Source organism: Gavia stellata, chromosome 1 (genome assembly GCF_030936135.1).
Source record: "Gavia stellata isolate bGavSte3 chromosome 1, bGavSte3.hap2, whole genome shotgun sequence".
NCBI classification, from domain to species: Eukaryota; Metazoa; Chordata; class Aves; order Gaviiformes; family Gaviidae; genus Gavia; species Gavia stellata.
Genome location: NC_082594.1, coordinates 46,754,594 through 46,815,541, shown reverse-complemented (window position 1 = coordinate 46,815,541; position 60,948 = coordinate 46,754,594). Strand labels below are relative to the sequence as shown.

General features: G+C 42.7%; 4 protein-coding genes across 4 annotated transcripts; 2 read left to right on the top strand and 2 right to left on the bottom strand.

Annotated features, from left to right (window-relative positions):
* Positions 1–745: 745 nt before the first annotated feature.
* Positions 746–16,057, top strand: FBXL3 (F-box and leucine rich repeat protein 3). The gene is made up of 5 exons (XM_059818573.1): positions 746–833; positions 5,185–5,548; positions 7,900–8,022; positions 10,756–10,927; positions 15,334–16,057. The coding sequence occupies exons 2-5, from the start codon at positions 5,186–5,188 to the stop codon at positions 15,975–15,977; spliced, it is 1,302 nt and encodes a 433-aa protein (XP_059674556.1). The 5' UTR covers positions 746–833; position 5,185; the 3' UTR covers positions 15,978–16,057.
* A 6,821-nt stretch (positions 16,058–22,878) lies between these two features.
* CLN5 (CLN5 intracellular trafficking protein) lies at positions 22,879–30,555 on the bottom strand. The gene is made up of 4 exons (XM_059815975.1): positions 30,431–30,555; positions 28,192–28,357; positions 26,800–27,025; positions 22,879–24,054 (listed from the first exon to the last, which is right to left on the bottom strand). Exons 1-4 carry the CDS (start codon positions 30,538–30,540, stop codon positions 23,543–23,545), a joined length of 1,014 nt encoding a protein of 337 aa, XP_059671958.1. The 5' UTR covers positions 30,541–30,555; the 3' UTR covers positions 22,879–23,542.
* Positions 30,556–37,355: 6,800 nt separating this feature from the next.
* LOC104255775 (glutamine amidotransferase-like class 1 domain-containing protein 3, mitochondrial) lies at positions 37,356–42,785 on the top strand. Its single transcript, XM_059815964.1, has 4 exons — positions 37,356–37,486; positions 38,908–39,079; positions 40,961–41,165; positions 42,492–42,785. The coding sequence occupies exons 1-4, from the start codon at positions 37,379–37,381 to the stop codon at positions 42,682–42,684; spliced, it is 678 nt and encodes a 225-aa protein (XP_059671947.1). The 5' UTR covers positions 37,356–37,378; the 3' UTR covers positions 42,685–42,785.
* A 1,662-nt stretch (positions 42,786–44,447) lies between these two features.
* Positions 44,448–51,217, bottom strand: ACOD1 (aconitate decarboxylase 1). The gene is made up of 5 exons (XM_009809975.2): positions 51,206–51,217; positions 49,668–49,829; positions 48,462–48,551; positions 46,247–46,452; positions 44,448–45,402 (listed from the first exon to the last, which is right to left on the bottom strand). The coding sequence occupies exons 1-5, from the start codon at positions 51,215–51,217 to the stop codon at positions 44,448–44,450; spliced, it is 1,425 nt and encodes a 474-aa protein (XP_009808277.2).
* Positions 51,218–60,948: the final 9,731 nt, after the last annotated feature.

Sequence of the window (60,948 nt, the reverse complement as noted above, 5' to 3'; positions counted from 1 at the left end):
TCTCTTCTTTGCCTGGCAATATCCCAAGCACTCCATTCCCAGCGCCTGCTGGACCCACGAAGCATTGATTGTTTGCTTTCTCCATTACATTTATTCCTAAGGCTAGCCTGACACGGAGCTTACAAATTACTGGGATAACTGGCTCTATCAGTGATGAAGATCCAGCTCTTCGGCCAGTATTACCCCCAGTATTTTTTTCTGGACTTCACTCCTCCCTCCCCTGGCCGCCGAGCACCTGACTGGGACGCCTCCAGCCAGCCCCGGCCTTGCAACCCTGCAGTGCAGTAGCCAGGCGAAGCCAACGGCCAGCCCGCCACGGCGGCCCGGTGAGAAGGCCTACACCGAGGCAGGAAGGGCTTAGCGCCGAGCCGAGGCAGCCGGGGAGGCGGGAAGAGGGCAGGAGGCCGAGCCGGCCGTCCCCCAGCAGCCGGTGCCCTCAGCGGGACCGGGCGGCACAGGCCCCCACCGGCGCCATCGCCCCGGTGTAACGGCTGCAGCACGGCCGTTAAGGCGGGCAACCGCCCCGCACAGCCTCGCTCGCGCCACCTCCCGCCTCGCCCGCGCGGGGAGGGGGGGAGGAGAGGAGGGGGCGCGCCGCCCCGCAGCCCGCCCGCCGCCATTTTGGCTGGTTTGCGTCGCTTCCGCCGCTGGGAAGTAAACAGAGAGGGAGGAAGGGAAGAAGCGACGCGGGCGGGACGGGACGGGACGGACCGCACCGCCGGGCGAAGGAGGTGCTGGGGTTGGCTTCGGCGGAGGGAGCTGATGTGGCCGGAGCGGAGGCGCCAGCGCGGCCCGAGTCCCGGTTAATGCGAAGCGCAGCAGGGAGCCGCCAGGTGAAGGGACTGGAAGGGGGCGGGCGGCGGCGCAGCAGGACCTTCCTCTGGAGCCCGGCTGCCCTGCCGATGTAGGGAGGAGAAGGGGGTCCGAGCAGCGGGGGCAGCAGGGCCTGGGGCCCTGCCCGGGAGCGGAGCGGAGCGCCCGCTCGCCCACCTGCGGTCTGTCAGAGCCCTGCGGCGCCGCGCCCCGGGCTGAGGATGGGGCGGAGGGAGCCGACCCTGAGGTGAAGCTTCCCCGGGCGTAGCGGGGCTTAAAACCTACCCTCGGTATCCCCAGAGTATCGCTGCCTTGCAGCCTTCTCATAGTAACAGTAATAAATGGTAAATCTCGCATTATTTTCAGCAGAGCTAGCTGTTCGCGGCGATTAGGGGTTGGGTTTGTGTCTGTGTCGCCGCCTCTTTCAGTCCGTTCCCCTCATTAGCGCACGCACTTCTTCTGTTTCTAGAACAGCCTTACTTCAGGTGTAAGCAACACAACGAGCTCAGTTAGGCTTGTTCATGGGCAAGCGTTAGCAGCAGGATGTAAACAGCCGTGCACAGTTATTTGTTTGGTTTTTTTTTTAACTGCCATGGTGTTCTGTCTGCACCTTACTCGGCAATAAAAACAATGTTAAGCATGTGCTTTGCTCCTCCTCCTGCTTGGTGACTGGACTATGTGATTATGGTTGAACATGACTGTATTGCCAGCAAGATAGTGTGGGTTGCGCCCAGATGCAGAGTTCAGAAACAAGTTGTTGTAATAGGTTGTGAAATTTACTTGGAAAATCTTAAGGAGTCAGGCATAATGATTTCACACATCTTTCTGTCCTGGTAGAGTTGGTTTTTCAGTTGTTTGGTTGGTTTTGGTTTTTTGGGTTTGGGTTTTTTTCCTCCCCTCCTTTCTGTCAAGATCTGGGGTTTTAAAGCAAGGTTGATTATATTGGAAAAACTGATCAGTGATAAGTGTGTCCTGAGTATGCCAGAGAGAGTTAAAAGCAAGATTGATGGGTCAAGCGTTGTAAGAAGTGATAAGCAATCATTGTTTGAAAAATAGGTTGTACCTGTACAGTAATATGCTAGCATGGAATTTTGCATCAGTGTATTCCTCGTTGAAAAGTCATTTCTATTGGCCTTGGATTTAAAATGGTTAGATCTTTAGACTATCAGACACATAAAGCAAAGTGAACTGAACCGCCTAATTGCATTTGCCTGTTCCTATATTAAATTTAGAGAAAGGTTTACTCTCTCAAGTGGCCTTACTTTTTTTTATAAATAAATTTTTGATGACTCTGCAAACTTCCATAGGCAAATTTCTGAAACAAGATGACAAACATTAGATGAACAAATTAATTAGAAATTAGGTGACAAACCAGTCATCTGATTCTTAAAATCGTATTTTTTAGTCTTGAGCTTAGACACCTTTTTCTCTTTTTCTAAAGTTCCACAAGGAAGTATTTTTGAAAACTTATGATTACTCTCTCTTTTCAACTACAGGAGCATCCGAGATGTCAGTAACAAAAAAGTTGTCTGGAAATGTGTTTTCCTATCCCCTACCTCTCAAGCCATGGCACTTAGAACACATAGCATCTTATTTTCTTGGAAGGCTGTGACCTGAAATTCATCATCGGTATAGCTCTAGTGATGGCCGTATTTATTGCCTCTTTTCTTCATTGGCTGTCTATAAAAACTTGGGATAGTACCCCACAACTTCGAGAGTGTGCTTTGATCTGTAACCAGCATATGTTAACTACTTAGAACTCATCAAAGTTAGCTCAGAGGTGCAGCCTCTAAGTTGGCTGTTGATGACCTTGTCCGTGTCTATCAGTCATGCCTCAGAGGTTGTTTTTCCAGCTGAAAAATTCATACAGTTTTGTCAGTGGCAGCTCACTCCTGGTCTTTTCTTAAAAACAAAGAAAGAACCTCTGTCAGATCTAGTGTTCATGGCTTTGAAAAGATCAGCTATAGTAAATGTGCTGTATGTGAATTAGCTCTGCTGTACATGCACGATAGCCCCTATAATGTGATAAGGGAGAAAATCCAGAATATCACCCCCAATGCAGTGATAAAAGTAGCCTACCTAACCAGAAAATTTATGCACATATATTACCTTACTAGCAAAAGATGAGGCAGGATCTCTGTAGAGGAAGACTTGGAGAGCCAAGTCTAACAGTTATCTTGTGTAGTTTTTTACGGATTAACAAGAGATGGCTTTGGAAGGATTTAAAGACATCAAACATACCATCCCAAATTTGGCAAGTGAATAGCTTGCGTATGGTAATTGCTCGTTATAACCTAGTTGTTTGGAATATCTATTTAGCCTAAAGTTTAAAGGAATATTGCATTTCAGACTAGCTTATTACAAATAATATTTTTGGACTATGCTTAGCAGTTATGACAAACTCAAACATGACAGGTTTGCAGTAGATTTGCTAAGCCAATTTTTGATTAGTTTTAAGTTTAATTATTCAGTTTTCACAGTTGCAAAATCCAGTTCCTTCATCTTTTTGTTAGTTGCAGATGGTTCTAAATCACTATTCAGTTTTCTTGCTTTTCTTCTGTACCAGTGAAGTTAGTGGCTCAGCAGCAGAACTCTCTGACGGGTGGAAAGCTTGTTTCAGCACAGGAGTCATGTTTTGCATAGTCTCATAGTCATGAGCTGTGAATAACAGTACATGGTTCTCAGGAAGTAAGTAGAGATTTTTGCCCAGTAGTGTTTTCATCTTATGATTGCCCCCAAGTGCTACTGGGATTAAAAAATGAAACTGAAAAAAATCAGGAGACAAATTCTGTTCATCAGTCTTTCATGACAGTATGTTTAGGTTTGTTTACATCATTTTATTAGTACCTTCAGACCTTAAGTGATAGCTTGCTTTTGTCATGTGAGTAGGTAGGATTAAAGTGTGTTAAAGATAGGTAAGGAGATGCTGGCTTTGAAAAAATAATCTGTGATGCATTGGATGATAAACAGTATCATTTTTTTACTTGTATATCTAGCGTCCTGCACTTTGTTTTAAAAAAGACTTCTAAACTTTTACTCAGTTGCAGTACATAGCAGGGAAAGTTAATTGTCCAGATCCCAGATGAACTGGACATATGATAATCTTATATGTGTAATTGTACTTGAATGTTAAACCAGAATGATTTCACTGTGTATCAAGTCCATGTTTATCTTATAGAAATTATGGGGGCTGGGGGGGTGTTTATACATATAGTATAGTATCAACCCACCCCACCTCCCGATTCTCTTAGCTTTTTAGAGACTGTAGTTGAGTGTATTGTAGTTCAGTGTGAGGTCTCATTCATAGTCCTTTAGGACATGATGTGCATCGCATTGAGGCTTTTAAAAATAAATCATTGGATGCTAAGTTCAATTGTAAGCTGGCATGTATAAAAGAACACACTTTGATCAAAACCCAATGCTAGATTTAGTTCAGATGTATGTAGTGGTGGGATTTTTTTTGTCTTTAATAACGTAATATAAGGTAGAAGTTGTGTGAGACCACTATGGAAGAAGTGTATGCTACTGGGAATGAGATAACCTTTTGCCTCAGACTTGCTGAATTTAATGTGATTTTGAAGACAGTTTGCTGACTCTTCCGTAAACTTTTTCTGTTGGTTGAAACTTTCAGACTGTTAATGGAAATCTTTCATAATACCTATTTACTAGTTAGTTGGAAACATGAAAGCATACCAATGTTCTTCATGAAATATGTTTTTAAGGATACTGATTTAAAATAGATGCATATTGAAGTAACCTTTTTTAAAATAAAGAAAAAGAAAATAAAGGTTCTTCCTGTCTGGGAATAAAGAGGAGCTGGCCAGATACAACATCTGCAAGATGCAATGCCTGCAGACATGCATACAATCACTATTTACTTTCTTGCCTACCTTTTGCCTTCTACAGTTTCAAATGTTGTTCCTGGTAAATAGGACTGGGACAGCAATATGAATGTCAGTGTTCACAAAATTGTTTAGAAGAATATCTTTCCATTAGTAGGAAGGTAGAGTGATTATCAACAAAACAGTAAAGCAAATTAGGTTCAAAGTGTTCTCAAATGCAGACGTGAAGCACTGAAAGGAGAATGACTGTTATAAATGAATTGGCTCTGTTAATGATTAAAGAAGTAATAAAAAAGATATCTGTTCAGATGGTAATGTTACTGTTAGACTACCACTTCAAACTCATTGCTACTTAGTTTTTTCCGGGCGGGCGTGGGGGGGACGGGGCTGGCGGGAAACCCTGCAGAAGTGTGGTTATGGAAAACATGCTTTTTCACCTCCACAGTTTTCTATTAATACTGTTCTTTTCAGCTCTCTTACATTTACAAAAATACATAGTTTTTGTTTTTTTTTCATATTACTCTTACAGAATGAAACGAGGAAGGAAAACTAATGAGGCCAACAGCAGTTCATCTGAAGAGACAACTGAGAAAGAATCCAAGAGACACAAGGTTATAGATGAGAAAGCCATAGTTGTGCAGGGTCCTGACTGGGCGAACTTGCTTCAAGACATTATCCTGCAGGTGTTCCAGTACTTGCCCCTTCTGGATCGTGCTCATGCATCACAGGTCTGCCGAAGCTGGAACCAAGTCTTTCATATGCCTGATCTCTGGAGGTGTTTTGAGTTTGAACTGAATCAACCAGCTACGTCTTACTTGAGAGCTACGCATCCTGAACTAATCAAGCAAATAATAAAGAGGCATTCCAATCACCTGCAGTATGTAAGCTTCAAGGTAGTGTATTTTTGAGACTTTTTAAAAGTAATTTTATAAAAATAAAAGTATTTGTTAAACTTGGTTCTTTTTTCTTTCCTTTTTCTGCATTTTATTTAGAATGTTTTAAGGAAATATCTCTGATACTTTTGAGACAGTTTTGATGGTTCATCTATATAAATATCAAAGCATGAGAAGTACAATTTAATTAATGTCAGTAATTGAAATATGATAAGTGGTAACTGACAATTGTGATCAAAACATTGTAACATGCTGAAAACTAAAGAAGATCACTTAAATATTAGGAAAGGCTTATGATGTTATTTTTGTGATTAGGATTGTCAGTTATTTAAACTGGCAGCTCTCAGTGTGGTAGGCCTTGTTTTCAGGCCTAGTATACTGAAGAAATGGGTTTTCTAAATGGGCATATAGACATGGAGGTTACCTCCCAATTAATTTGTTTATTTGGATGTATTTTCAGGACCAAAACTTGGAATAGTTCTGTACATAGCTTTTCATTGCCATAATTACATTAGGGGGGGATTTTTTTTGTTTGGTGGTTTGTTTTGGTTTTTTTTTTGGTAGTATCTTAGCCACTTAGAATTCTGCCTCAATGGGTGGGCAGAAATACTTCAGTTCTGATACTACTGCACGTGTGGGTACTTGCCTCAGAAATAAGTTTGATCACGACACATAAATTGAGCATTTCCCTGTTTCACATCCTGAAGGTAGCTGGATCTAATATTCATGGTTAGAAAACATCTAATGCACAGAGAGTGACTTCAGTACTACTAGTAAGCAACTTGCACTTTTAGTACTAAATTGTATGGGATTGTCTGTGTACAGCATCTGTTCAGCACAGCTGCATTTCAGTTAACTGAAAAAGTACATGGTATTTGCACAGGATGGTGTATCTGCTGATTGTAGTTGGCTGAGAAATACCATTTGGTGAGAATTGGCTTTGTTAACATCATGGAATTATTTTCAGCAGATGAAAATCTTTAACATTGGCCTACATATCACTCTGTTTTGGAATAGTGCTGTGAAACAGTCATGGCTGCATATGCATCAGCTATGTGACAAATTTGGAAAGGAAATGACTTTGCAGCAAGATGGACATACTAGTTTTTTGTTTCGGAGATCTGGCAGATTTTCATGTAGGAATCATTAGTGTGTGGGTAGCTGGGGCACCTCTGCCTGATCATGTGTATTGCTACTGCTTGATGTGATATCAGATGTAAACTGGTTATCACAAGGTTTGCAGGGTTTTTATCGGTATCCAAATAAAGAAGATTTATAGCAGTATTGGAGTCACCTTCCAGTGTCTGTCTCCAGTCTACATTGCTTTGAAGCAAATGTTTTTGAAGGATTTCAGATGCCCTTCCCTGGTAGGGTGATACCTGGGTCATTTCTTGCACATGTCCGGTCAGTTGTCCTTCAGTGTTGCAGAATGAACTCTAGATCGCAGGAAATACTAAGGAGCAAGGATAATCACAAGGAAGTGGATATAACACTGACTGTTACTCTGTGAAGGCTGAAAACTTAGGAATTTTTTTGTAGGCAAAGATTGGATTGTTGAAAATCAAGGTTTTTCAGCATGTGTTCGAGCAGAAAATGAGCATTCATCAGACTTAGATCAGCTGCTGACAAGGTAGCATGGCTTATGGTAGACTTAAAATTAATCTTGTGATCAAGCGTTTTACCGTTCTGTAGGTTTGCAAAGGTGTCACGTGTACTATGTATAAGAGATTATTTGGAAAGCACATCTGAGTGTTGGGGGAAATCCAGTGGAGGCACATTAAATGATTCGGTTGTGTTTGGGTTTTTTTTCAGAGTATCCATTGCATATCTGTTGAGGTATTAATGATGAACGCCCAGTCATATAGGTTCATATGATAATGCACTTAACTCTCCAGCAGCTCTATCTTACGAGCTGAGTCACCGTAAAAGGAATCAGCTTTTTCACACAGTAAAGGGTTTATAGAGTTCCCACGTTTTGGTAAGGAAGAATGTAAAGTGGAAGTGGGGTAGGCTCTGGATCCAAATGAATCTCCACTTGCTTATTATTTGATGTGGATGAAATATCTTGGAACAAACTGCGTAGCTGCCCCCTCATCACGCTAAATTTTATCAAAGTGTTTAGTAGCGTGGTGAATTTATAGCAAATTATCTTGGACTTTTGGTATGTACTTTTTTGGGGAAAAAATTACACTGATGGATTCCCAATGAAGTGTTTTGTTGGTTTTTATGACATCACATTTCAAAAGGTGAAGTGGAAAAGCAGTAAAAGTACATCTGCTCTACTCTGATTTTTTGTAAAGAGTGTGTTTGATGCAGTGTTTTCTGAAACAATAAATCTGTCTTGTTTTAAGGTGGACAGTAGCAAGGAATCTGCAGAAGCAGCTTGTGATATTTTATCACAGCTTGTGAATTGCTCTCTGAAAACACTTGGGCTAATTTCAACTGCCCGGCCAAGCTTCATGGATTTACCAAAGGTATTTTAATATGTATATTTTTCTATAGAAAAGTATTACAGTGTTTCATACAGTATTTCTATAACTTTAGGAAAAGTTTTATTGTAATTTTTGGTAGATTTATTGTAATCTTAGGTAAAGAAAGCTTTATTACTGGGCTCTATTAAAGGGAGGAACTGAGGTGTTGTACGAAGATGGATAACTGAAGTTTCACTCATTCTCTGCATCATGCGAGTACTTAGTCCTGACCTTGTTCTTCCAAGTCCTGTCTATTGACTTCAAAGTAATACTGAGCAACACGATGCAAGTCTGGAGACTAGACGATTCATGTCTGTGTAATTGTACTGTGGGAGATGTTTAGGAGACAATTACAATTGAATGAGTGATAAGAGTTTTATCCATGTGTACTTGCTGTAGGGATTATACGAACAATGAGCTCTCTTCAGAAAGTGATACGATCATGTTTTTCAATACTTCAGGTCACGCAGTCAAGTATCAGATTCCTAGGCAAAGTGCACTGTATTTCTGCAATTTTCTGTCACATTCTTACCTTGTGTGTTTACCAAAACTTAGATTTTGTTAGAAGGCATCTAGTCTAGAAGACAATAAATCTCTTATATGTGCTTCTGAACAAGAAATCCTGCTAGTGAGGTAGAAGTGTGCTATTGCTGAGAAGCAGGAGAGGGGCTGGGATAACCTGGACTGCAGGAACTATGGCAGGGACATTTCGGCTGTCTCGCAGCCTCAATTCTTGAGTCAAGTCCACGTGTATGTGAAAGGCCAGATACAACTAGACTATTAGCTGTATCTCAGTGATGTCATTGCTGATGATGGCAACAAGGACAAGGAAGAACTAGGCACAGCCTCAGGAGAGGCAGTAGGCTATAGGGTTTGAGCAAGGTTAGCTACAGAAGGATTATCAATTATTATCCTTGGCAGTGATCACAGCCACGTCATGTAGTTCTCTTGAATGTGTATTTTTAATCCTTAATTTTCAAAGAGGCTTTCCAGATCTTTAACTAGTTTTTGTTGGTTTTTTCCTTTTTTGATGTGCTTTGAGATGTGACTGTAAGAAAACCTGAACATAGTGAAAACAATGCACAGTCTCAGTGTGTTAGAAATACTTTGTCCTTTCACGTCTTGCATATTGTTTTATTTCTTAATCTGAATGCTGTTTTATCCCTCTTACCTAGTTTTCACTGGAGGGATATGTTATGGTCCTATTCAGCTTGCTGAATAATTATTTGTAGTTATTCATGCTATGGTCTTATTCAGCTTCAAGGCTTCTAAAATACAGGTTTCCTTTTTTTTCTTCCTAATGATGAATCTAATGTGACCCATGTGTGGCCTTTAAAAAACATATTGAAAATGAGCCAAAATCAACTCTAGGTATAATTTGCCTTTTGATGTTTACCACTCCAGTAATATTGTCACCAGCATACGGGACCAGCAATGATTTTTAAATTTTCTTAGACCACTAATGAAACTAAAGAATTTAATTGGACCATGAATAAATTCTTGTGGGAAGCCGTTAGTAACAGGCCCATTGGATAAGAAGCCTGCGAAGATGAATGGATCTGAAAAATGGTTAACACTAAACAATTTTATTACTTTTTTTTAATCAGACTGTATAGGAAGTCTGAAATACTTTGCATTATCTTCATCGGTGCTCTTCTGATTTCAAGTAACGTGACATCTAGCAAATATTTGTAAATCACATTTAGCATTGTGTTGCCTAGTCTTTTCACTAAGCACATTCTACATGAATCTTTTAAAGAATTGTACTATAGGCTACATGTGTGGCAATACTGAAAAGATAGCTTTTACATTTTGGGATATTGCCTGTCTTCTGTTAGCTTTTCAAACTACAGTTTCAGTTTACAGTGTTTTTGTAAACGTGGTTAATTTTCTTTGCCTTTCTATTTAACAGCCTTCTTAGTGAAGGGAATTACATTCTAAATACAGAGAATGAAAACACAGTACTAACACTTTTGGAATACAGAGTGGAAATATTATTAAAGCACCTTTTCTTCTGTACATAGCGTATGTAATCAGCGTATTGTCAGTATCCTAGGCTCTGTCTTTACTGATAATTTTCAGTGGTTACACAAAAATGCTGAGGAGCAACCTTGAGCGCTGCACCTACATTGTGTATGCTGCTTAATTGGTAATTAATTGATCAGCTCCTCCTTGGCTCTGTTTGGACCACTCCAGTTAGCTTTCCAAGACAAGTCCATTCAAACCCTAAATACTCTGTGTGGACAGTAGGCAGGCAGTGGTACCATTTGGGCACATCTTAACAGTACAGGGTTGCTGCTCTTGACTGTGTTTGCATCTCACCAATGAAGCACAACTCGCCACGTGGGAATTCCTGTTCTAGAAGATGCTTCTTTTAGAGTGCAACTTGCAAATTATCCTCAAAATTAGGGCTTTTAGGCTTTCCTCTTTGCTTATGGTCTTCCTGTAGATTTAAGTTTGTGTAGTGGATTGTCCTGGATCAGGTTCTTGGTTTATGTTTAATGTTAGACATTCTGATTTGCCAAATACATGGACTGATAGCAAAAAAATTTTTTCCTCTACTCAAAAATATGTACATTTTAATATTAATTTTTAATTATGCAATATAAAAAGAATGCTTTTTCAGCAACTGCTGTCAGTAAGTAAAAGAAATATTTCAATGGTTTTACACTATACACAGCAGTCCTAGCTTTATTTCAGATACTACTGTTTCATTTAAACTTTTTTTTTTTCCAGTCTCACTTTATTTCTGCACTGACAGTGGTGTTTGTAAACTCCAAATCCCTCTCTTCACTTAAGATTGATGATACACCAGTAGATGATCCATCTCTCAAAGTGTTAGTGGCTAACAACAGCGACACGCTCAAACTGTTGAAAATGAGCAGTTGTCCTCATGTTTCTCCAGCTGGTAAGCTACGGTGTTTTGTTTTGATTTTTTTAAATATATGCATTGAATTCTGTCTGAAACCAGTAAATGCCTGAAAAAATAGGGGTGGGGTGAGAGTGACAATGAATGTGGTATCTACAGCAACTGTCACTGAATAAAGTACTAATTCAACTGGTTGTCAATCCATCCATCCCACCAGCTGCGGAGTGACTACTGAGCTAGTAATAAAATAGTGCATGTCTGTTCTGGACAAATAACTAACCTCTTGTGGAACTTAAGAGAGTCTGTATTGTCTTGATAGTGCGCTGCTTCTGCAATGACTATTTAAGTATTCCGGTATAATTAAGCCTTTTGAAACGCAAGTTCCTCTTCTGCAGTTCATTATGTATGGGGTTTGAGTGTTGCAGTGTCATTGATTATGAAGATGCTGGTTTAGTCATTCTGAAAGAAAGCAGTTTAATCTTTTGCTGGACTATAATAAGTGCAGACAGCATCAACAAAGGGGGGAGATGAGACTGAGCTGTGCAAAACTTCTGCCGTTACCAAATGTACTTCATTAACACTGTCTGTCTTTGTAGCAAGAATGAAGCCAGCTCATATCAGAATGAAAGCACTCAGATTGTTGCAGTTCACAGAATTAACATTTGTGGAAGATTTATGCAATGCACAGCAAGTTTAAGATTGATTCACAGTCCATCAACTTAACATGTTTTTTTCACTGAGAAATGGAAGAGAAATTGTAAATGAGATGCTGGCAACTTAGTTAAATTCCTCTTCTGAGGAACTACTGTAGTCACCATAGCTTTCTTAATGCAAATATATTGCAGCTGTAAGTATTAGGTATATTATACGTAAAATTCACCAGCAGGACTCCTAATATGTGGGGAAAATGATACTGTAGCAGAGGGCATGTTGCTGTAGTGATAACAAACAAAACACAAACTTAATACCTTTTGCAGGTGTAGCTCTCGAACAAAACCTTGTGTTTGGTTTTGTATAAAGAAGTCCTGAAAATGCAGGTTTGTTTTGCAGCAGATTTGTCCAGCAAAGTGTTCACCAGCATGTTAACTGGAATGTTATTTCCTTCAAAGCTTTGTCATCAGAGATGGGGGATTGTTTGAATTAGCTAGAGTGACTGGTTTTTTCTGACTTAAAATTTCGTTTGAGAATCCTTGTGTCTGAGAAGTACAGGAGCCATAATGTGTCTCGCAGGAGGAATAGGCTCCAGCAGTAATTTGTAGCTAGGCAAAGAGAGTAATTTCCTTGGACTTGGATCCAAGAACAACCTGTCAGTTCTAGCAGACTTTGCTGGCTTGTGGCTAATCCTTGCTAGAACGTTTTATGGAACAATACAAGTTGATAATTTGTGAGAGGGGCATGGGTTTACACAGTTGTTTGACTGTTGTATTCTGTTTGATGTATCTTGTGTGATGTTTTAAATTGAAGGAACAATGGGCAATGCCTGTTTAAGGAACAAGGAGCACAACTACTGCTGTCCTTCATGGAATGGAAGTGAATAGAATGGGATCAGATGCATTAGTGACAAAACCAGAGAATGCTAAGCAAATGACAGGAGAATTTGATTGCTTGATTCAGGTATGGTTGTGCCTTGAGATGGAGAGAGAAAAAAAGCGGAAGGAAAGAAAGAAGCTGGTATGTGGATAGTTGGCTTCAGAGCAGGCAGGCTGCAAGAATGACACTCTTGAAGGAAAATGAGAAACTTTGAGGACCGAGACTTACCTGGATTTTTTTTCTAATGTGAATATTGTAATTAGCAGGCTGCTATAAATGTGGAAAAACTTTAATTGAACCAAAAGGGCCATGAGTTATGCAAAAATAATTACTTAAAGATGCACTCAAAATGGTATAACAAGCCTTCAAATTGCAGTTGGGGGTGGGTGGGAATGTTTGTTACTAGATCAGTTCTTAAGAAATTTGTTAGTGAAGGACAGATAAGAGTAATGCAAGTAGTGCAAGAGAGACTCCACTGCTGCAGGGGTAAAGGAAACAGATTGATATCAAACTGTGAATTGCTTCCAAAGGATGTTCCAAATAATTCCTAAGTTACTGTACAAAGGTAGGGGTGCATGTTTGGGTTTGGGCTGGAGAAACAAAGGCAGGGATGTATTTCAAATCTTTGTGAGTATATCTGAAGTTTCTTTTGCTTGCTGTTTCCCCTCTGAACTTTAACTTGCATTAGAACTGCAACAGTACCTTGTAAAACAAAATAATGGTTATTTTTAAATCCACGTTGATGTGCTGTTGTTTATTACCTGAAATACTACCTCTTGGAACAGAGGGGACCGCAAGCGTTTCTGTAAAGGCTGTGTTTCTGCTCTGCTTTGGGGGTAGGAGGGTTGCTACTCTTTCAGTGTGGGGGGTAGGGGAGAAGTGTGGATATGGGGTGTGTCTGCATCAGCAGTTTAGTAGACGGATTTTTTTGATGCAAATCTCTGCAATTAGAGCAATTTACCTCTCGGTGACACAAAGGTTTAGGCAGCGCCTAGGGATGTTCTGTGAATAGCATGGGCTCCAGGCAGGCCCCCCAGTAACTACCTACACTGTATTCATTGTCAGTTCTATATGCAGGATACATAATTTCATTGACAGTATGTGATGTTGATATCTAGTCCTAGACCCACAAAAAATCACAGCAGGTTGAACCCCAGTTCTTTCCCTTTTTGCACTGCACTGGTTGGTAACGTACCCTTAAAGTTAACACAGATTATTTTTTTGAAGGATGGCAGTCTGGACAACAGGCTGGTTTGGGTGCTAAATTTGTAGCAGGTTGTTTTCTGAAACTGTGTAGTGGTGAGACAATATATATGTTTAAAATATTTCATGTGTCAACAGACCTAGGTGTTATGAAGCAACATGCCTGACTCTGCTTAAGTGGAGTGGTCACAGCAGCCCTTGTGGGAGTATTGCTGTAAGAATAACTTTGTTCATTATGATTTAAGGACAGGAAACGATCTCTGCAATGTGTAGAAGGTACACGCAAGTTTGTAGTTATACTTAGTTGTTCTAATCTTGTACTCCAATCTTAAAAAAAAAACACAACAAAAACGAAAAAAACCACCTAGATTTTCACTTCATCTTGGATCCCATCCCTTCCCCCCTGAATGAAATAATGAATATGCTAACATATTTGAACTGGTTTTACAGGAAATAGTTGCAATAAAAGTTGGGTTAAAATTCTGTTTACCTAAATTCTGCTTTTTTTAATTCATTTAACAAACTTTTTATATTTGAAATGGCAGTATTTGATACAGTTAGAAGAGCTTCTGATGCATGTGTTCTTGCAGATCCTCAGGTGGAAAATACATACTTTTCTGGTGTATATATTCATGCAATGGAATATTTTTACAGTAATTTTCTTAAAGAAAGTTGTTTTTGGCTCAGTATAGGCTTTTGAGTTTAATAACTGCATCTTAAAATAACTGCTGTCTTTCTATATTTCTTCCCATTGCTTCAGAGCTATAGTATATTGAGCTCATGTTTTTCGGTTGCATATCAAATGCTATGTTCTCATCTCCTCTATTAATGGAAAGACCATATCCTGAATTTCACGCAGTTTTCTGGGTCACATGAAATACAGAGAACTGTGTGCTTTTTTTAGTACTGTTACCAGTGTGGTACCATTGCTTGTATCTGCAAATAGGATGAGTGGAAAACCTTATAGACTGAACTGAATTCTTTTTGTTAATGTCTTCATCTACCATGAACAGCAGGTTATATTGATTCATTAAAGGGAGAGTCTGAAAATCGCTGTTCTAGGCATTACTGCTCCCAGTTTTTAGTGTTCTCCCTGTTTTTTGCTGTTGCTTTTCCAAATTTAAATATTTATACTTTGCTAGAAAGAACAAATACTGACAGCAGCAGCTTCTGTATTTAATTAAAATCTAGCATTCATTTTATGTTTGCTTTCCTCAGGTGACAGATTTCATTCATGGCTGCTTTGTCAGCCACAGAGGGGGACAGCCATTCTTCCAAGGCAGGCTAGGGAAATACTTTTATTATGAGTAAGCCCCTTCTGCAACAATGAATTTGAGTATATGTGGTCTTACAGCAGTCAGACTATGCTATTTATGTATCTGTCACATGAGAATCAACTCCCACAGGAAAGTATACAATGCAACGTTTTAACTTCTTTATGTTTCCCTAGCAAAATAGCGATGTAGTCGCATAGTGTAAATGTATCTTACCGTGTAGGTACAAAGAAGTCACAAGACCATACTTGTGTGAAATAGATTCAGGTTCTGGTTGCCCAGTATGATTTTGTTTTGACGTTAGCTCTTGATCGTGTGTTGAAATACGTGGTCCTTGCACCCTCTTGACATATGTAAACAAACTCATTCTTGCATGTCTTGTTCAGTTGTTAGTATATTAATCTGTGTAACCCCTTTCATAATGTTCTCTTTTCCCAGGTATCCTTTGCGTGGCTGACCAGTGTCATGGCTTACGTGAGTTGGCGCTGAACTACCACCTGCTGAGTGATGAGCTTCTGCTTGCTTTGTCTTCTGAAAAACACGTCAGGTTAGAACACTTGCGCATTGATGTTGTCAGTGAAAATCCTGGACAGACTCAGTTCCACACGATTCAGAAGAGCAGTTGGGACGCTTTCATCAAGCATTCTCCTAAAGTAAATTTAGTAATGTACTTTTTCTTGTACGAAGAAGAGTTTGACCCATTCTTTCGTTATGAAATACCTGTCACTCACCTTTACTTTGGAAGATCAGTAAGCAAAGACGTACTTGGCCGCGTTGGGATGACATGTCCTCGGTTAGTTGAACTGGTGGTATGCGCCAATGGATTGCGGCCACTGGATGAGGAGCTGATCCGTATTGCGGAACGTTGCAAGTATCTGTCAGCCGTTGGCCTAGGAGAGTGTGAAGTCTCTTGCAGTGCCTTTGTTGAGTTTGTGAAGATGTGTGGCGGTCGTCTCTCTCAGCTTTCTATTATGGAGGAGGTTTTGATTCCCGATCAGAAATACAACTTAGAGCAGATTCACTGGGAAGTTTCAAAGCATCTCGGTAGAGTCTGGTTCCCGGACATGATGCCCACGTGGTAAAGTCCTTAAAAGACTTCAGGGCGGATGGAATAGCACCTTAAACCCAAGCTTACCATATTGCAATTTACTGTATAAGCTTATTTAATACTATAGTTTTTACTGTAAGTTACTTCATTGTTTGATGAGAAAATTAATTTTTCATTCAAAAATGGTTTATGAAACCCAGATTCAAAAATGGAAATCATGGATAGCTCCAAAACCCTTTTTCATCCAAAGAAAAATCTGTTTTCTGTTTTAGATTTGTTCTTTTTCATTGACAGTGACCTCAAACTTTTATGGAAATAAAAAATGTATTTAAAATAGTGAAATGTACCTGCAAAATACCAGTTTTAATATGCTGTCCTTCTTTGATTTAGATAGTAGTATTGAAGACGATCAGATTTGATCTTAAAAACCAAACAAAACCCTACTGAACCTGCATGCTTCTGTTGCAGACTATAGCATTTCTAAATCCAGTCACCTAGATGACAAGCCTAAGATTATAAGGAGTATTTAGTGGGCTGTGAAATATACATGTTCTTTTATACAGAAGTCATAAAAGGCAAGAGCAATACACAATAGTATAGTTTAGACAATTGAGATATTGTTTGCTACCTTATTCAATAGATTATTAAATGCATCTAAAATGTATTTAGAGCGCAGACAAATAGTAGTGCCAGCTACCAAAGTGGTGTGGGTTTTTTTCCCTCTATGCATTTTAATGTAGTTTGCTCACGGGGTCTCAGATCTGTGTCTAAACCTGTTTTAAGGTATTTTATGTCTAGCTCAGGAAGCGAAAGCATTCTGGGGAAAAATGTAGATACATTGTATTTAAAAACACATCAGAGTTAATGAGCTTTTCTTGCACATTAACCAGTTTTGCAGCATACGGTTAGATGGAATAATGTATAGTTTATTAGATTAACCCTGCAGTGTTAAATGTGATGACATGGATGTGAACAGCGTGAGACAGGAAAGCTAAAATTTGAATGGTGACCAAGAACCTTTTAACAAAATCTTAGACCTGTTGGCCGCTTTCAATTTGAGAGAAATGGTATTGTAACATTTGCTTAAGCTGTATAAACTAATTGTATACTGTAAATCTGTTTCAGAAACATTTATGTATAAAGTGAATGTTTGATAGATGATCATTTTGTATACCTTTTAATTCAGCTAGTTCGATCATTTCATAATATTTAAAAACCTCAAAGCAGTAAACTTGCGTGATGTAGAGCAATAGGCAGAAATTTGTTTTGAATGTTTGGTAAATCAATTTTATTAAAGAAAGGGTTTTTTTAGTCTGTAAGTGGTGTAGGCAACATATTGCCTGTGATCTGGATGTGGCTTGTGACTTCATTTCTTACTGCCAACAGTTACCTTATTTTCTCTTCTACGTTATTGACTGGTAACACTAAAGTATTCACATGACTGCTGAATGTGTTGGAAAGGTGCAGTCAGCCGCCAGCAAGGCCAGGCTGCTCCAGCTGTGGGCTCTACTGGACTTGGCTAGTGGCTTCTCCTTGCTTGAGCTGTACAGCTAGTTCTGGTAATAAGTAGATTTTCTTCACTTCTGATTTCAGTAATGTTTATCCAAATGTATACTTCAAGTGTAATACACTTCTGAGCATATTTAAGTCCATAACTATATTTTGAGCAAACAATGCTCAGCGGACTGGACATCTTTATAGGGGAGTTGTACGTTTCTGTAGAGCTTTGATTTAAAAATGGCATTTTATGAAATACGCATTTTTTTGTATTAGAATTTGTTAAATTAATGTAATACTATAATTTGCTTATATTTGTATAAAAGGTGTCAATATATTTAGTCCATAAAAGTAAAAAAGCTTAGTGGGTTTTTTTCTTACATTCTGACTCTCGGAATTATCTGCGTGGCAAAGGTGGAGTAACACTACTAATCTGGAGAAGAGGACACCTCTTCACTAAATGAATGTGTGAGGTGATCTCATTAGTAACGCAGCTAAAACCTCTTTGGACATCGACTGCTGGTGTCCTGATGTTGGCAAGGTAAGTTGGTCTGTTGCTTACTGCTGTGGTAGTGGCAACGCCTGAAAGGCGAGAGACAGCCTGAATACCCGAGTTCCCTCACTTCCGGAGCTCACGTCTTTGAAGCGCCACGTTCTGCTTCTCGCAGAGAGACTTCCGTCAAATCCTGAGGTGGGGAACACGTTAGCAGTCGAAAGCTTTATGCTTAGTTGTAGTGGAACTGCTTTCCCCAGCAAGGTGACTGGCTGGCCTCTTCTGAGAAGGGCTCTTTCTTGTTGCATAGACTTCAAAAAGTCCTTCATAGATGCGACGCAGCATCATAATGGTTATCAAAATGTTCAAGGATAAGAAAACCTCTTGAAAGCAGTTGTCGCTCTCTTCTACTGAAGGTCGGCAGTTTTTATACATCAAACCAATTACCGCATCCTTAGCTCAAATAATTCAGCTATAAAACAAACTTCCCAGGCAAGCCTATATTCTAAGTAGCTTCAGGAAAAGCTACAATGCTCCTTCTTAGGAAATCTTGGACAATTCTTATTTTGCCTTCTACACATGTTGGAAAAAATGAGTAATACAAAAAAAAAAAAATCCATGACAGTATCAATGAGTACAACAGACTGTCACGAAGTTCACTAGAAATGTGAGCATGGGTGTCTTACAGCTGTGTAAAATAATTTTTCCCTGGGTTCACCTTTATTTCTTGTTTTCAGAAGAAGATAATCCAGTATTGGCTTGGTTGTCTAGTTTTGGGTAGGAGTCTTTAATGTGCGCAGTGGCAAATCTTACCTCTGAATGCAAGCGTTACATCAGTTCAGGTTTTGGATATAAAATTACTCTTGAAAGCTGTTGATGCTAAACAGCTGAGGTAATCCTGACCAGCTATGCTAGCTTACCCTGAGAAGTTGTATCAAAGGTGAGTGATTCAAGAGCACCTGTTTACATTAACTCTATAGTTTCCTGTGATATACCTAAAGCTACAAACTTGTGAATTTAAGTGGGGTTTCTTTGAGGGATTTTTGGTCAGAAACTTTCACTAATATTACACAAACTGATCTAACTCCATAGGTCTAAATTAGCTGTATCTATTCCAATTGTTGTTTAATGTGCCCCAAATTAATCTCCTGTGAATTTAAAGCAGGGTTCACCTGGGGCCCTATATTTGGAGTAGGCCTGACTAAAACCCCTAAACTTTGTTACATTGCATTAGTTCGGAGAGATCTGTCTTGCTCTTTGGCTGGTCTGGTTGTTTGCACGTGGAATGGTAAAAGTGTGTGCTGCTGCTGTACCTAAAACTGGAGCAGTGATTTAATGAGGATATCTGTGAAATCTTAAAGGGATTCAACTTCAGTGTCTATGGTTCAGACTAAAAACTGTATATTAATTTTCCTAAAATATGGGTGCTGTAGAAACAAGTTCCTTGGAGATACGATTGAAGTTTAATAGTATCAAAACTAGGACAGTGAAACCACAATGTTCTGTATGTTCACCTGTTCATCCTTTTTGTTAGGTTTTTCTGGTAGGATCACATCCACTGCTGTAGTTCACGTGCTTTGAAATGGAGACTGTGGTGTGCTCTGTCTTCCGCCTGTGCTTTTGTAAGATGGCATTTCCTTGCAAAATGCTGAGGAACTGGGACAGCTTTGGACCTTTCCAAGGAAAATACCTGTTCCTTCCAGTCTTGCAGCATGACAGAAAACTCGTAGTTTCCCATTTTAGGATGATCCTGCACGAAGATCAGCTGTCATGGTTTGTTATATGAGCAAGGAGAAAGACTCTTGTGATTCTTTGTATTGTACTTCGTTTGTTGTATAGTCTTGTACAGATGTAAGATAAAGAACTGTGTAATCCCGATTGAAGTCAATGAACTGGCAATCAGGCAGCCTGGATCTCCAAACCTGATTTAAACATTAGTAAGGCAAGAACTTTGGCAGATACAGGATCATACCTGCTTTGCTGCTTTATCCCCAAAGGGCAAGATTTAAGAGATAAAGTGCCACCCCTGAATCCTCCCCCAAACAAAGGCTTGAGTGTTTGGGGGCAGAGTGGTGTGGTTAGAGGGTAAAGGAGGAAAAGGGTTGATTTCCTAACTCTGTGGCTGAAATCTGACAGTAACAGAGTATCTGGGCTGGAAGTCCTGTAGACCTACCTGGTGGCTGGCTCCTTTCTTCCCTCGGAGGCTCAGGCACCCAAAAGCTATTCTCTGCGCTCTGTCACAGCCTTAAATGCAGCAGGAAAGAGGCAGGCTTTAGAACAGTCCCTTCTCCCATGGCCTGCAGCATCGAGCCCCTCAAGGGATCTTGACTCTTAATAGTGATATGAACTCTCCAAGTTAAATTGCTTCAGGAGGTGATGCTCCCTGTTTAATAGCCATTTTGATAATATTACTTTAGATGGCATGGTATCAGTTGGAAAACTCCTTGCAGAAGTCTTATTCATAGTAATAGTTTTTAATCACAGAACCCCAAGGACTGAGTCTACTATTAATATTAAACTTTAAGCATGACACAACATGATTCTTTTAGTTCTAGCTGGTTTTCCTAGACTGAAAATACGATGTTTTCTGGATGGCTGGTAAGGTCTATTTTCACTATCTAGTTCTGCTAATTTGTAATCGGCAACTGATGGTGGGTTTTCTTTATGCTTTAGACTTCATTCTAAGTAGAAGTGCAGAAGCCTGCTCTGGTTTTCAAATTATTCTCTAGCTGTAGCGACTCAAAACCAGAACCTCAACATCACTGACACCATCCTCAGTTATGGTACTGAAGGTGGCAGCTCTCCTAATCCGGAACATCTGTGAGTGGGTTTGTGCGGGGGAAGGCAGAAAGCATTTGTACCAGCTATTTTCATTGCACGGCCCTTTGGGGAACAGGAGCCAGGTGACCTTTTATGACAAGCCAGGAACTGCCTTGTTTGACAACCCTCTGGGAGTGACCTACTGCTGAATATACTCACAGATCTTGTCTTAAATAGTTGCTTCTTTTTGCTTCTGACTGGAAGAGATGCAGTGTCCTTGACAAATAACCGTTTGTCTTCATCTTATCTTTTTTTGTTGCCTGAAATTTACTGTTCTCTAATTTGCAGCTAATACATGCTAGGATGTAACTCTCTTCCTTAAAGCGACTCCCTGTACCATCCAGAGTATTAAGGTTAGAGTAAAACATGCTAAATTAAGCGGATTGTACAGATTAAATTGGAAAAGTGAGAAGGGCTGTTATTTAGGTACAAAAAGCGCAGGATATTATAAACTTGTAGTGACAGAACCATGAAGTTACATTTGACCGCAGCCATGAAGTGATTACTTCTTCCATATAGACACCCATTGGTTTTGATCGAGTTCTTTAATAATCATGAAGGTTTTACCCCTGTAACCACTCAGCTATGTCAAGTTGTTGTATGATCTCTCTAGATATTACCAGTCCACGAACACCCATCTTTTCGTCAGGAGCTGTGCAAGGCAGCTTTGATGTATGGGATTCAGCTACCATTACCCGTGTTTCAGGATTTGGCATTTCCAGTTCTGTCGGGCTCTTCTATGTACCCCAACTATTAGGGGAAAAGAATGACTTTGTTTTCTGGGCTCCCTGGGTCCCATATGAAGACGAAGTAGTACTGTGCAAGTGAAGGAACAGCACTGTCAGGCTGAGCAGAGAATCTCTTTTACTGACTAGGCGAGAGCATGACCCACCCCACCATGGCATTTGCTTCAGGCTCTGAAAGGTCTCTCTAGCTGTGTCAATGCTACAAGCTTTGTAGCAAATGCTAGAGAAGAAGCTTTTGGGACTTCTATTGGCTTGGTTCCATGATCCTGTTTCCCCTTCAGAGCTTGGGACACTGGTTTTGGGGTTGAGGCTTTTTCCTGAGAGGATAAATGTGGACCCAATGTTGAGGGGTTCAAAGTCACAAGAACATGCATCAACAAGAACGCACCTTCTGTAGACAGGCTTGTTGCTCTCCTTTATTTTCCCCAGTGCCTCCTGGATTACCTTCTTGGTGGGTAATCTAAAAAATCTGAAGCTGCACTGGTTAAAGCAAGGGCTTGTGACTTTGGCTGCAAAGAGTCAAGTTGAGGTAGAAGATGAAATTTCACACACCAGTGGAAATAATTAGCAGCTTTCCCCTGCAGAACAGAGGTGCTCTCATCACCTCATTCCTCTCACACTAGCTCTCATGCTCATCCCATTACATGATAATGCAATTCAAGTAATTTATTTTAGTGGTTTTTTAATACAAGGTTAATTTTTGGCCATTCTTACAAATGAAATCACTGTGTACTCATACTATTTATTCCCCTCTTTGGCTGCAGCAGGCTATTAACTTGGCTAAAGCCAAATGAAACTGCAGAGTTGGGTTCCTGTGTTACTAACTACTTAGCTGTGATGCAGTCATAACTTCTGCAGGAGTGCTACTCATTCTGCAAATGGTTTAAAAAACCAAAGTGAGCGTGTATGCTTGGGGATGTATTTTTTCGGTATAGGCACCTCACTGCTCTCCAGAAAGCTGATGTTCCCTTGGCTTTGGTCAGTTGGGTTTAAAAGGAACTAGTTGCCAAGCTGCTCTAGGCATAGCCTGGAACAGGAAAGAAGGAGAACGCAGCTGGCACAGCACCATGACTGCAAGGATCGCTGCCAGTAAGAGGCTGCAAATGCTTTTTACAGGCAAATCCATGACAAGGGCTGATTCTTAACTGTGACTTTGGCACCCCACAAACTGTCATTGCTTCTTTCATATTAAGGTGTCCATGCTTTTTAAAGAAATGCAAAAGGAATATAAACATGACTTCTATGAAACTGACCTAACTGAAGCCTAAGTAGACTTCAAGGCAGGAGACTGCTAGAACACTGCAGTTATGCATCAAAGTTGACATCAAAACAGGCTGTTTGCCTTCTATCATCTGTGCTAGAAAACTCACACACAAATCTTAAGTCAGAGCAATCTGTATTGTGTTTACAGTGCAGGTGAAGGAAGCAAAGTGGTGACAAGATACCACCCATGACATTTTCTGATGATTCACTGCCCCTTCCCACCCTGCTGAACACCTACTTCATGAACCAGAGAACAGTTCATTGGTCCCAGTTGTTGTACAAACCAAAGAAATACAGAAACACTGCTCTAAGGCATGCGTTGAGGGAATTGAACACATCTAGGCACTCAGGTTTGTTAGCGCCAACACACGGATTAGCTGAGTCGGTCAGACCAGAAGGTCCTTGTAATGCTTGTGTCCCATCTCTGTTGGTGGCCAGGTGCTGTTTGTCACCACATGTGGAGAGTGCCACAGACCACAGCAGGGGTCTGCTGCCTCCCATTCACCCTCTGGCACTGTAGAGTTTAGCCAAGAGGAGCCACGTCAGCCAACCTTCAGGCAGCAGGTGTCCGTGGGTACACAGAAGCTGGCCAAGTCAGAGATGCTAAAGCATTCATGAACTTATGCAGGTAAGAAGAAAAAAAAGACATAGCAAAGCCTTCCCAACACAACTTCTACAGTTAGCTGTGAAACATACAACACTTTAATACCATCATGGTAGCGCTTCAAAATCCTTAAGGATATTCTGGCATAAGGGCAAGTTCAGTTTTTCAGTAAGCAATTATACACCAAAGGATGTTTTGCTTCCAATAGGTAAAGGGACCTCTTCATAAATTATTTTGAGATAAGGGAACTTCATAGGTAAAAACCAATATTCCAAGTTGTAGAAGAGGTAAAACTGACGATTCAGGATGACACGATCAATTATTTTTAAAAGATCCACAAAAAACTCTCCAACTGTCCGATGAGGTTTGAATGGATAGTAGAAGTCTCTTATAGCTGCTGCCAATGTCTTGTTTCCTAGAGGTCCAAAAATAGATGTTTCATTTCCCAAATAAATAGGTTCTCCACTGAATAAGATTATGCTGGTATAGTTTGTCTGTATCTTCTTAAATACAGCTCCTAAGTCAGCTAGCTTCTGGTATGTTCTCAGTATAAATTTAGAGCATTCGTAAGAGTCAAACCATACTATTGACTGTTTGTTGGGACTTGCTTGAACTGTCCAGGTCTCATAGTAAATGCCAGTCTCATTGTCATATTTTACCCATTTTGCCATTTCATTAAACATGGTTCCTGTCAGAGATAAAAATAAGTGTTAAAGAGACAAGGTAACAAATACGCAACTCAAAATATTTTCCATCTATTTCAAAGTTCGCCTCCCTTCCCTGCAAAAGCTTACCTACAACATTACCTAGCCATACAAAGACACAAGGCTTAGGTCGGAGGGAAAAGGTATACCCCACTGAATAAACTATATTTACATGTAAGTTATTTAAACTGTAATTCCTTTTTCTGCCCCATTTCCTGCTACTATGGCAGAACATCCAAATGTCAGAGAACCACGACACCTCTCATTTTGTTTTATCCCTGCAGACAAAAAGGACAGGTAGTACAATCTACAAGAGATGCTGACAAACTGCTCACCAGTGCTACAAGCATTTCTGCACTTTCTCAGGTTTTAGCTAAATTCAGCAATTCAGGGCAGAAGTTTTCATGTCTCTCCACAAAATAAGCCTATATAACCTCAGACTGAGACACACAGCTGTTTTAGCAGCTCCTCAGTCAGCAAAGTTGAACTAAGCCAAACGGTATCAGTGGGATGTGAAGACCAGTAAACTTAAAGACCTTGTGGACTATTTTTAATTTAGAATACGTGTTTGGAGTGTTTTGGTGATTTCACAACTGGAATGAGGAAGACACCTCTAACTCAGCTCATCCCTCTGGTAGCTCCTTAAATGTGATGCATCTGTCTCCCCAAAATAGAGCTGAAGCACACAGCTAATCTTCCTTCTTTTGTTTTTCCCATAATCCTAGCACTGTACCTTAGCCTAGCCCTTCTGTCCTTCTCTTGCCTCAGTCATGGCACAGGGTACAACCATCTATGAGTCAGATCCATCTAGCACCTCACGCTCATAGCGCGGCCAAATTTTGCAGATTGTTTTTGTGTGATACGTCAGAAGACACAGTCAGACGACAGCTTGCAATCGTGACAGTGTTCCAAGCCATGATCTCTCTTTAGCTGCAAGTGTCACTGCTGTGGGTACAGTAACTGTGCTTGGTAGCTGCTGAAAGATACGCAAGACTGTTGGTAAGCCGAGAGACTGGCAGCAGTTACCTCGCAGTTCAGGGGTGGCAGACATCAGACAGATCAGTGTCACTAAGGCCACCCTGCACATAACAACCAGCCTCTCGCATTAACTCTAAATTCACTGCAATGTTGCATTCATCAAGACCGATGAAGAGCACTGCATGCCACACATCTCCCTCCAAAACAAGCTGCAAAGGTCAGATTGCTGGGTCTACTCTTCATCAGAGAGTAAACACATCTCACACCCTACAGTAAGGCATGTGTGTAAGCTACTACCTCAGAGCAACTAAAGCTCTGCACATTCACCTCCTAGACTACCCCATTATAACTGTTCCTCACTCCACACTTAAGAGCTTTTGGGCTTCACAGTACACCTAACAATCATTCTGTTCAGTGAAAGTGTTGGATACTTTTTTAATTGCCCACGACTTTTTTAATAAAACAGTAAGTCATTAAATCTGTATCAAGAACTGTACTTACTATACACTGTAGATAGGCTTGAAGCTCCCCTTTATCTTCTCTAATTCCTACCAGATTAGCTTCCTAGTGTGTATTCTGCAAGGCATGTTATTGAAAAGGATTCGTCTCTCCTAACAAAACCAAGATGGACTTAATATGAAGTTCTGGCCTTAACGTCTTAAATTAAGGCACCAGCATAACCTCACCTTTCTTAGGCATCAGATAATCCACATAGGCAGGAAGCATTAGAAGTTCCACAGCTGTATGAAAATATTTAACTTGGTATTCATACAAAAGAATCCAACCATATCAGGCATCAAAGACTTCAGTCATGAGCTACAAACTCACAGGAAAGCAGCTCGGCTTACTTCATTGCTTAAAGAACAGCCTAGAATTTCTTAGCAGCACTGGACAGATTATCTAGAGACTGAGTCCAGAAAAGCTGCTAAAGGTGGAAGCGGGCAAACATAAAGCACCACATCACACTAGCTGTAATGCGACTCTCCACTGTGCCTTGTACACTACACTAACTTCAGAGAGTAAGTGGGTTTGGTCACACAAAGTGCAACTCTCTGAGTCCTCAGGGGACTTTGTTCATAAGTAATTCACTACAGTAATCAACCAGATTTATTTAAATGACCTTTTTATTTTAGAATTTCAGTGTTCAGTATATACCAGGAAGCTATTCTGTTGATCATCCACATTTTTAGAGGTGTAAATCCTGGTTTTGTTCTATGACATATGACAGAGACCTACTACTGGGGACATTTGAACAGTTTTTATGACACACAGTGGGGGAGATGGAAATAGAAATGAGTATTTTTTATATTTTTGAGACTAATTCTAAATCTGCCTTATTTGTTTGTTCAGTAATGTACACATTTTCACCAGTTTTTCTATCTCAGCAGTCATCTGCCACTTCAAAACAGAAGGCTTTGTTTTGGTGAAGCCATGTGAAAAGAGTCCATAATGGTTCTGTATAAGCTGTTTTGCTATTTTTACCCTCAAGAGACCAAAGTGGTTTTGTACAGCAACACCAAATGACTCTCATTTAACAAGTCTTCAGCGTGTGTTGTTCAAAAGGCAGCAGCCTCATACTGCTTTCTGTATTAAAGAAAGTGCAGAGATAGTATTTCACTTTGAAATTATCATCAGTGACTAACATTGCGAATAACCTACATAACATAAACTAAAAGATATTGCTTTACATGAAGACAAGGCTGACTCTACGTTTTATGATATTAGCAACATCCAAAGCATCTGAAATCTACCTGATATTGTGGTCACGAGAACTAAAGTTCCATTTTCCTTCCAGTGAGCATCATCTATTCCTTCATAAAAGCAGGCAGCTCCCTGGTTACACCAGAATGGTGCGTCCATGCCAGGTCGAAGGTGTGGAAATGTGCAGTTCCCAAGCTGGAAGAGCTCGTACCACTCCATTGTGTAGTTTTTGCCCGTTAGAGAGCTCTTGAAACCCACAGCATCATGCATAATTTTCTGGAAAAGCAAAAAAGCCCCAAAAGCCAAAATTTTACCATAAAACCAACTTCAGCTTGACCTATACAGAAGATAAGACACCTGGGAGCTGTTCTGTAACAGGGTGAGAAGAGGGGAAGGGGTTTCTATAACATCTTGGATTCAGTAGCATTGATGCATAACGTACTAGATTGTATCATGCACATACTTTTATCATGGAGTCACACTGTCTCAGTGTTTGTCTATCCATCCATCGTAAATTGTGTTATTTGGAGGCAGATACCCAGTGGGAGCTCATCATCAAAACTCAAGCTTACTTATGAATCCTTAAGCTCACAGGGGTATCAAAGAAATAAAGAGCAGAATTGAGTTACCAAAACCAGATATTAGTAATGAAAGCCACAAAAGGAATGAGATAAATATTTATTTTAAAAGCTTTATAGTAAATACATAAATTCAACCTTAGTTTAACAACTAAGATAATGATATTTGAAGCTATTTCTATTTTTGACTCTGCGTGCTTGCTTTTGATGTTGCTATTTCATGTTCACTTGTATTTCTTTATTCATTAGGGATCACGCTTTGAAGCTTAATTATGCTACTGCTATAGCTATAAATATCACTAAAGTTGAGATTCTTTCATATTTGCATGACTCCATGAATTGAGACTTTAACTCAATACAGATTGTAACACCCAAGAAAAAAAACGTAAAAGCAACCAAGCATTCTGACCAGCTAGCTGTCCACTCCTGACAGATATCCATGTTCATGCAAATATCTAAGTTTTTAACAACAGAAAAGTTAATAAACTAAGCAAGCATTTAATCTGACATAAGGAGACAAATAAATGTATTTTCTTGATGCAGTGCTAATGCAGAAAAAAAGACACCCAAAATGTAATGGTGTGTGTATACATAACACTCCCAATATGCAGCTCTGTGGGGGAACACATTCAAACCCACCAACAGTGCTGGTCATACTCCTTTCTTTAGCTGAGCTAAATTCTGTAACTTTTGTTTGAAACTTACTGCTATTTGGGTATCTTTCCTATAGATAGCCTAGCTTGTGTGCTCCAATACTCTTCCATATAAGCATATCCCAACCTTACAGCTCCCATACTTGACACCTGCTGTTGAATTCTGCTGAATTTGCCGCTATAACTTTGTTAAACAAAAACACCACCTTACCAAATGTCCTAGTAGGTCCCCATATTTGAATTCCCATACTGGAGCCTGTAATCGATACACTTCAATGACATCCTCTTCTTTCATAACCGGAATTGCGGAGCCAGTGGGACAGAAGGTGTAACGAGCTTGGCAGTAAGGATCAGTTTTTGGACGGTAATCAAAGCGCCTGTGTTGAGAAAGAGAAACACACAGAATTGTAAGCACAGCTTCATGGCTGGAGTAACTGTCTCGTGGCTTCCTAAGGGCCCGAGTGTGAGAGAGCTCAAGTGTGCAGCCACCCCCAAAGACAGAGTCTGTGATCCAGACGCTGCAACACTTGGAGTGCACAAGTTCGTAAGGCTGCTGAGGTGTACCTCTGCAGAAACAGGACTTAAGACTTGCGAATGCAAGTCACGTTGTACACAGTGCTGATAGCTAAGGAGTGGACATGATGCAGATTACAAGGGGTGACTTACTTATACTCACAAAATCAGAGACACATAGATGTTGGCTAGAGGATGGTTTCAGATCTGCCTCATAAATGTTCTCCTAACAGTTCGTCTACACAGGGATCGACCAGTTTGCTCTAGGAAACTATTCTATAGTAATAGCTTCCCAGATGGAGCTGTTTTTACTCTAGAATATTGCCAATATCAGACAGAAATATACTATTCCTCTATGCTAATTTAGATAAAGAGGCCTAAGAACTTAAGATCACTGTTTCCACTCATCATTCCTATTAAACCTCAAAAAATGAAGACTGAATCCACTTACGCATCACACTATAAACAAAGAGAAAAAAACCTTTCTGACAAGTCTTCCTTTCCCAATTTCCTTCAAATTCACTCACTGTATTTCACTTAAAACAAGGTTCCTATATTCCTGTTACCACGACAGATTGGTGTACACAGCTTGCCCAGAGCACAGCCTGAGAGTCTAACACACTCAGTTGCCCAGGGCTACTGAATGGCACAAATACCCCAGCCATGAGATGACTCAAGGACACGGGACTTCCTGAGCCATAGTAATGCCAGTGGCCCTGCTGAGACACCATCGATTTTCCCTGTGGGCTTCTCGAAGTTTGCTGGGTACTTCAGCATGTCTGCCTTTATTTTGTCCGGGGGGGGGGGGGGTGGGGGGGGGTGGGGGTGGGCTGGGGACAGAAAGAAAGAAAAAAGAAAAGAGTATGGCTGGAAAAAGAACACATAGTTAGAAAACAAAGACTTACGCCAGCCACACATTTAAGTCCTGTTTCTAAATTGCACACCTTAAATTTTCAATTTCCCCTCCCACTGCACCTTGCATGTGACAAGATGGTAACAAGCATATTAAGAAGCATTAAAATACCACATTTCTGAGTGTCTCACACTGACAGGCTTGTACTCCAATTTTAACCATCCCGAGACCCAGCCTTGCAACTAGTGAACTTGCTGGAAAAGCCGAGCGACGCATGACTGCAAGATCAGCTCCTTCAGGCATCACCTGATATAAATTTAACTGCTAGGAATTACTCAACAGGCTTTCAAAACTTTAGACACGGGTTAGATAGCAGTTAAACACAAATAGCAGTTAAACATAGATAACACCTCCCTTTACAAACAGCAAGCCCACACAAAATACACATGCAAGCGTAGCCCTTCTCCTGAAGAGGCTTATTTTCTCAGCATAACCAAAGCGATAGCTACTTGCTTCAGTAAAACGTGGTAACATGCGCTCTTCCGCTTTCCCTGACAGCACCAGGCCGCCTTCTGGAGCTAAGACAGCTCCAGAGCAGCAAACAGAATTTTATACCATTTCATTTATCATGAACGTAAGTATGAAGTAAAGTTAAATTTAAAAAATAAAATAGATCGTAGCCTGACTTCCTCTTTGCAACTTTTTGCTAAAACAGGAATTAAAGGAGCATCTTTAAAGTAAGGGCAGTCATTCCCAGGGGCAGCAATCCCGCTGCTGACAGAGGAGCGCCGCTCTAGGCCAGGGACAGGACACCCGTCCCCATATACTTGTGAGCTAAATACACCAAATACCGTAGACATGACAAATACCCCCGTGATCAACAAGGGGAAGCTATTCACGGCCTTTTTAGTCTAAAATTGAAATAAACAAACAAAACAAACGGAAAGCTGACGGGCCTTGGAGGAGGAGGCGGGCGGTTCGGCGCAGGCAGCCGGGCCGGCCGACGGGGCGGCGGTGCCGGGCAGCCCCGCGGAGGTGCCTCCCCCCGGCTCCGGCCGCCGGGCCCCTTCCCCGCCTCACTCACCTGTAAGGCACCGGCCACCGCCGCTGCGCGGAGCGGAGCGCCCCCGAGAAACATGGCCCCCAAGCCGCCGCCAGCAGCAGGAACAGCCGGTAGCGGCGGGCGGCGCCCATGGCGGCGCGGCCTGCGGGGCTGCGGGCGGGGGAAGCGGCGGAGCTGAGGGAGGCCGGGCGGGAAGGAGGCCGCCCCCGCGCCCGCCCACAGGGCCGGGGGCGGCCGGCGGTGCCCGCGGAGGGCCTGGGCTGGAGGGCGTGAGGCGGGCAGGGCGGCGCCGTGCTACATGCGGCGTCCTGACCGAGCGCGCCAAGCGCTGGGTGTTTTGCCTCCTCTGGAGGAAAACCAACCGTCTGCTGAACCACCCCTTAAAACCGCCACTTGACTGAACTACGATTTCAGTTTTCTGCAGACCGAGACAACTATGCGTTCTTGTAATTTAGCTACAGTATTTCTTAACAGCCTGGAATGTTGTTTCAAGCATTGCTTTGGAGCCGAGCTAAAACACACATCAAATGCCCATCCTTACAACTGGAATCCACCGAGAGGGGTGACCCGGCATGATGAGGTGAGGCCTCACCAAACGGCAGAAAGGCTTTTGCTTGTCATAAACCGCGTAGCCCTGAGCCTCTTCTGGCTGCCCAGAAGTCTTGTCTGAAGCCTTTCAGGGCTTCAGGCTAAGTCCGTACACCCGTCACCCATTTCAGAACACTTACTCAGGTTCTAACAACTTGCATTACGGGGATTATATAGCAGTTTATTCTCTCATTTTTACAACGATAGCGAGAACTATCTTTAAGATGAATTCTGGCTAAGAGAAACAGCGAGGACAGGTTTGCCAGCAGCATCCCTGCAGGAAACACAGCTTTTTTCCAGCTCTGTAGAGTTCAAAGCCTGTGATCCTGGCATCAGAGTCCAGGAGGCTAAGTTTGGTAGTTGGCATCAGCAGTGAAAGCGCTGGCATGTGCTATTCACTGGGCAAATAATAACTGTGCTGTGGATTTTTGACTGTCAGGAGCCAGAGAAATACCCTCCCTGCTCATTGCATATGAGCCCCTAAAGAACAATCAGTTCTCTAGTCAGCACTGTGCTGGGCTATATTCAAACAAAATTGGAGGTAGAAAGCCTGGCATCCTACACAGAAGTACAGGATAGGCTGCTGAGTATCAGTTTCGGTAATGCTGGAGGTACTAAAGGTGATCAGAAAACCGTAAGATGGCACAGCTATTAAAATCTTTAAATTCACCAACATTTCTGTATCTCACTTCATTGCTGCCTGATTCTATAATGCTTATCTTTAAAATCCGTGCCATTCAGCACTATACATTAATTTCACGCATGTATACATAATCTATACATACCTACATTTCCATATTTCATTTTAATCTCATGCATGTTATTTGTGTCTGCTTTAAAGTAAAGCTCTGTTTTTGTTCTTTATAAAATAAAGTGTGCTATTACTTATACGGGTTTTCTAGCTTGAATGTAGTACAAGATGCCAGCTCTTTCATCTGTTCAAAAAGGTATGTGTTTGTGTGGAATATAGCCGTAATTCCTAGTTTTAGAGATTTTGATGTGTAACTCTGGAAGTATTTTATCAAGCAAGGGAAGCATAATTTATCCCTTCTATGAAATCAGGATGCAGGGAAGTGAAATGACATAATGAAGGTGCCGTAACTGCTCGTTAGCCAAACTAGAAATACAGTATGAACTGGTTCTTAGTCCTGGCTCAGCATGTTTGCAGTTTGGACTATTAAGTCTCCATTCAGGCACTGCTGTGGTTGCTGAAGGTGTCAGGTCAAATAACTAAGATGGCAAAGCTATTGAATTTTTTTTTTCATTTTAGTAGCATTTTTGTATTTCACTTCATCGCATCCCGTACAAAACTTTTGCAGCAGAGTACTCTTTTTTCTTCTCATACAACCTAAGTTATGTCATGAACCATATTTTAACATAGAAAATAAACGACTAATAAATTTGTGAATAAATATACTTGAGCTAAAAAGCCCACGTCAGCAATTTCTGAGTCAGCAGCTGTCTCGTTTGTTATCCAGAAACATGTCAAAGTGCCCTTTATAAACCCACAGAGCTGATCTGCATCTTTGTCCACTAGCAGGCTTAGAGGAAAGATAGAGACTGGCTACAAAGATCAACCTCTGGAGTTGATAGGACTCCTAAATTTTTCCCATTTCCCTGAGTATTTTCTTTTGATTAGTGAAACCTGAACATTTTCCTGAAACAATGAAGAAGACTCTCGGTGATTTCCCATTATAAACCAGTACCTTCTCCGTCTCTGCCATTGAGAGCTACAGGATGGAAGGAACAGAGAGAAAGGAGTAAAAAAACCCTGCTGCTGCAGCCAAAAGTTGTGGTTTTGAACAGCTAGTTTGGTTTTGAACACCTACATGAGTCATCACACTGTAACAGTCACAGCAAAGAGGCTGTTGAACCTGAAGTGACAGCTCCTATCTCACGAAAATGTGCTTCTCTGGATGGTGCTTACATCCTCAGCTGCACATCTGCCAGCCTATATGCTGGCAATATGCCATTCAGTAAGAAAGTTGCGGTTATCTATATGGATCACAGTAGACAAAACTACACAGCTGGCAGCTTTACTGCTCATAGGGTTTTTTTTATACTCACACTGGCATATGCTAGCTATTGAGTCAGCTGGAGGCACACTAAGAAATACAACACATTACCTGTAGTCATATTGAAGCCAGTCTGAAAGATAGGAGTTCATCAGTCTGAGGACTGGTCCACCTTCCCCACCTTTGAGGGATGTGAAAGACGTCTTGAGAAAAGGAGCCGGATACAGGACTCCTCTGCACCTATACTCTGCTACGTAGCCTGAGATGCAAACTGAACTGTGCATTGGGGTGGGAGAAAGCCGTATCTTTTTCTACGTGAAAGGAGAATGGCTGGGCTTTGTGACTGTGTAAGGTAGGGCTAAGGGTTCCCCTCAGGTCCTCCTCAACCCTGAGAGCTAGGATGAGGGCTGTCAGGACAGACATGCAGTTCAGTGAGCATTTGGGACTGCAGGGCAGGCCCTGCTTTGTCTGGCAGCTTAGGGGGCAGGTGAGGGAAATTATTTCTTTCCAAGATAGAATTCCAGAGGGACTCTGCTGAAGCCTGAGAGATAGGATGAGGGCTGGGATAAGAATGCAGATGAAGTTCATCATGAGTTTTGAGCTGAGAGGGACTCTCTGGGATCTGTTGCAGTGTAGGGATAAGTGAATTGATGAGTCAACTGGATGCAGTCTGTGAAATACAAAGAGCTATCCAAGTCAAATTTAAGCTAATCTGAGAATCTGTTGTTAGGCAACTAGGGCCTTTCAGAGCAGGATTTCCACTAGAGAAAACATATTTCTCACATCCTGAAAAGGGTTGTAGTCCAGGACAGAGATGTAATTCAACGAGTTTAAGCCTGAACGGCACAGTTCATCAAGGCCCAGGGTACGCTCTCCCCTTCAGGATGTGTACCTGGTTGCTCAAGGTCTGATAACTGTTGTGAAGAAAGCCAGAAACTGCTCCTGCCTAGACTCTCCCAAACAGCTCTGCTGAGATACCTCAGTGGGGGCTCCCTGCTCCTTTCGTGCAGAGCTGCTTTTAAGCCGAGGCTCTTGCTTCTCACCTGAGCTATGCTGCAGCCATGCCTGGGCCCAGCACTGTACCCCATTGATGCAGACCCCGGCCTGTGCATCTGTTTCCCCAGCCTTGACCTTGGATCTGCCTCATCACTGTGGACTTGCCTAGTGATCGGACTCCTGGTGGAACCTCACTGCTATCACCAGAGCTGCCCTGCTCACCTTGTTCAGGAGGGGTGGGACTGGGCCAGGCTGGTGAGGCGCCTGTCTCCACTTGCCCTGTTACCATGCTCGGCTCCCCATGGGGAGCAGCCAGCCCTTGCTGTGCCCTGGCACCCTAACTCTGATGCTGCCACATAGCAGAGGAGTGAACCCTCTTCCCTACTTCAAATACGTGCTTGTCTGAAGTCAGCAACTTTTGTCATTTCTGCTAGCTCTAGGGCTGGCAGGGAGCAGCAGGAGTACAGTTGCTTTGCACAGGAGGATGAGCCAGGAGCAGAGGTGACCATAGTGCAGGCAAGGGCAGTGACCTCAATGACCACAACACAGTCCTGAAGTTTCTGAATGGGAACAGGTGTGTAGTAGTGGCTGGATCCACCAATAGCCCCAGACACAGCAAGGTAGAGTCAAGCCCAGGGTCTAGCCAAGAGACAGGACTACCTGTAATATGTATCCAAGGTCCATCCAGGAGGCAGAACTGAAGATGAGGCTACCTGTAGCAGACGTTCACAGGCTGGGCAGGAAGACCAGCCTGTATGTCAGGACAAAAGGAAACAAGATTGGACATGCACACCTACAGCATAGTTCAGATCATGTCTGGATGTCCAGGCCTAAGTTTACATGGAGCCCATGGGTCAGTGGCCAGAGGGTGCGCGGGTGGAGGCCTCATCTGAGGCTGGCCAAGGTAATTAAGTGCTATTAATGCACTCAGGGCCCTGACAGCAGCTTCTCCTCCCATCAAGGTGAGTCCTCACACCTTACACAGATCTGGCTTCAGAGGTGTACTGCTTGTGAGGTGCTTTTGTTGCTATTTGCTGTTGTGGGCTCAGGCCAGAGAAAAGTCATCATGTGCTGTTTCAGGGTGATGCAGAGCCAGGGCAGGGACATGTCTTTTGCTAGGATGAAAACATGGACCTAAGACAGACACAGAGGGCCATAACAAGGTCACAGAGCCGGGGCAGGGACGTGGCATGAGCAAGCTGGAGCTAGACCATGGCACAGAGCCAGGGCAGTTATGGAGCTGGTACAGGGACATGACATGGGGTACCTGAGTGGGATGGGAACATCACATCCCAATCAAGTCCAAGATCCACCCGGGAAAAAGGGCTATCTATAATGTGAGTCTGAGGTCCGCCCAAAAGACAGGGCCAGAAACAAGACTGGAGATGAGGCTACCGACAGTTCAGGTCCAGGGTCCATCCAGGAAGACTAGTCAGTAAGTCAGGACAGAAAGGGGCAGGGAATTCCAGCTCTGAAGTCGCTCAGTTGCCTAGCTCTAACATTAACCCTGGCCCTAACACACAGGAGAGTTTGGGAATCCACTCATATCTCCATATATGCATTGAACTTAAACTCCATCCAGACAGCAGCCTCTTCCTAGCTCTCAGGCCTGAGGAGGGCTCCAGGAAGATTCCAGCTCTGGAGACTCTCAGTTCCCCTGTCCCAAACCTAACCAATGTTTCCACTCTCCTGCAGCTGAGCCCAGGGAGTCCCATGCCAGTAAGCATGCTGAACTGCCACTCCACTCTCACCAAATACATTTTGTATTTCTCTGGGTTGAGATGGCTCCACTGGAATTTCCCTGTGGTCCTAGTCAGCCTGGAGAGTAAGGTGAGGGTTTGGTGCAGTACAGAACTCTAACTCCACAAGTGTTTTGAGCTGAGAGTGATCTTCCAGCATATGGTTGTGGATTAGGTGGTCAGACAATCAAGGGCTTTCCGAGCTGGAGCTGCACTGCAGTCCTGCTCAATCCTGAGAGGCAGAGTGTGGGCTGTGGTGGAGATAGAGCTATAGCCCTGCATTTACTTGGAGCAAAGCATTGCCCAGCAGACAGCAGTCTGCCCTTATGCAGGGAGTTTCCCTTTCTTGGCCTTTTCCTGTTCAAGAATCTCCATCATCCCACACAGACGCCTGACCTCGCAGTAACACAGCTGAATGCATTTTGCTGCAGAAAGAGACTTTGCTTTCATATGCCATTTTTGCTCTTTCCAGCCCACTGTGGTGTCCCCTGCAGAACTCCCATACTCTGAATTTTTGGAAGACAGTCTCATTTTTCTACAAAATCCACCCTTTCATCCTTCTGGTCCAGTAAAAGCATAGATTTTAATTATTAAGCCCAAATTTCTTATTATTGTAAGAGAAGCAGCTGATGAAAAACAGACTAAACAGCTAAGAGAACTTGCTAAAATTAAGTACATCTGGCCTCCCGTGTGGCATTTGTGCGCTCAGTCATAAGGAGACTAGGGATGAACTTCTGCCTTGGCCCAAGGAAGCCCATTGGTTCCCTAGGGCGATGCCTTAATAACTAAGCTGGGACTAGATGCAAGAAGGTAGGTTTGGTTTTCTAAAGAAACTCTGGTAAAATGGAGCCACTCCCTAGAGCACAATACAAGGGTAAGGGAGCCAAAAGGCGTACATGGGTGTGACGAATAAGAGTATTGCTTAAACAAACAGCATCAGGACCCAGCAGTACTGCCAGCCTCTACCCAAATTCCTTTTTTTTTGGCTTTCAAAGCAGTGTATTTGTTACCAAAAATTGTAACCAAGAAAACTCTCCACTACACCATTATAACTCTACGTGTAAAACAAAAAACCAACCTCACACGTATACCGCTGAGCCTTTGCAAGGTCCTACTGGAAGCACAGCAACTTTCAGGGAAGGTACAGGAATGCAGATGTGTAACAGCATCGCAAGGGGCACCAAGCAGCGCCTTCTCTGCGTTACTGCTCTGCTGCGGTAAGCAGGCCAAAAAAAAAAAAAAAAAAAAGACCTAAAATATAGCCGACCCCGTTTCGTTTAAAGCTAAAGGAGCAGCTGATCCCCCCCCCCCCGCCCCCGATTGCCCCCTGACGTTTAAAACTCATCCCCACCTACATTTTGTAGGCAGGCGGGAGAGCACCTAATGGAAAACTGCCTGCAAGGAACTGCCCACGGTGTGCCTGACCCCCGGGGTGCCCGGTGCGGGGAACCGCGGGCGCAGGTCCTGCCAGCTCGCCGGGGAGGCGGCGCACCCCGCCTGCAGCCGCAAGATGGAGGCCGAGCCGGAACCCAGCGGCGCAGGCGCAGCAGAAGGAGGGAGGGTGCTGTGAGGCCCGTGTTCACCGGCTTGAGCAGCCTCTGTCCCGGCCTGAGGGGCGGCGGTGGGCAGCCATGGGCAAGCGGGTGGCCCTGGTTCTCGCCGGCTGCGGCGTCTTCGATGGCAGCGAGATTCATGAGGCCTCGGCGGCGCTGGTGCACCTCAGCCGCGGCGGCGCGGAGGTAGCGGGGGGGAGGCGGGGCCCCGCTCCCCGGCACCCCCGCGGGTTGTGTGTGGAAGCGCGTGTGACGGGGGGGGGTGGGGGGTGGAGGTATGTCTTCCCCGTCTCTTTGCGCCCCTCAGCAGCCGAGGGACCCCCGCCTTGGCCTTTCCGCCGCGCCCCCCGTCCTGTGCCGGGGCCCGGGGCAGGCCATCCTGTGGCTCCCGCTGTGTGTGGCATCGGAGCCCCCCCCCCCCCGCTTAACGATGGTCTTTTCCCCGCCTCTGCACACTACAAAGCCTGTTCAACCATAATCTCTCTCCTTATCTTGCCCCCTCCCTCTTCTTTAGTCATCCCCCTCCGCAAAGACGTGAATGTCCCGCTGACAGGAGCCGCGGTCACATGGAGGCGGCTGAACCCGGGAGCGGGGAGTGGCGGGAGGCCTTGCCCTGCTCCTCTGTTCCCACAGCCCGCTCGAGGCTGCGGGGAGCTGAAGATGGGGCCCGGTTAAAATTCTTGATCTGCTTTCCACTCGCTTTTGCAAAAGTCAGGCGCTCGCCCTCGCTCAGGTTCACCTGCTTGTTTTCTGCTAGCTGATAGTGGGCTTTTTCGGTAACTGGGAGTCGCCGGAGAAGCCTGGACCGGGATGTGGTGGTGCGCTTTGGTCCTGTCTGTGGCTTCAGATGGCGGAAGGTGGTCGCTTTCTGTCTGCGGTAGCCGCACTCAGGTGTCTGACGGTAACAACAGCATCCCCATAGTTAACACAAAATTGTTCTCTCTTAAATTAACTGAAGTGGTGAGCACTGAGAAGTCTGCAAAGCAAGCATCAAAACAGATGTGTGAAAACAGCCCCTGCGGTATACCTTTCACAGAACTTTGTATTTTTGATGCAGTTTTCCTCTTTTGTGCCTAACCAAAATAAGTTCTTCCATGTTTTGTTTTTCCTTCCTGCTACCAGTCTTTTAGGAAAGCAAGTAACTGTAATGTCTGCACTGGAAATGCTTGTAAAGTTTGCATCTTGATCTTTCAAACTTTTTTGTAAAACTCTTAGCACTCTGATCCCGTAACAGTTAAGAGCAGCCTTTCTGCAGACTGAGCTGTGTGTCCAGTCAGGCTGCTAGTATGAATTGTGGTGCTCTGTTTGTCCTTGGGGTAATCTGCAAAGGGGAGGCAGGCCCTGGCAAAATCAGTAAGCTTAATGTTGGCGTAAGAATGCACTCCTGTCAAGAAGCTGCAGGAATAGGATGGGGAGGATGGCTGGGTTTACCCATCCTAATATGTCACCTGTCACTTTAGATATTTAATACAATAGATCCATCCTGTGGAATCCACTTCTCTTGGATAAGAGACTTCAGGAACAAAAACTGTTTTCATTAAATGATCTTTATTGTGACCAATGAGTTCTGTTTACATTCACAAAATTGCTTCATCTCTATATTCTAGGTGAAGATATTTGCCCCTAATATTGAGCAAAGGGATGTAGTCAATCACTTAAAAGGAAGTCCAACAGAAGAGAAAAGAAATGTGTTAGTCGAAAGTGCCAGATTGGCAAGAGGAAACATTCAGGATTTGGCTGAACTGAAAGCTAGTGAATTCGATGCAGTCATTTTCCCTGGTAAGTGCTTTCAAAATAATTTGTGTTTTTTCCGTTGCAAATAACTGCTTTGCGTCTGCTACCTTTTTTTTTTTAAAAATCTGTTTAGAGAATAAATTATACTCTCGAATTTGAGACGTATGTGTTTTTTTTCTTTTTTACTTACTTACTTTCTTTCGAGGATGAGAAAATGTTTTAGCAAGCTCTCATGGGATGACAAGTCATCTCAGTTTATTTATTAATTTATAGTTCACTAATTCAAAATGCCAGAGTGTTCTTTTGGTGTTAGGTCATACATCGCACCAGTCCTTCTTTTTAAAGATTGTGAAAACTTTAGTGCCTACTTGCAGACAGGAACACTGACCAGAGTAGAAAAGTAAGGCCAGAACTTGACATTACATGGCGGTGCCTTATTTTTAGGGCCTCTGAAATTGTTGGCAGAATAGCAGGTTGCCAAGTAGATTATATTCCCAGTCAGATGTGAGTACATTTTGTTTTAATTATGTATCTGGTCTGCTGCTGATCAAGTTATGCTAAATATGTTTATGGATAATTTTTTATTTATAGACAGCAAAATTGGCTTTCAAACGGAGGTAGTAATGGTAGTCGCTTTAGAAATGAAGAAACCAAAGCATCACGAGGAAATTATGACTTGCTGAAGATCGCTTTCCAGAATATTCGTAGTACTGTTAAATATTGCCTTCATGATAGTGGCAAAGTGTTAATTTTGAAGTTGTTACACTGGCTTCTGTTGTAAGGCCAGCAGAGGGAGTGCGTGTATAATGCACTTTAAGCTCTAAAATGAGTGGGTGACATCAGCGCTGATCAGAGAGTAGAGGCTAGTAAATATTTTCCACGTTAATTTCATGCTGTTATAACCCAGGCTCAGGGGGGGTTGCTGTAATGACTATTAGAGGGAAGTAAACCCTATTAAGTTTGAAAATTAAAATCTTACCTCAGAGATTACAGATAATACTTGAAAGTGAGCAAAGAGTGAAAGGAAAAATACTAAAAATGTAAACCTTCTCGATGTTGTCCATTGAAATATTTGTGGAAATTTCTGTTTGCTTATTGTAGAAAAGTTGATGTGCACATTCCATAAGGAATCAAATATAATGGATGGCTACACTTACTAATAACCTTGTTACTTTTATTATTCTGGTGGTTATAAATCCAGCAAACGAAGGTGCTGTAAAATTTAATCTGCTTGTACAAGTAAACGATGATGAAATGTAAGTAAAGGATTGTTATAACTAATCTATAGAAAGACAAATTCAGCATTATTTTTAATAGGAAATTATGTTATCATTCACAAGTGGTATGTCTCAGAATATTATATGTTATCAATTCCTTTTTATGTAATATCCATTTTGTTTTTATTGTGTTAACCTTTATTTTTTTTAAGTCCAAAAAGAATTCTAGGTGGGTAGAAAGCTCTCCTGTAATTGTTTAAGTATTGAACTAAAACTTGACAGTGAAATTACTGTAGAGGGTCAAGCCACTGTTTGCATTACTCTCGTGAACTGCACTCTCTACTTTCAACTATTGTTGGCCTTTCTTCTAATCCCTCTCTTGCTTATCAAGGGGTGCATATCAGATGGTGCAGCTTTTCCAGTAACTAGCAAATGAATGTGAAGTTTCCTTTTTCTCTATTTGTTATTCATTGAAGCAAGGTTAAGCTTTCTGGCCTATGTAACAGACGTATAAACAAATCTGCAGTTAAACTTTAATATTAAAAACCTGTCACTTTTCATGTGCTGAAAGCTTTCAATATAGTAACTTAACAGTCCTATGTATGCCATGATTATATTGTAAAAAAGGAGAACTTCTTTCTGGTATTGAATTTAATGGCTTTTAGCAGTGTCTTCCATTTGAGCTTTTGGGTTTTTTGGGTTTTTTTAGGTGGTTTTGGTGTAGCAAAGAACCTGTGTTCCTGGGCTGTAGATGGCAAGAACTGTACTGTCAATGAGCATGTGAGCTCCACGCTTCAAGCTTTCCACAGTGCTAAAAAGCCCATTGGTTTGTGCTGTATATCGCCAGTCCTGGCAGCTAAAGTCTTTCCTGGTTGTGAGGTCACGGTCGGCCAAGATAAAAACGTAGATGGAAGGTAAGAAGGAAATGGATGGAGATAATTTACATGGGAAATAAGGTTAGGAAATGGACAGTCTTCTGTGCAGAAGTCTGAGGTCTCTGGTGCCAGTAAGCTTTGGGTAACTTATTAGTGACATTTTTCACTTATTTCAAATATTCATAGTAGGTGCAGAACTCTCAGGGCAGACAGACTGAATCTGTGAGGTCAGGTGATTTCTGCGCTATAACGGTGGAACAATTTATCCGTAAATTCAGAAATACGTTGATCTGTGATACGTTCTATGACATCAACATCCACAGATACATTACAATTAATAGCATGAAAACTCCAGGTAGCCTTATCTCTTGCCTAAGCTGTCACTTTATGAGCCACCAAAGGTAACACAGGTTCCTGCACTGGCTTTATTGTGCTGTGTGGGTGCTAATGAGTCACTGGATATAGCATCCGTCAGTGCTAAAAGTGGCAGAACAAAGGGACTTTTATAGAATCCTACTTCTGCAAACACACAGGTGCCCAAGGATATCAAGTTATTTTTTGTGTTACATTCATGGTAATTGAGTGATAGATTTTAGCTCACTTAAGTGAGATACAGAACTTGCTTACCCAATGCCTTTGAAGGCCGTCATTCATGTTGCAAATGTGCAAATGAAGAATAGGCATCTGGCCAGCTGGCATTCAAAAATTTGGTACCCTGTGGTAATTTGAGTGACCGTTTAAATTGCATCTGTGGGCTTTTGTCTGTTCAGAGATTTTTAATAAAGTTTTTCTGGTGGTAGTGGTTTGGGGCCAGTTTAGGGGACGCAGACGAGAACAGGGCCTGGCAGAAGTCAGTGCTGCTTCAAGGACTGTCAACTCCCGATAAAACTTCTGAATGGAATTTCATATCAGCAACGGTAGTGAGGGATTGCCACCACCCCGCTGTTCCTGCCTTATCCTCAGGAAAAAAAAACCTCTTCAGAATCCCAGTGGAAGACCTTGTAAGGAGGTATTGGAAAAGGTCTAACATGTCTGCAGGTTCAGCTGGCATCTCTCAGACTTTGGAGGGTTGGTTGTGGCTGCACTTGGTATAATCTTGTAAACTTACTGAAAGATTGTTAAAAACAGAATTGTACCTTCTGACATACTGTGGCTCTGCATTTCAGACTTTGTTTTCAAAGGTATTGGATCACTTCTGTCCATAGGGGATGGGAGAACCCAACAGTGGCAGCCTGTTTGACTCCCTTGTCATCATCAGCTAAAAAGTCACTTAAATATTTGTGTGGTTCTCTCATTCAGGTTATGTTGGGAGAACTTTGTGGCTGTATCATCTCTTTATGTTAATTACAGTCTTTTTATTTACAGATTTCCTGATGCTGAAACGGCATCTGCTATAGCAGAGCTTGGATGTAAGCACATTTGCAAAAATGTAAACGAATCCCATGTGGATAAAGCCAATAAAATCATTACTACCTGTGCTTTCATGTGCAAGGCTCCTCTGCATGAAATCTTTGATGGAATTGGAACAATGGTGCAAGAAGTCCTGAAACTTGCCTGACTGGATGCGTACAGACTTCTTCAAGGGAATCAATTTAGCTAAGCATAAGCGTTTAGCTTCCTTTCATTGTATTAATAAAATAATGTGACTATGAAACTTCACAGTTCTTGGTTTGTTTTTTTTTTTTCTTTTTAAATCTGTAATACATGAAATGGTTATTGCTAAGTTTATCCTATTTATTTCTCTTTTAAAATAGAAAGCACGTGTTGAAGGTTGGGGGGGAGTGTTCCCCTTTTTTTTTTTCTCATGAATCTGAATGTATTCAGTCTTGATAAGAAAATGTAGGAACTCTCCTTGTCCAGTGGGGTTTTATCTCACCGCTAATGATTATCAGTAATTTACATTTGGTGTTACTCAGCTATAATTACAGATGAAATAGCTGTAAATGAGTCTGTATACCTTCAGTATAGGTGAATAATTAAATTCTGCTTTCTAATCAGAAGGGAAAAAAAATAATGTGGTTATTGGGGTTTTTTCTTCCCTTGCAAGTCTTTAGGCAAGTATAACTAATGGACTTTGGAAATCTTTGCAAAGCCCCCTGGATAAACCGACTTTATAAATCAGAAGCCAGAGGCTTAAGTAGAAATGAATACATTGTATGTGGAAAATACACAAGTTTTGCTCTAATAAATGAAATAATTTGAGGTTTATTTAGTAAAATTAATTAGCTTTATTTTGTGATATTTTTTTTTTTTGCATACATAGTTTAGTGCCCTAAGGAAGATATATTTTATATATGTTAGAACACGTGCTTTGATTTTACAAATGCGAGCAAAGGTCGTCAGCCTCTCTTAAAAGCACAATCTGGCAAGGCTTTGTACTCCGGAAGGAACTAAAAATTCCCAGAATTCATTATTAAGGTAACTTGATTGTCACTGTGGACACTTAATTGTCTCAGTATAAGAAGCGTTCTGATGCTCACAGGTCTCTGTCAGTCATAACAAGTGTACTGTAGCCCATGTTTTGCAGTGCCTGAAGTAATCTAAATGTCATCACTAATTAGTGCTAATCATGCCTTGTTGAGTGAGCGCCTTGTAACTGGAGCAGGAATACAGCAGGAACAAACCCGTACCACAGAGCAGCTGAAAGATGGAACTGGGAAATAACGCTTCTGTGACGAAGAGTGTTGAGTTGTCCCTCTTGCTCAGCAGCTGGCGTGATCAGGAAAGGCACTAACCTTTACCTCGTCAATGCAAGACCAATCGTTACAGCGAAGCCTGACATGTTGCAGAGTATCAAGTGCTACTACTCTGTGTGCCGTGCTTATTTTAGCACAAACGTCAGAGCTTGGACACAACAGGTGGTTGCTTCAAGGAGGCTTTAGAGCTAAATCTACAGAAATACATATATAAAGGCTTTTATTCTCTGTCCTTCTCACAGCGATATTTCTCACGGAGACAGAATTTCCATACTCCTCCAGAATTTGGATTTCCATTATGGAGTTATTTAGCAGAAGCAGAACATACAGACATTTTTGGCAGAGGAGCAGGGAAATTTTTGTGTCGCGCGCAAACAGTGCTCTGCCTCTAGAGGTATAAAGATAATTGAAGTTGACTGCGCCAGCAGAGGATCTTCTGTTCAGCCTGACTGAGTTGTGCACCTAATCGCTAAATTATTTAGCTAGTAAAAACCCACAATATTGGACTGAGCATGGTTTTTCTATTACAGGAGTTGTATTTAAAAGTGCTTGAGTCACTAAGTAAGAGTTTGTCCTGAATTTTGTGTTTGCTTTGTGAGCAGCGTCTAGCGGTTGTTTGGAACGTTCAAAGCGAGCGCCGCTTCTCCGGAAGCGCTCTAGCTGACTGTCCTGATAAAAATGTACTTAGTACAGAACAGTCCTCTACTTTTTCCAGATTGTACACAGTCTCTATAATGCCTTCTATGGCTTCTGCAGGCAGGACGCTGGAGGCATTGGACTGAAACTTTTTCTCCAAGTCCTCCTTTTCTAGGGGTTTCCTCCAGTGCCCATAGAATGTATCGCAGCGGTCGCTGATCATGTTGCCATCCCGAAGTACAACACTCACTTCACAGTAAAGACTCTCAAAGCTAGGTGTGTTATCAGGAGGGTGCTCCAGATGTGTTTTGCAGAGGAGCTCCCGCAAGGCTGGCCGGTGAACCTTCTCACTGGCGAAGGACTGGACTGACATGCTGCCATCCAGCAAAGCAGAGCATGCAACAAACTGGAAGGAGTGTCGAGCTTCATGCTCTGAGGTAGGACTGGGTCTGTTCACGTATTTGACCTCTGGGACTTTGAGAATGACTTTCTCAATTTTATCAAGTGGGAGCAAGTTGTCACTGCTCTCCACAAGCTTCCTCCTAACAGAGGATGCTGCATCAGCCACCCAGTGCGTTCCAAGATGAGCAGGAAAGCGTTTGATGGCCACATCTTGCTGGTCCAACAGCCAGGGATAGGACTGCAAGGTTGGCAGAGTCTGTGGGTTGTAATCTGTATAAAAGGCACCTATCCCCGACTCCATGTCCAAGATCTGTTTGTTTCCTTGAAGGCCCTGTGATGCTAAGCAAGCTGCTTCCAGTCCATGCTTGGCAGCATTGCCAACGTGGAGGGGCTTTGTTTGGGTTGCTGCATTAGCCAGCGGGGCACCTGCATAGGAGGCAGCAATAGCCAAGGCGTTTTTACATTTCATCTGGTCAAGCGCTAGCAGTTTAGCACAAGCTGCTGCACTCCCCATCGTACCAACCACAGTTGGTGGGTGAAACCTGAGAAAACAGAGTATCTTCGTTACCATATTTCAAAAAGGCACCTGAATTCACTATATACACAAGCTCCAATTTCCTTTCACTGCTGTGGAAGACGGATTGGACCATAAAGAAACATGCATTCAGAATTCATGTGCGGTCCTAATAGAAAAAGTTGTTGTTTTCCCCAGGAACAAGTTAAACTGGAATAGTACCACTTACAACAGGTCCTTCCCAGAAAGCAATTGAAATGTTAGAACTGCTCATAGCTGAAGGCATACTGAACAGAATAATGGCAAAAGCGTCACAGTTTATAGTCATCTATAAATTATACATATTGGGGGGGGGCAAGTTTTGTTATCGTGAATCCGTTTTGCAAAACTGGTAGAAGGAACACACAGAAAATATCAAGAAGACATCTAGTCCATCCCACACTTCAAGGCTTTCCCCTAAGCACACCCCACCTTCTTGGGCTCTGCTCGGAGCCCAGCACCAGTGACTCCTTTCTGCTGAGAGCAAGACACTGTTTGCAAGTGAGGCATGATCATCTGTATTCATGAAAGCCTGAGACCTCTGCTGTTAAACATTGCCCTTTTGCTGCTGTTTTTAATAAATAGGGAGATCATCACCACCTCCTTGTAAACTGACCAATGCTCTCAAGGAGAAATCTATTATTAGATAAGCCGTAAAGAGTCACGTAAGTGTATTTATGCTTAAGATCAACCTTTCCTAAATTTCCAGACAAACAACATAGAAAATATGATTAACTGTGCCATTTGTATTTTAACTGGCATTTAGTTAAGTATATTAACACCAAGGAAAAAACCCTTCCACAAAACTTTCTACTTGAATCATTTCTATGTACCTTTTTGGAATATTCCTGGCTTCGCTGGAGAAGCGCAGCAGCCTGCCTTGCACTTCGATTCCCACATTGAAAGCTAAGAGCAGATCGAGACCTGAGAATTTTTGCTTCTGAGGAAGGGTCTCTGAGAGTGCGATCACGGCAGGGAGCACAGCCCCGGATGGGTGTGTGGCTGGATGCCACGTATCGTCAAAATCCATTGAGTGCACCTAATGGAAAGACAAGCCTTGACTTGTCATCAGAAATAAACTCTGACTTGGCAAGATTGGCTCAGTCAAATTAAACTACTGTAACTGGTATAAAAAAGAACTGAAAAACTAGGTTTTCCTTCGAAAGCAAAACTTGAAAAGTTTTTCTTTTAAGACCTTTACTCCCAACATGGCTCGGTGAGAAGTGGCAATGCAATGCAAATCTTGCCTCAAAGGATTATAATTCTAATTCAGATTGCACCAGTCTAGAACCAATAGGACAACGAGTCTTCTTTCCTACAACAGGCTTTTGCTGCTTTAATTAGACTGGTATAATTAAAGCAGCAGTTCTAGGTCCACCATGTGAATGGTGAATTTTCACTTCCCCCAAAACAGTATATAAACATAACAAAACTAATTCCCCTGTGCTGCAACTGATGCTGCCGTTAGGGCTCACCCCATTAAAGCTGTAGCAGTCGAATCCGTACTGCTCACTGAAAGTTGTATCATCAGAACAACTTCTCTCGTGCAACCACCCAGAGGCAACAGGCACAAGCCTGCAAATGTACACGAGGCTTTAGCCTGAATTTTCAGCATGTCGAAACAAGACCTGTCACACAAGGAACCAGACTCCCTGGGGTTGCTGGGAGTTGGAGACAGCTACAGTCTTAAAACTGGGATGAGCTGCTGAGCCCTTGAGACTATCCAGAGAGGTGCCTCCTCTTTCCCATGCCCAGAGCCCAGCTGCTCGGGAAGATTTGGGGCATTCCCAGCGTGGCATACAGCTGCTGTTCCAGCAGCAGACTGCTCCCAGCAGTGCACTCAGTGTTGGCAATGTAGTGCCTGTTGGAATCCCCCCCAAAGTTTTGAGAACCTCCAAGGAATTGAGGGCATCAGTGACAGCCTTTAATAACATAATAATGCCTCAAAAGCTGAACTTTCACACCTATTCACCCTTGTCTTATTTGAGAGCAAACTGGGAATGTGGTTAGGCTCCCCAGCGCTCGGGTCTTGACCTGTAATACTGGGAATACACACTTCTGAGGACTGCGCTCCTGAACAGATGGGAGAAAACCCAGTCCCTGCCTTGAAGAACTTTGATGCCAGCTGGGAAGATGCCCTGCAGTGCCGGTAAGGACAGTTGTGCCCAATACCCGGTAAACTGTGTTTCTGGTGTCTTCAATAAGCGCTTAGAATTGACCTGTGACCGAAATGTAAACTGAAATGATCTCACACATGCTAACAGCCAGATTTGAATATTGCACGGGCTGCTAGGAGCTGAGAGGTACCAGATCTCATTTCCAAGGTAATTTTCTCTACATTGGAAATGAGGTGTCAAATTGGACCTCTGATTTTGTTGCCACACTGATTTAGATGATAGGCTTAATATTACCATTTCCTTGGTTGGTCCCCTTCCCTAGTTATGCATAATTGCCAAATTTGTCTACTTGACCTCTGGCACATCTTTCGATTTCAAATGGCTTCAGCCTAAATCTGAATTTAGACAAATGTCTGAGGAGTCAGTTATTGCTTTACTGACAAAGTATTTGTCCAAAATATATAATTGGCTTTTGCAAACTGCATGACTAAAGATTAAATCACCTTGTGATATTTTGTGAGTGTCTGTATATGTGGATCTGTCTGTATTTGTGTTTTTCTGTAACTATACTTTGCCAGTTGGGGTGAAATTTGGATCCTGGTGAAATCAGTGAGAGCTAGAGTATGTTTCTGTAATGCGGCTGTAGCAAGGTTGTAACAAGCTGTGGAGTTCTGACCTTTGAAAACAGTCCCAAGACCCACATTAAAGGTAAGGGATGTTGCTGAGTTGGATCAGATATATATTATACCTTGAGTCCAGTCGCATTGGAAGAAAGCTGAAGCACATTAGTAGAACAGTCTAGGAAAGTTTTGTAGCAGGCTTCAGGCACAAGGATAAAGTAAACTAAGATTTTAGGAGTATTCTGTTCTCTCTAGAGTGAGAATCGTATCAAATAGTGTGATTTAAGAGCAGATAAAAGAGCATCCCTTACAGCCACTCCGTTCACAAAAGCTGCATACAGAGGAGGCAGTCGGAAATCCAAGTGGCCCCAGATGGTACTGGATATATTTGAGCTGTAGATCTGAAAGAAATTGACATAAATTAATTCAAAGTCCTGAACCCAAGCATGAATGTGCACCATGTCTCTGATGTAACCGAGATTAGACCATACCCTTTTGGGACCCAACTGTTCCCTTTCATGAGAAAAATATTTTCTATCGGAAAGTATGAAAAGAAACTCGGTTTCCTGTTGGCTTATGTCAAGGGCTTTTTCCACCCAAACAGACCTCAGGGGGCAGACCAACACCATCCACCTGGCCATTCAGTACCTTCACACAACCTCTGGCCACTGACGTGCCTTCTCACCGCCCATCGGCACTTCCCTCAGGACTGTCATCATCTTGTTGGGGAAGATCTCCAGTTAAATGTTCTGATTTTCTGCATTTTAGTAGGCCCTGGGTAAATGACACATGGCCTCCTGATGCTGATATCCTCATGCTATAGAGGGCTCCGCTCTTTTCCTTTTGCTGTGCAGATCTTTTAGCCAATGAAGAGATCTTCACTGAACTAAATAAAAGGGCACAAACTACCATGGTTTGGGAAGGGGTATCTCTGTGTGAAGAGACTTACCGGCACACAGAGCTCTGAAGCCTGAGTCAAACTATGCGGGTCTGAATGACAAAACAGTGGGCTAAACTCCTTGTTGGTGTGCTTCTGTGTTGGGAAGGCTTCTCCTCAAGGTCAAGTACTCCCCTAGTTTAAGGAGAACATGACTGAAGGAGAAACATGACCAATGTACCTCAGACAACAATTATGTTTTATGGACTGGAGTAACACACTCCTAACTCTCCATCCCCTTAACAGTCCTTTATTTTTGCAAGGCTGGTGGTAAGTGATGTTTGCTTTGCTGGTGTTTTTAATAGTCTCATAGGTGAAAGAAAGGAAGGGATTCTTAATTAACTGTGCTTGCAGTAAGGGGTCTTATCATACAGTCTGTTACATAGACTTGTGCCCATCCAGAGTTAAAAGTAACTCGAGCAATGAAGTTTCCCTGTCTCCAGTGGGAAGAACACTGTGTCTCTCTTTCCATCCCCAAAAGAATTTCACCATGACAAAGTTTATCCCTTGTAGCCCAAATTTTCCCTTGCTTTTCTTAAAGCTAAACCTTAGGGTATGCTATGAACGCCAGACACCTTACCTTGCTGTATTGTGTCACTTTGTGGCAGACCTCAGTGCTGGTACCCAGAAGCCCCACTCCAAGAGTATCCAGAATCATTCTCTTACTTCTCTGAATGACTTGGTCTGTCAAGTGGTTTGCATTCAAACCATGAATCACATTGGCAAAATTTCCTGTAATTGTCTAGGAGGGAAAAAAAAGAAAGAAGTAGTGGATATTTCTCTTCATGTAAAGAAAACATTTTTTTTTTCTTTCTTCTGCTTTTTTGCTTTTGGTTTTGGGCTACTGCATTTAGCATGCTGGCCATTTCTCTTGCCCTGCCCCTGCTTACATGAATTGCATCAGCAAAAAGTTTGAATTCTTCCTCTTTTTATTCCCAGAAATGCCACAGTGTTATTTATATTTTATTTATACTGTAATCAGTCTCCTTGTCTGTTCTGTATTTCTGCTGCTTCCTCCCTGACTTGAGTCTTTGAGGGTAAGCGCTGCAGATGATGTAACTTTGCAAGATATCTGTATCTATATCTACACACACACACACACACACACACATATAAAACAAATAGAAACAAAAAAATGATCTGGCTTTCCATAGCACCTTCTTATTGCTCTTGAAATCAGTGTGAAAGTGGCATTTCAATCCAGTGCAGCCATTACTACACAAGCAGGCAAGATTTAATCTCCCTAAGTAGCAGAATTACCATCCCAAGCCTTGCTGAGCTTGGAGCTCAGTGGGAGATGGGACTTGGCATCCCTACCTTGCACTTGCTGCTCCTGGCTCCCAGATCCCATTGAATTCATGCCCAGTTGGACTCCCAGCTTTTCTCCAAGACAAGATCTCACCTCTTTGAAAAGCAGTGGCTCCTTGTTCCTGGCTCCTGCTGATCTGGGAAATTTTTTTTTTTTTTTGCTTTCCCATTGAGCATTGACCCATTACACAAACTCAGCCTGCTGCTTCTTGGCTGGAGCTGTTAGCTGCTGTTAATATCTCTATTAGAAACTAATCTAGAACTTCCCTTCTCCAACCATTAGAAACTTCTCCCTGCAGAGGCGTATATTATTTACAACCAGGCTATACACACACTTGCTTTTTTTTAATTGGCGTTACTGAATATAGCTCTTCTATCTCTTTGGAAGTTGTCTCCTTCCATTTCCCCTCATCCTTCCCGTTCCTCTGCTCCCCTGAACATATCTACACAGAGTGATGATATTTCCTCTTGGCCTTCATTTTGCGACGTTGAAGAAACCAAACTGTGCTGCTCTCTGCTTTATAATAGAGGCTCACCCCTACTATACTAGTAGCTTTTCATTGCGTTGTTCCAATTGGGTTTCTCTTTTCTGGCAATGGTGACCAGAACTGTACCCATTAGTTCAGGTAAGTAAGTTCTCACTCAGCTTTGTACTAAAGCGTTAAGATTATCTTGAGCTACATAAGTCATTTAAAGCAGGTGAACCACATATCCCATGGTGTGATGCACACCTACCAAAACATATAAAGTAAGGATACAAAAGCTTAAACAGAAAAGTGCATCTTACAGTGCAAAGAAACAAGACGGTACCTTTGCCCACATCTTGGAGGGATGGTGCGTGGTCCCAGAGAGATGCAGCAAATGAGTGGCAGCCAGTGAGCAGGGGAAATCACTGCCTCACTATTTATATACATATGTCTGGGGTGGGGGAAGAAATATTAGGCCTTTTTTCTTGCTCATCTTGTCCTGCCCATTTCCTCCTCTGCCTGGAAATGTCCCTTTTTCTTCACTTTCAACTTTCCTCTGACTAACTGTACTATAAACTGCTGGTTCACGTGTGATAGGACTTTGTCTGCCACATACATGTCTTGTGTAAACTGATATATGTAATATTTTATTACCAGATAGAGACTGATATATTAATTTGGTGTCTTAGATTTGGTAGCATGGAGAGAAGAGGTCATCAGGTGTGTCAGGCTGACCTTGGAGAACCACAGTATGCCATGGATGGGAGAGCAATCAGCCCAGTACTAGACTACAGGATGGAAAAGGCTGTTTTAAGTTAAACAAGCTGTTGGTTTGTTTTGTTTTTTTCTTCTTTCACTATATCTGTCTCCTCTATAATACATACAATTCAGACATGGGAGATGTATGCCATAAGAATTTCAGACCATAAATTGGATTAAGGCAGCTCTTGGCATTTAATAGTGTTTTAACAGCATGAATCGCTCTGTGAGGCTATCATTTGCACTAGCAGGTTTTCTGCATGTCAGGCAAGGATGTCTTCTCTGAGGAAGGAGGCACTTCTCCCACCACCAGTTTCGGGATTTTGCTTCTGTGGGAATCCCAGATTACTACAAGATAGTGGGTGAGAAATCTCTGCCCATCAGGAAGGCAGCAGACCCCAAAGGGACATGAGGAGAGGCCACTGAATAATTCTGAAGTGAAAAAGTAATGTATGATGTCTGAAGTTTGGGAACCTCCTGGATTAGGGAACAAAATATCAAGTCTCTTCAGAATTGCAGTCTTGCACTTCCACGCTTAAGCACTGCCTAAAACTTTAGGAACCTCAGCCCTTTACTCAGCCTAGACTCAAATAACTTTGTAAAGCCTGATCTAACTCCTCAGTGCTTCCAGGTAGTGATCAGCATGGGTCTATAGGTGAAGTTAAACATTGATTTGAGTGGCTCTAACTACTACTGAAAGGTCCTGTTTCAGGCTGTGTCCTTTCCCCACTCCTGTCCCTGGACACATAATCTTCCTCCTCCTCGTGCCAGCGCTGATGCTGAGCAGACCCCTTTCTGAGCTGTCTCTAGAGCCCGCTTAGGGATTCTCAGCTGTCAGCCAAAGGTGAGTTTCATTGCCTCAGAAATGCAAAATTAAATCTAGCAGCACAAGCAGAGGGACGCACTAGTAGGGCTAGCACTATTCTGTGAAATTCTGGGAGGGCACGGGCAAGTAAAAAGAGATGGGAGGGGATCAGCTCTTCCCCAGCAAACTCTAATCCAGACATTTGCCTATTTTGCCTGTGCCTTGAGCCAGCTCTGCTTCTAGACGTCATCTTCAAGTGTCTGACTTGATGCTGAAAATTGCGTTGGGTAACAGAGTGCCTTAAATGTTAGAAGCAGTAGTGTGTCTGTTCACGGATGTAGCCAAAGAGCCTGAGACCCAGGACTCCTAAACCCCAGCCCTACAAACACATACAGACTTCTGCACGGGCTAACTGCTTTATGTGCAGGCTCCATTTAAAACCTTGTCCTGTCTTTCTCTTAAATATGAGCAGCTGTTCAGCATGGCTACTAAACCTCTTCCCACACACATTTCTATATGAGTATACACAGCTTCCTCACTCATGCATGCATAATCTGCATCTACATAAAACATCCCAGCAGCATTTCCTAGTTCCTGGGTGAGGTGTGCGCTTTGGCCAAATCCTGACCTCGTGGGGAGACAGAACCGGAATGTGCATCACTGCTTCTTCCTTGTCCCCTCGTTTCCACACTAAGGAAAACCTCAGAGGTAGCCTGGATGTGCTGAAGAATTACATCTGGCGCTGATAGCGGAGTTTACTAATCCAGCCCAGCTATCGGGATTGCTCACGTTGACAAGGTTGGTAACAGTTAGAAAGGTTCAGAGAAGTTAATGCTATTTGACTGAAAAAGGGAAAGATTTTTTTAACTTTCTCTTTTGTTCTTTCAGCTCACTTTTCCCTCCAGAAAAAGAGAAGAGAATATCTAAAACACAGAACCACAGAATCACAGAGTGGCTGAGGTTGGAAGGGACCTCCAGAGATCATCTGGTCCAAGCCGCCTGCTCAAGCAAGGCCACCCAGAGCAGGTTACCCAGCACTGTGTCCAACTGGGTTTTGAATACTTCCAAGGATGGAGACTCCACAGCCTCTCTGGGCAACCTTTTACAGTGTTTCATCACCAGAAAATTACATATTAAATAAAAGGTATTCAAACCCTGAAGTCAGTCCCCTTTCAGTTGTCTTTTTCCTTTGCCTTTGGGGCATCATTTATAGTCCCATTCTGCTTCTCATTTCCTCCTCCTCCTCAAGTGAGACTAAAGTGAAATTTAAATATCTCCTTGACCCCTCTGTGCTACTGGATGGTGCAAAGGAGACACAACAGCCCCACAGCCAGTTAAGGGGAATTTTCCTAACATAAGAAGCAATGTGAGACCCTTTTCATTTCCCCTGACAACTCCAATGGAGGGAACAGTGAATACAGCTGAACAGCTGGTAAGTATGCAGTAATGTAATCACTGATTAATCTAATTTATTGCTCTAATGACTGCTCTAACACAGATGGCTTTATACTGGAAAGACGACAACCAGAATGGGGCAAAAATGGCTCATAACTCTTTTTATCTCTAAAAGGCATAGTGTAGTGTCAACCTGCAGGACTGCATCCTCAGCATGCATCGTGCCTCAAAACAAGGCCTATACAACAGCTTACAGCTTACAATGTCTTACTATACCCCGATGCTTTGAAAAGCCTGTTACAGCAAAGAAGTGCAGAGGTCCAGCTGCCTTTAATCCCATGTCGAGGCTCCAAAGTGAATTCAGATGGGAGCCAGAACCTGTGATGTGCCTTGCAATGTGATGTGCGGTCACACGCTGCTAGCTGACCTCAGATATGCGGTCACTTCCTTCTGCAACCTCGATTGCAGGATGGATTGTCCCATGCATTGCAATAGTAACATCAGTACTATTTAAGGACTCAACCGAGATATTATGAGAAAGTGACTTTTTTTAAATAGGATGAAGTGAAACTGTAAATTGCTTAGGAGACCGATTTCCAAAATGTGGCCTGCAGACCTCGGAGTCAGGTGTACGCTGTAGACTGGGAGGGAAAGGAAAGCAATACGATTATCACTGCAGGAGGAAGAAGCATCTATACAAAGTCCTCTACCTCCACAGGAGAATTCATAGGGGTCTAAACAGAAAAAGGTTGAAAATCGCTGACTGAGAGTTTGGCACAGGCTGTCCACTCTGACAAAGGGAATCTGCTGCTTTCCTCTTCTTTGACACAATATGTATGGTTCAGCAATTTGGGCAGATGATTTGTTAAGTAGCGAGCACGATGGAAAGACAAAATGCGTTCATCCAAATGCCATTTGCAACATCGTGCACGGCTACAGTAATGAGCTGTGTTGATTACAGAACAAGGCTTTAGAAAACCAGTGCCCCACAGAGTCTATTTTCTCCTGCTGACATCACATTTTTAAGCTGCTTTTTTCTTTCTTTTGCCTCCAGTTATTTTTGGCTAAACTCTGCCCACATCTGCAAGCTGTATGTTTGCAACTGAAAGCAGTTTTGGCCTTAGCCTTATGCTCCTTTTGTTCTAAAGAAATATAAAAAATTATGACAAAATACAGAGGCCAGGCTTCCTTTTCGCTAAGGCAGCTTTTAAGATGTAGCTTTGTTCATGGGCTGTGCCAAGATAAGAAAATGGGAGGCAGGTGCCAATGTGCTCTATTTACAGAGCCTCTGCTATGGCTGAGGGTCTGAAAACACCTTACAAGTGCAGAACCTGCTCCTTTTCCCTCTACTGGGATATTTTAAGTATAGTAAAGAGGTACGAGTCTTAGCGAATGGTCTGGAATAGGTGGCTTGATCTAAATGCTGTTAACAGCCATAAATCCTGGGATCCTGTAATTCCGCACCACTACCGTTATAGTTCCCTGTGCCTCTTTTTCCCTAGGCCTACCTTCCCGTGTTCACCCCAACAGCAATTACTGAGCCAGCCAGCAACAATACACAGCAAAAGCAATAGGCAATGATTGCACATGAAACATATAATTCTGGAAATTTCTGGCCTATAGTAGTTCTCTTACTTGCTTACTTGCACAACTAGTGACAACTGCAGTGCAATCTCTGAGAAGTTACAACACCCTTGTTTCCTTTTTTCAAACTCCTCACAGCAAACCTGGGAAGTGCCAGGCTGTATGCTGGTAAAGGTTGCTACGAGTCAATGCACCAGGTCTACGTTACACTGTTCTTCTCGCCTTCATAAATCAGTGGTGCTATTCCTAAAGGCAAGTCCTCGCAGTTCATTTTAAACTTGTAATGTAGACGCTGATTTGTTTACCTGAGCTGTAAGATAGAAGTACCAGACATAACTGGGATAATCATGTAGAATCTTGTTCAAGACAGATTGATCATTTCGATATAGACATACCATGAGCTCAAGCTGCTCCACCAGTAGTGAAAGCATGTTTGAAGCCAAAGAGTGTGTTGCTGAATGATTAGGCAAGCCCCTTCAACATCGTTTATGGAGTAGCGTCAAGGGGCCTGAACTATAACAACATGAGAAGACACCACAGGTCCATGAAATTCCCATTGACACAGTGTAAATTTTAGATCTCACCCATACTATAGCCTTTACCTGTAATACTAGTGCCAGCATTCAGATGCTGACAGTGCAAGGGGCTACACCATACTCGGCTGCCTCGGGTGCACAGCAAGGCAGCTCAGGAGGAGGAGGAGGTGTAGGGGAGGGTGACACAGCCAGCCCCAGTCCCCTGTGAATTGCCTCTGCATGCTGGGATACCACCACTTCTCCCTGGGATGCCTCGCAGTCTTGTTCCCAAAGCTTTTCTTCACCCCACTGTAGCTTCCCACTCTGTTTTCTAAAGAAATAAGGTTACCTGGGCTAGTAGCAGTTGGCTGTAGGGTTTCTATATGGCATGACCTCTGGTCTGGATAATAACAGCAGGTGTAGGAGACCACGTAGGTTTTCTGTATGTGCACAGACTTTGCCATAACTTCTGTTTGTTGATGGTTTTGACAGCCTGGGGCAGCCTGTATCACCCATTGCTCTCTTAATCAAAGAGCAGTCATGATGTTTACATTAAGTGGCCAACATGAGGCCAGATGTCATTACAGGACTTGTGCCATTTGGGGAGATGATAAAACTTGACTAGCATAAATCCAGAGTTTGATTAGTGGAAACCAAATCAGTGTGAGCACATATAAGGGATGTGGCAATTTTAATTAAATTACCAGCGGAACTCCAGCGGTGCAAACGAGGCGTTAGTCACTGTGCTGGGCTGCTGCATCGTACACGGGAAGGTACTCAGCAAAGAGACCCTCCTGATCATTTCAGAGTGAGCCCAGATGTCAGTCCGTAACAGGTCCCAGCAAGCCTGCGGTGGCAGTCCAGTGGGGAGATGCAGGTATCAAGATCTAGTATACGAAAGGCTTCAACATTAATTAAGGGATAAAAGAGCCTCTCTGCATCTAAACTATTACTCAGGGATTTTGAACCCCAGATGCCATTACAAACTTTCGCCTGCACTGGAAGGGCTAAAATAACACCTAAAGCATATACAGCAAAACCAGAATAATAAAATATTTGCATTCAAACAGAAACAGGCTTTGGGAGAAAAATTCACCTAATTTTGTGGGAGTCTATCATTTACCTGTCAGCACTGCAGCAACACTTGAGACAGGTACTGGGTGACGCTGTGTCAGTTGGCGGGGTTGTTCCTCCAGCTTTCACCGCAGACGTTTGCTCTCCTCCTCTCAGCTTAGTCCTTCCCAAACATACCCCCCCCCAGAAGGATTTAAATAACAAACCATGTTGCAAAAGCCACAGAGTACTTGCTGCTAATGGCTTGCTCATTCTGCAAGCTTGTGGCCATGGGTTGATTTTTGTCCCCCCTCTTAATCACTGGACTGCAACATCTGCTCAGGCTCTCATTTTGATCCCAGAAGCAGCTTGGGTATCCCATGAGCTACACGCGTGTCGCTGCCCTTTAGAATCCTGTGGTCTCTTTTGGGGCACTCCAGTAACTGGAGAAAGACTCTTTTTCCTCAGCTGCGGTTGCACATAGCTAGATCATGCATTTTCCACCCCTGATATATTTCAAAAGTGCCAAGAAATATTGCAAACCAGCCTGAAATTACACTGTAAGTGTGGCAGTCTCTGATTTATCGTGTAATTATAAAACATGCCATGGTAGTTATTAGTCGTGAGATGGAGTATTACATGTTTCAGACTGTAAAACATACTGGGGAACTTCTAGCTGTGATTGTGTATTCACTTCTAAAGAGAAAATCGGTGTAATTACACCAACATTTATAAAAGGGAGAAATAATGACAAAAATAGAAGAAAGGTTAAATTTGAAGACAAGAGCTGTGAATACATAAAACATTTATATTATTACACTTTTCTAATTGAACACTTAAGCCGAAGCTAATGATTTGATTTAAATTGGTCCTTTTTTACATAAGTAGCATTTGGAGGATTTTGGGTTTTAGAATTTACAATGATGTTATTTTTTCCCTAACATTACTCATCTTCAGCTTAGTAAATTAAGGCAGATGCAGGAACCATTAAAAATCAAGGAAAATAACTACTTTCACAAAATGAGATGAATGATTCTGTAACCTTTGATCATCTGTGTTGAGTCTTCAGTACCAGCAGGGTTTAAAACTATTCACATAAAAATGGTACCTAGTGTCAGATATAGTAGAACTCAGACCTTTTCCCCTCCCTGCAATAGTTGAAGATGTCCCTCCCCATGTGGCCTTGGAAGTTGAAGGAGCAATAGAGTTAGCTGTAAGGAAAAGAATATGTTCTTTGAGTCATCGCATTTTTTATTTTAAAAACATTACTCCAGGTCATATTCAGTGAGAATGTACGATCTCAGTGGTACCACCAACGCACACAGCTTATCCTATTGACTTTGGTAACTGTTCTGCATGGCACAATGGCAGCACTATGACTTTGGTTTTAATATAATAAGCAAATAAATCAATCTTATTCCTCCTTTCCACAATTAGAAGGTTTTCCCATTCCTGCAATTTGGCTATTTCCATTCTTTATCCGATGGGGCAGTTTTGAAATCTGTTTTGAAGTCTATGTTTTCTTTTGGGATTTTTTTTTCCCCTTTTATTTGCTTGATTTGATATGGTATTTTATTAAACTTTGGGGTGGGGAAGTCAGAACAGAAAGGAGGTGCATTTTCCCCCTGTCTGCCAACTAATCGACTAAATCACAAATGAAGGAATACCAGAGTGTTGCTGTACATCCTAAAACGCCAGCACAGTTGCAGCAGGGCATGAGTCATACCGTTCAACCAGTGATACACAGGGCAGGCACGATGCCATGCCGTTTCACTGCATAAGAAAAGCAGGCAGCTGCCTTGGGTGGCAAGTTTTAGGAGGCAGTTTGCTGCCTATGTTGCCTACAAACAAGAAAACAAAGCTGAGCACTTCTTTTGCCTGACCCACCCATCGCTGCTTCGTGCTTCTGCGTTCTTCTGCAGCTGCCCTTAGGAAGGGCTCCTAAGGAGGAACGGCGTGGCTGATGCTGAGAAGCTGTTTTTCCCCACAGCTTCCTGCTGTCTCGCCCTACTACCCTTGGCAACAGGACTCTCCTCCACCTTCCAAGCACAGCCCAGCCCTGCGCTGCCCCTTTTCCTCCTGTGCTAACGAGGCCCAGGAATAGTTCCCCACGCTCTTCTACTCCCTGCAAATTTGGGAAGCCTATCCAGTCAAAATCAATTAGGGAAGATGGATGGTTCCTTGGGGAAGGTGAAGGAGGAGAGGAAAGAGAAGACATGTGGCTGTATCGGAACAAAATATGCCCTGTCTCTTAAGGATGCTGGAAGAGCAAATTTTTGTGGGGCAGTAACCAGTAACCAGTTGTAACCAGTTGGCCCAGAGAGCCTCTGCACCTGAGCTGAAATTGGTACCAAGCTCAGCTCCACAGTAAGGTCCACGCTCTCCACCGTAGTCCGTCCACATGTGTCTTGCAGTCACTCTTGCTGCTGGCCCTTGGTAGGCACTAACACAGGCCAAGCTGGCTGCCCTGCATGTCTCCCTGAGCCAGGGTTATATGGCTTTTAGTCTGCTCTCATTTTCCTTGCTGGCAGCATTTGGCTTGCCTCTTCGTGGTCCTCTGGACAGTATAGAGCAACTCAAAATACCCATGGGGGCTGTGTCTAGCTGTCTGGCACATCTGGAGCAGGAGCTGCTCAGCGATGAGCTGTTTTCTTGGCTGTGCATGCAAGGCTGTGCATGTTTTCTTGGCTGTGAATGCAAGGACCTAGGGCAGCTGAGCCTTGTGCCGTCTGTCCTCTGCTCCTGACTTCATTCTGTCAGTGCCATCATTTCTGGTCAGAAATGCTGCCTGCCTCTTCCAGACACAGTAAGAAGGTTGTCTGTGAGTTGACTCTGTGCCAGAGACTTCTTGACTCGGGGATTTGATGCAACATGGGAATTGACCATGTTGATGACTGCTTTTGAGATGTGGCTGAGAAAAAAAAAACAAACCAAACCAAAAATCCTAAGTGCATCATTCCTTCCTAGGATCAGAGTGCTCACACACATTGACCGTACCCACAGACTTTTCCTGTTGGTACAGACATCTTTGCTAGCCAGCACCTGTTAAGGCAGCTGCTCCAAAGTTTGCAATTTCGCATCATGCATCCAAACTCAGCTTTCATTCCCGTATCCCAGGAGGACATGTGCTTTGAAGCCCTGCCTGAGACTGTCGGTCAGCAAAGAAGAAATGCTCAAGAGCCTGGGAGAGGGAGAAAAGGCTTGTGGTCAGACCTCTGCATACTACTCATGTGTTCATGAAAAAGGTGGGAAAGAAACCATGGCTAAGGGAGGGAGGAAAGTATCTATTTGTATGTATCGTATTAAATGCAATATGATTTAATGTGATGCTACTTCCAGATAGAGTCAGAGGCAGGGTGAGCTTGCTCACTGACTCCAAGTGAAAAATATTGATAGATTTATGGCCACCCTCAGCATGCTGTGCTATTTATTCACTGGTATTGTATCCCTTCTTTAACAGGAGAAATTGTCCATCCTTCCTTTCTTCTACTCCTATTCTCATAGGTCAGCTGGGAGCATGTCTCACCTGACACCAGTGCAGGATGCCAACTTCCCATAACTTTATTAAAAAAGTCCACTCCAGTTTATGCCCTAGGAGTGGATGCCACACTGATGCTGGAAAATGGTGATCTTCGGTCAGACCGTGAGTGACACATGCTGGAATGAGATCACAATGCGGCTGGCAATCAGTGCTGGAGGTGGCACTTGGAAAGTGGTGAGTCCTCTTCTCTCCTCTGTCCCACAAGTCATCAGCCCAAATAATCTCTGTTAGCGTGGGTGCTTCTGACAGAGGACCTGGAGCTTCAGAGGCATTCAAGAAAAAAAGTGCAAGGTTGAGGGAGGAAGCTGAATTGGAGAATCTGCTTCTGGGCTGTGACAAAAGTATAGTCAGTCCCCGAGAAATCCCTGTGAGGATATGGAAAGATGGGCTTCAAAAGTTCACTAGGCTCTCACAAGAGGATGGGCAGCATGTAA

Coding starts and splice junctions, on each gene's coding strand:
- FBXL3 (XM_059818573.1), top strand. CDS start 5,186: ATGAAACGAGGAAGGAAAACTAATGAGGCCAACAGCAGTTCATCTGAA. Junction 5,549..7,899: donor TGCAGTATGTAAGCTTCAAG/GTAGTGTATTTT, acceptor TCTTGTTTTAAG/GTGGACAGTAGCAAGGAATC. Junction 10,928..15,333: donor TCCTCATGTTTCTCCAGCTG/GTAAGCTACGGT, acceptor CTCTTTTCCCAG/GTATCCTTTGCGTGGCTGAC.
- CLN5 (XM_059815975.1), bottom strand. CDS start 30,540: ATGGGCGCCGCCCGCCGCTACCGGCTGTTCCTGCTGCTGGCGGCGGCT. Junction 28,358..30,430: donor CGGTGGCCGGTGCCTTACAG/GTGAGTGAGGCG, acceptor TTCTCAACACAG/GCGCTTTGATTACCGTCCAA. Junction 24,055..26,799: donor TCTCGTGACCACAATATCAG/GTAGATTTCAGA, acceptor TATCTCTGACAG/GAACCATGTTTAATGAAATG.
- LOC104255775 (XM_059815964.1), top strand. CDS start 37,379: ATGGGCAAGCGGGTGGCCCTGGTTCTCGCCGGCTGCGGCGTCTTCGAT. Junction 39,080..40,960: donor CGATGCAGTCATTTTCCCTG/GTAAGTGCTTTC, acceptor GGGTTTTTTTAG/GTGGTTTTGGTGTAGCAAAG. Junction 41,166..42,491: donor GATAAAAACGTAGATGGAAG/GTAAGAAGGAAA, acceptor TTTTATTTACAG/ATTTCCTGATGCTGAAACGG.
- ACOD1 (XM_009809975.2), bottom strand. Junction 48,552..49,667: donor AAGTGACACAATACAGCAAG/GTAAGGTGTCTG, acceptor AATTTCTTTCAG/ATCTACAGCTCAAATATATC. Junction 46,453..48,461: donor CTTTTGTGAACGGAGTGGCT/GTAAGGGATGCT, acceptor TCTTTCCATTAG/GTGCACTCAATGGATTTTGA.